The following is a 72,089-nucleotide window of genomic DNA, read 5'->3' as shown; positions in this document are numbered from 1 at the left end:
TGCTCCTTCCCTGCCATGTTCCTTCCTCCATACGTCCTCCTCAAAAATATATAGGCTCTTTTGGTCACTAGTTCTGGTGCATATCCTCAGCCAATGGACCCTCTGTAGATCACTGGTAGCACGGCCTGATCTGATTAACTACATGTGGTTCATCAAATCAGTACTCTGTCAGCAACTGCATGTGGCTGGCAAGGGAAGCCAAACTAGTTGCTGCCCTCCTGATAGCCCTGCAGCAACCTGCTCTCCCATCCTTTCAGATAGGGACAGCATTTAAGCCCTGAACCATCAAAACACTTACGCGTGTGCTTAATTCTGACCCTACTTAGCAAAGCACCTATATACATGCTTAAAGTTAAGCACATGTTTAAGTACTTTTCTGAATCATGAATAATACCGTGTTCAGTTTTTCTTTTTTTCCTCTTTTGTTTTTTTCTTTAAGAAATTCACTGAAATTATATGATAAAACACTGCTACTTTTACTGTAAAAGCTGAGACATCTAGCACTCCAAAATCAGGTACTTCCAATAATGAGCTGTAGCTCACGAAAGCTTATGCTCAAATAAATTTGCTAGTCTCTAAGGTGCCACAAGTACTCCTTTTCTTTTTGCCAATAATGAGGGTTTCTCCTGTAATGTGAATTTATGCAATTACTTGATCTGTGAGTGTTCAATATTTGAATTGCCTAATGATCTTTGTTGTTGTTTTTTGCATTCACTATACTATCTGTGGTAATATGGATCCTGTTACTGTAGGATATGAGTGCCGCATAATATTTAATGTACTGTTATCACTATTTTCCACATAGGGAACAAAGGCACAGAAAGAATAAGTGATTTGTCCAAGGTCACATAGGAAATCTGTAGCAGAGAAGGAAATTGAACCTAGACTTGCTAATCCTAGGCTAATGGCTTAACCACTGAACCATCCTTCCTCCCTGGAAACTACATTACAGTACCATGTACTGCCAAGTAAATCCTATGGCATTATGAAACTAACATGGCTACTCTAAACCTTTATAAGATGTGTTCTCTTTGAAAGAAAACATCAATAGCTTTCATGGTTAAAATTAAAATATCATTACTGCTTAAAATTCCTGACCAAGTCACTCTGTTGTTTAACATATTACTGTATTTCATGGCATGGGTCAGCATGACTCAGACTTTTAAGGGGAAAATTCTTGAGGCTAGTGGCTGAACTTCTGGCCTTTTTCTAGCTGACACTGAGGTCTTAACTGCTATTTAAATGTTAGTATCAGAACAACTATCCAAAAAAAAAAAAAAAAAAAGTGCTCAAGACAAAAGTGGGGAAAAAATAAAAGAAAACTGACTCACTTCTATAATCCCATATGGCCAATTGCTGTAACATTTTATTTTGGCTGTGTGTGTGTGTGTGTGTGTGTGTGTGTGTGTGTGTGTGTGTGTGTGTGTGTGTGTGTGTGTGAGAAAGTGTAATAAGCCTGCACTGATCTATGGACTTTATTCTTTGGGGAAATATGAGTCACAGATGCATACTTTAGAGACACTCTTAAAAATATTATCTCTCAAGTGTTGTGTGAAGCTTTACAGCCTTCTTCCTGAAAATCGTCCATGTTACTGTTAGAACCAACTTCAAAATATTTATATCTAAACAACTTCTGGCATCTGTCAATAAAAATTCAATCTGCTTCTAAACATTTCTAAGTGCAACATTTAAAACGGCATAAACAGGAGTGAACTAGTAGCAGTCTAAAGTTGTCATCATTGACAGTTATGATTTATCTTAACTCTCCCTAGCCATTTGGCTAAAGTTTTAAGTAAACACTTTCAGTCTTCCTCATGTTCTCTTTGCTGCCACCTCCCACTAATAAGCGATGTTGCCAAGAAAAGCAGCCAGACAGTTCATTTACCTCCCAAACTTGCCTGAAAGTAGCTTGCCTGGTTTAGACAAGGGTTGAAACGACTACTGCACATTTTCAACAGATGGAACAATGCTTCACAAATTATTTACATTAAAGTTATTTGCTTTCAGGATGTGTGTTTAACGAATGGTTAGTTGAATGAAATATTATGGCTCAGGCAGAGAAGGCAAGCAATTCGAGCAAGCCATTTATGGTGATAGATGTAGCTGTGATCCTTAATTTTCTATAAAGCAAGGTAGCATTTTGTCCTCATTCTTCACTAGCTCATTGAATTTGACAAAGGTATAGCTTCTATTTTTTCCCCCCTGTGGCATGATTCCATTAATCACCTCTGTGGTAACAGTACCCTCCTCTGATAAGAGCTCCTCTCCTCTAGGGGTCTTAAAGTGCTCTACAAATGCTAAATAAACACGCCAGACCATGTGATGAAGTCAGATTATTCCTATGCTACAAACGAAGAAATCAAGGCACAGAGAGGTCAAGTGAATTGTCTAAAGCCAGTTAATCATAGAGCCAGGAATAAATGCAAGAACCCAACTTCTCCACTCATAGTTTATCTATTAGACTATACTGTTTATGTACTTTCCATGGTTAAAAAAGCATTTTAAGGTACTGTTACTGTTTACAGCTCTCATCACCAAAGAATAGTCATAAAAATTCAGAATCTTTAAACAAGAGAGTGAATTATGCTGGCATAGGAGCTGCCAGTTGTTGTTTTCCAATAGTCATGAAATCCACTGCAGAGCAAAATCCATATGGCTTTCTCTCTATTGTTAGCTTGGATTGGACAGTATATGATTGCTCCCTGACACCACATTCGTTAGAAACGCTTCTGAAAATAACTGAACTCGGCACTCAAAATACCCTTGGCTAAGTGCTAGGTAAAGTGACCTATCACCAGAAAACACACAGTAAATTCAATAAGAGAGATATGCATTTGAGGCTGTATTTTGAAATATTGTAACAAAGAAAAAAATAATCTGTCCCCAGCCCATTCATTTTGCCCACCAGAAAAAAACTATCCATAACTTTCTGCATGTTGGTAAAATGGTAAATATTGTCTAAAGCATGGAACAATGTGCAGAATTATACATGGCTTATTCCAAACTTCGTTAAAATCAATGGTGATTTTCCCACTGACTTCAGTGGACTTGGGATCAGGCTCACAGAGCAGAGCAAACTGGGGAAATCCTACTTTTGGATTTCAAAAATTAATATTTATTATTTTGTACAATACAAGTATCTATATAAGAAATCATTCAGAGCATTAATTTCATAGCCGGAATAAACAGATTGGAACAATCCTGATGCTTTGCTTTTGTATGTGCTTAGAAAATATTTGCTTCCAGTTTAGGAGCATTGAAGGAGATACCAGTTTAACTAATGTAATAGCCTTCTTATTTAAGATAAGGTTTTTAAATAACCATCCATTGTTTGTAATATTGGGCTTGATTCTGCAAATTCTCCATGTTGCAGAGTTCCCAATGGCAAAAGTCCTATTGGAGCAAGGGGAAGCCTATGTTTTGTACAATGTATATATAGTAATAAGGCCACATTCAACTCCCACACAGAAGTTGCTAGAAAGACATTGGTTAAGGCCCTTAAATTAGAGCAAATAAATTATCTAATATTTTTCTTTTTCTGTTTCTACTCACAGAATGGCCACAAGCAGATCATGACTCCCTCAAATTTACTATTTGATTGCATATATTCAGCCATTGCTGAGGGATTGGGTTTTTTTACTCAATGGATGGATTGCAAACAGCTTGTTGTGAGTATTTAAAGCTCAATATTCAAAATTCATGCTGTCTTGTTTAGTTCTGATTTGCCAATAAGTCAGATCATATTGTTTGTTTGCTCCCTAATGGGATGGAAGTACAACCGTTTCCAGCAAAGACAGTGGCATGAACTGTGAATGTTCTTGCATATAACTTTGCTTCCCAGGAGAACTCAAAATAAATGCCAAAGGTAGGTAAGAATGGCTGATGTCAGTGAACTAAAAAATGTGAGCAAATATTTGCACTCTTTGGGCCTGATTCTCTTCTCACTTACACCAGTGTAAATCAAGAGTGACTTCATGGATGTCAATGGAGATGCAGTGGGGTCTGTTGAGTTTAGGGTGACCAGATGTCCTGATTTTATAGGGACAGTCCTGATTTTGGGGTCTTTTTCTTATATAGGCTCCTATTACCCCTCACCCCCGTCCCAATTTTTCACACTTGCTGTCTGGCCACCCTAGTTGAGTTCTCTTGAGTCCAAGGGCTATTTCATTCCAAGGGCTAGTTCAGTCAACCTGCCTAGAGGATCCATTGAGGATGGAGCCATTTCCCCTGCTTGTTGGCCATAAAAGCTGACCCTTTAAATGGCTGCACTTCCCCCTCTGCTCCAGGAGACATTGAACCTGCCTGAAGCACAATTCTTCTTGGCGCTCTTGCTGGGGTAGTGTGTGTCTGTGCCACACCTTATTGTGTAATGCTGTGTTTTAGATCGCTACCATATCAAACATTCATCCAAAGATATATTTGTTATAGAACTCAGAGCATTGGGAGCAACTAAAATAATGGAAATAATGAAGTAAAAATAAACAAAAACAAATTTAAAAACATCATAATTTCAGCACATTAGGAACTGTGCCCAATAATGTTCTGAACGATAAGGTGTGAATGGGAGTGACAGAAACTCAAATATAAGGAATTTGTCGTTTGCATTTATCTAAGCCGGCTGCTGGTTCGAAGGGTCACATAATCCTGTGAGCTAAATTAGACACCTAAATGATGGCAACTAAATATGGAGAATATCTACAGAGAAATGGGTTTTGTTTTGTTGTTTTAAAAACATTATAAATATAGGACCAAATCCAAAGGTTCCCCAACTTGAGTGGGAATTTACCTGACCCAGGACTGATTGTGAATTGAGTAAGTGAGGTTGGCCCATAGAGGCTGGAATTTTTAACTTATAATGTCCCTTGTATTGCAAAACTTGCCACCAGTGTGAAGTATGGATTTTCTTTGGAATATTACATCCCTCCTTAAATCATTTTTCAAACCATTGGACAATGGTTTTGGGTTCCTGTATAAATCTCAATTGTGGTTAGTACACTACTGAGCGCTGAATGTAATATATTACATACATGGAAAACTAATATATCACAGTATATATGTTATGTACTGTAATATTATTATATATCGTATAGTATAAAATATGTAATAATAATTGCACCACTTACAGTATGTAATGTAATACATTACAACTACAGCAATATGATAGATGTTTATAGGTATAGCAAAACTCTCCATTGCTAGCTAGTGAAGAATCTCGAAAGCGAAACTGGGAAATCTGTAGGCTACATTCTGTGTTTTTGGTACCATGGCAAAGATTTTCAAAAATGAGTAATGATTTTGGATTACTTAATTTTTCAGAAAATGCTCCTTTGAACAACTGGCCCCTTTAAGGTGTCTAAAGTTGAACACCCCAAAATGGAGGCACACAAAATCACAAGTTACTTTCAGAAGAAACTAGGTCCATAACTATAAATACAATTTTTTTCTTTTTTTAAATTTTTAGAGTATTTAATGTTTGACAGCATTAGTGTATTAGCAGCATCAGAAACTAGAAGTCTTTACTGGCAGAAAAGGTAGAGGATAGGGTGATGGACAGCGGCAGAGGTAGTGCAAAACTTCTTTGTATTGCCTTGTTGATATGCTCAAACCTTGAGATGGGAGGCACCACTTTTAGGAGCCAGAGAGGAGTTCATTCTCAATTAGAGCTGCGTGAATAACTGATTTTTTTGTTTGCTGACTGTTACAAAAAACTGGGGGGAAATATTGTTTCACATTGACCCAAAATAACATTTTTTCAATTTTTTTGGTGAACCAAAAGGTAAAAAAGGAATTCACTTCAGATTGAACTAAATGCTACATATGGTTTGGGGGCTTTTTTTCAGAAATAATTAATTAAATGAAACTGAAGTATATTTTTAAATGAAAAGTCAACTTCAAGAACGAGGAGTAATGGTCTCAAGTTGCAGTGGGGGAGGTTTAGGTTGGATATTAGGAAAACCTTTTTCACTAGGAGGGTGGTGAAGCAGTGGAATGGGTTACCTAGGGAGGTGGTGGAATCTCCTTCCTTTGAAGTTTTTAAGGTCAGGCTTGACAAAGCCCTGGCTGGGATGATTTAGTTGGGGATTGGTCCTGCTTTGAGCAGGGGGTTGGACTAGATGACCTCCTGAGCTCCCTTCCAACCCTGGTATTCTATGAATCAAAATATCAAAACATTTCATTTCAAATTCATTTAATTTCAAAACAAAAGATTTTGATTTTTTTGGATTTTTTTTTTATTTTGACCACAACGATTTGGTGAAATCAACATTTATTAATGAAATGCTTCCATTGGCCCAAATCTGTATTTTTGGAGTGAAAAATATTTCACTTAACAAACTTCACCCAATTCTAGTCTCAATGTTATTCAATCCTTGACCTCCCTAAGGAGATTGACAATTATTTAGTTGTTTTTATCATGGGAACTGTGACAGGGTGTACCAGGGCCTTTGAGGCCTCCTGCTGGAAGTATCATGGATCTACCACACCGCACTCCAGAAAAGGAGCAGTGAAGTCGGGTTCTCCAGGCCTGCCTAGAAAGGCTGCAGGGAAGCAGCCAATCAGTGCACAGCAGGTTCAGATAAAATGTGCTACAGGGGCTGAGCAGCTGAGTTGCTGGCTGGGACTAGAAGGGTCAGGAAGGACTGGCAGACTGTGAAGCTCTCCAGGTGAGAGGGAAACACCCTGCTCAAGCAGGGAATAGAGAACCCTACCTAGGACTGTGGTCCTAAGGTAACTGGTGAAGGTGATGGGACAGAGTGGGAAGAAGCCCAGAGGATGCAACAGCAGCAACTATTAAAGGAAGCAGGACATGGCTGCAATTTGTAGGGTCCGTACATTGGGACCTGGAGTAGTGGGTGGGCCCAGGAATCCCCACTGGCCACTGGCAAAGTGGCCAAAGCCCAAAGAAGGGGGCAAGTTTCATTTTGGAACCCAAGCAAACTGCTGAAATTTAAACAGGTCCAGGGATGGGGCTGAAGCTCTCCAGAGAGGGCCAACCATTTGTTGAACTTAGTTACACTCTTCTCCCTCCCACTTCCCGGAAGGGAACAGAACCTGAAGGAGTGACCTGGCTGCAGAGCTGGGGCAATAAGAACTGAGAAAGGCAAGGAGTATCCAGGGAGAAAGACCTGGAGACACTGCTCTATACCAGGGCAGGCAGGGACTTAAAGCTAGCCCAGAAGGGGCTGAGGGCTGAGCTCAGAGACAGGGCTAAAGGCTTTAACAAGGGCACAGGGACAGGCCCTGTTGGACTTTTTACCCTGGAAGCTGTTCATCCATTTTAGACTGTGTGACTTAGCCACAGGGCTGAGCCACTGACAACCCACCTGATGGGGTCAACTGCTGACAGGGGCACCACAAGCCGAGAGAGAGAGAGAGAGCAGGCTCACACGCAGCCAACAGGAGGCACTTATGAGAGGTCAGAGCACCCCATCACAGGAACCCTTGCCCAGAGGAAAGCATAACACTAAGATCTGATCCTCAGTTCAGCTATGCTGACACCAGCAGAGCATCTGACACTTGAAGTGTTGGGAAAATGCCCACGCAACTTTGGCAGCATTTTAGCCAAAGTAGTAGAACAATGCAAAGGAATTAAAGTATCCTGTATGCTGATTGGCTGAGCAGCAACCAACTACCCAAACAATGACCTGTTTTGTAAACAAATTCAATGGGTGCCTTGCAAGGGTAAGGCAAGCCAACTTTGGGTGCTATCTGAATGACCATGTGGAATCACGAATTTAAAGTATTTATTAATAAGAAGAAAATTTTGTCTCACATATTTTTAGTAAAAGTCATGAACAGGTCATGGGCTTCCATGAATTTTTATTTATTGCCCATGACCTATCTGTGACTTTTACTTAAAATATGCATGACAAAATGGGGAGCTGTGTGGCCCCCCCAGCTTTCGTGGCTGACAGCTGCAGGGCCCCCCACTGCCCGCTGCTTGGAGCTCCTTGGGGCCTCACCATCCATGGCCTCCGGGAGCTCCCGGGCAACCTTCTGCCTGTGGGGATAGGGATCTCTGGGGCATCTCCACTGCCTGAGGCAGCTTGGAGCTCTGGGGTACCCTGCTGCCTGCAGGGGCCAGGAGCACTGGGGCAATACTGCCACCTGTGAGGGCCAAGAGTTCTGGGCTACCCCCGCTGCCTGCAGCAGCTCTGAGCTCAGGGGCACTCCTGCCATCTGCGGGGGCTGGGAACCGTGCGGCACCCCTACCGCCTGTGGCGGCCAGGAGCTGCCAGTGGCCCCACTGCCTGCAGCGACCAGGCGCTATGGGGTCCCAGGCTCAAGTCCTGGAGGTTTTTGGAAGTTGCAGATTCCGTGACTTCCGCAACCTCCAGGACAAATTCGTAGCCTTATTCATCAACAATGTACACCCAATCCACACATTTTCCTCCAGCAATACTACATCTAAATAGTTTCTCCCTTCCCTGGATGTTTAGTAAATGTTACATGTTCATAAAAACAAACTGGAAGCAGATCTGGCACTTTTATCAGTGGAGAGAATGTCTGTATAGGAGAGACTGCTGTTGAAGTGTTTGGCCACAGGTCACCTCTTCAAGTACGGAGAACTGACATGTGATTGCTCAGTTTTTTATGCAAATTTTATTGGCCCTCATCATATTGTTTCTTGCATTCTGCAAAATGAGACACATTCAGATGCAATAGCAGGATAATAATGAATTAATTCATTTCTTTTATGTCCATGGACTGAAAATCACTGAAACACAGACCGGTGACTCTGAAGCTGGATCTGAATACTGCAGCTTGAGGCCAGTTCTTGTGTTTTTATATTTGACTTGCTATAACATTATAAACTGCAAGCTTTTGCAGCTTAATATGTAATTGTTATTTATATAGTGCCATAAATGTGCACAGAGGTTTAAAAAATGACCCATAAACTGTAACTAAACAGACATGGGATGGAGATAAATTCTTAGAGTTGAGTTGCCTCAGCTTTGGGGAAGTTTGATTCAAAGTATGACGTTGGAACATAAGAGCCACCAGTGCCAGAGCCCGGGGGGAGGGCCATGCTCCCCTGCACTTTTTAACAAAAAGGAACATATGCGCTGTGGGAAAAACATGACCACACCATTTAAGGCCAAGATGCATTATGTACTTCTGGGGAAATTCTGTGCCCCTGTTTAAGTGCAGAATTCATGTCTCCTGCAGATTCCACCCCTCACCCCACAGTGGAATAATTGATTCTTCTGGGCAATTATACCGTTCTCCCACCAGGGGATGCTGTGATGCCAGAAGAGAGGGCAGTTGGATCACTGCTGGAGCAGCCACCTACGGAGCAGGAAGGGGCACTTTGGCATTGGCCCTCCCACTTCTACAAAGGTTCCATCACCCTTGATAAGTGCATATAAATGGCCAAAGTGTGTCAGATCAATGGTCTATCTACCCCACTATCCTGTCTTTCAACAGTGGCCTGTTGCAGATGCTTCAGAGCAAATGAACTGAACAAGGCAATTTCAAGTAATACATTCCCTGTCGCCCAGTTAGAGGCTTAGGGACACCCATAGCATGGGGTTGCATCCCTAAACATCTTGGCTAATAGCCACTGATGGACCTATCCATCATGAACTTGCCTAATTCTTTTTGTACCCAGTCCCTTTTAGCTTTCACAATATCCACTGGCAGTGAGTTCCACAAGCTGACTGCATTGTGTGTAGTAGAACTTCCTTATGTTTGTTTTAAACTCGCTGCCTATTAATTTCATCTGGTGACCCCGCTTCTTGTGTTCTGAGAAGGGGTAAATAACACCTCCCTGTTCACTTTCATCATACCAGTCACGATTTTATAGATCTCTATACTATCCCCCCTTAGTCGTCTCTTTACTAAGCTGAACTGTCCCAGTCCTTTTAATCTCTCCTCATACAGCAGCTGTTCCATACCCCAATCATTTTTGTTGCTCTTCTCTGTACCTTTTCCAATTCTAATATATATTTTTTCAGACAGGACAACCAGAACTTCACAAAATATTCAAGGTGTGGGCGTACCATACACTTATACAGTGGTATTATGATATTTTCTGTGTTATTATCTATCCCTTTCCTAATGGTTCCTAACATTCTGTTAGCTCTTTTCACTGTTGCAGCACATTGAGTGGATGTTTTCAGAGAACGATCCACAGTGACTCCAAGATCTCTTTCTTGAGTGGTAACAGTTAATTTAGACCCCATCATTACTGGAATATGTTTTCCCATGTTCATTACTTTGCATTTATCAACACTAAGTTTCATCTTCTATTTTGTTGGCCAGTCACCCAGGTTTGTGAGATCCCTTTGTATCTCTTTGCAATTAAGTCCAAAGCAGACTATCTTGAGTAATTTTGTATCATCCGCACACTTTGCCACCTCACTATTTACCCTTTTTTCCAGATCACTTAAGAGTGTGTTGAACAGCACTGGAGTGCCAGTACAGATCCTTGGGAGAGTCCGCTATTTATTTCTGTCCACTGTGAAAACTGATCATTTATTTCTGCCCTTTATTTCCTGTCTTTTTTTTAATCATGTACTGATCCATGAGATGACCTTCCCTCCTATCCCATGACTGCTTCCTTTGCTTAAGAGCCTTTGGTGAAGGACCTTGTCAAAGGCTTTCTGAAAGTCCAAGTACACTGTATCAACTGGATCACCCTTGTCCACATGTCTGCTGACACCCTCAGAGAATTCTAATAGCCTGAGACATGATTTCACTTTACAAAAGAAGTGTTGACTCTTCCAACATTTCATGTTCATCTATGTGTCTAATAATTCTGTTCTTTACTATAGTTTCAACCAATTTGCCTGGTACTGAAGTTAGGCTTACTGGCCTGTAATTGCCAGGATTGCCTCTGGAACACTGCCCCCCCTTTTTTTTAAAGGCATTACATTAGCTATCCTCCAGTCATCTGGTCCTGAGGCTGGTTTAAGTGAGGGGTTACATACCATAGTTAAAAGAAAAGGAGGACTTGTGGCACCTTAGAGACTAACCAATTTATTTGAGCATAAGCTTTCGTGAACTACAGCTCACTTCATCGGATGTTCCAATCTCCTTCCTCTCCTCCAAGTGCTTCAAAATGGATTCCTTGAGGACCTGATCCAAGATTTTTCCAGGTATTGAGGTGAGGTTGATCATTCTGTAGTTCCTCAGGTTCTCCTTCTTCCCTTTTTTAAAGATGGGCACTATATTTGCCTTTTACCTATCATTCCAGACCTCCCCTGATTGCCACAAATTTTCAAAGATAATGACCAATGGCTCTGCAGTCACATCAGCCAACTCCCTCAGCACTCTCAGATGCATTGGCTCTGGACCCATGGACTTGTGCATGTCCAGCTTTTCTAAATAGTCCTTAACTTGTTCTTTCACCACTGAGGGCTAACTCACCTCCTCTCCATTCCGTGCTGCCCAGTGCAGCAGTCTGGGATCTGACCTTGTCTGTGAAGACTAAGGCAAAAAAAAGAATTGAGTACTTCAGCTTTTTCCACATCATCTGTCAGTAGGTTGCCTGCCCAATTCAGTAAGTCTACACTGGACTTTTGTCGGTAAAACTTTTGTCGTTCAGGGATGTGAAACCACCCCCCCTCCAAACGACAAAAGTTTTATGGATGAAAAGCACTGGTGTGAACAGTGCTTTGTTGGTGGGAGCTTTTAGCGGCATGGCTGTAGCGACACAGCTGTGTCACTAAAAGGTGTTTAGTGTAGACATAGCCTAAGACTGTGGCCGTGATGAAGGACATACCTTAAGACTCTAGCCGTGATGTAGGCCGTTTGTGGACATTGAGTTTGCTGCTTTGCTACGTCACATCCCAACATGTTGGTTGAGTCTTTTCCCAGCTGTAAACAGGTTGGTTAACACTTGGCAAGCTGTCAAGAGCTACTTTGTTTCTCTGAGTAGTGATGAATGTCCACGGAGTTTGTGGCCTCCGTTTGCTGAGAGTGAGCATGGTGAAGGAGGCAGTGTTGAGGTTCACCTCTATTTTCTACAGAATGTATTTAAAGTGTTCAGCAATACTGTGCTCTGCCTGGAGAACACCAGTATGACTGCAGGTGAAGTGTAAGCCATAACCAAGCTACAGCAATGAAAACATGACCAATTCTTCAGTCCTAAAGTTGAGAATGCATTCATTGGAACTACTCCTTTGTCTTCAGAAGCCCTTGGCAAGGACTTTATCAAATTTTATGTTTCTGTCAAATATCTGGAGAAATGGTTTGACGTGTCCATTAGTGGCTACGTGTACAACATTCAGTGCTTTAATATCGGCAGAGAGAAGGAGCTGCAGTTCAGAGATCTGCCTGCAGCTATAACAACAAATCTCCAGAGTACTGGAGGAGCTCTACAATGAGCTTTATACTGTCTGAGAAATCATCAAGAACTTGGAGCCAGGAGGAACAAAATTATTGGGGGAACTCTGGGCTCAAGTGCTCAGCAGTAGGGGAGATGGTGCTAATCTTCCTAGCATGAAGAAGCTGGTTTCATTCATGCTCAGTATACCAGTCTGCAATGCTTATACAGAGCATGCATTTTCCGTCATGAAGGGTGTGTGGACTGGCGTGAGGCACTGAAGCAGGATTGAGCTGGTGTGGTCTGAAACGCAAGTAAAAATGAATTTCAACATGAGCTGCAAGGAGTTCTGCACTCGTTTAATTGGCGGAAAGGATGTTATGTGCGTGGCCAAGTCACCCAAGCAGTACGAGAGTGCTGATGCTGAAAATTGAGAGCTGTGCAATGTACAGTACAAAGTAGGCCTATGTGCACATTGTATTTTTATTTTTTAAACTTATATATGCAGCTTCCCTACCCCCCTTCTCCCACCCAGAAAAAAAACTATCCCAATTTTTCCCACTTGCTAACTGGTCACCCTATGTGGTTCACTCGGTCACCCAGTTATCTATGTTTCTAATCATTGAATCCCCCCATCACTATTATCTGTCTCTTCTTAATAACTGGGGTCCCCTCCTCCGGAGGCGTATCCTCGGAATCAGAGGATACCATGACATCATCTAGAAGGAGAGTCCCAACTATGGGGATCATTTCCCTCCAGTCCAGTTTGATAGTCTCAGGGAAGGAGAACTTCATCCCACACAACAGCACAGATGCTGTCAGACTGAGGGTGGGACCACTCTAGTGTGTCTGAGAAAGTCTCATTTATGTAGCTCTCTGTCTCCCTTAGCTCCCCAGTCCAGCCACTCAGGCCTCAAAAGGCCGTACTCAGTCTCTGAGCACCATGAGCTGCTTGCACCAAATGCACACATATGCCATCTACCCACAAGGAAGGTAATCATACATGCTGCATTCAGTGCAATAAACGGGAGAGCCTCCACTCTGCTGCTGGACTTCTGCCTGCATTATTTTCACTCTTGCAGCTTTTGGTTTGTTTGTTTGTTAGTTTTTTGGTGGGGATGGGAGTGTTTGTTGACCTAAGTTTAGACAATGTGAGGTATATCTGGCTTTCATGCTCTGTCTCTCAACTTCATCACAGAACTCCCTTGTTTGCTGCTCCTGTTCTCTAGCTGCTCTAGTTGCTTAGAAGCTGGCTTTTTAAACCCCTTTTCTCCCTAAGTAGCTCTACCCCTTTGTCTAAAGTATTTAGGAATCAATGGATAGCAGGCTACAGCCTCATTAAGAAGCTCTCAGCCTTGCCTAGCAGACAGGCTCAGGGCACAGCCTCCACAAACAGACCACATTATAAACTTCAATCAAGCAGGCACATGGTAAGCGGCAAGCACACGCTAAACAAACTAGCAGACAACAAATTCACACCAAGGGTCACATAGTCGCTCCTCCTTCACCAAGAGAACTCCCTCCCAAAATGTCCCTGTTCATAGGTGCCTCCTATCTCTGGTAGTGTGACCTTAAACCCACAGAGCTGAGCTTTGGGAAAGTTCAGATCCAGTTCCCAGCTTTTCAGCTCAGGTTTCTTTCTGTAGTGAATACAGGAGATGGCGTATAGAGACCAGACTACTTTCCAGCAGGTTTACATTCTGCACAGGTACATTAATTTTCGCTTGGCAAATTCCATTCTGTCAATCCTTTTAGTACCAAGTGCTGAAATAACTAGCTGACAGCACAAAGTGTTGAAATAAATAAGTATGAAATCATTAATAACCAAGCATAACAGTATAATCTTGGCTGCCTCCTGAGGTTGCAATGTGGTGTGGCACACAGGCAGCCTCCTTTGGTTTCTTCCTCTATTGACTCTTATTCTGGCCAACTCGAGGGCAAGGTTGGCAGTGGCAGGACCCACGTGCCAGCTCTGGAATTACATTTTCCAGCAGTTGGAAAATGAGTTAGCACAGTCTCTTGGCTGGCTCTTAGAGTGATATCTGGGCCAGGTCTAAAACAACCTGTGGGACTGTTTCATGGCCAGGCTGCTGGTGGGCTATTGTGTCCTATTTTATTTCAACCTACCCATTGTATTATGAAGGAATTTGCCTTTCTGTAATATACAGAAGGATAAAGCCCTGGGGAAAGACAAAATCTACAGAATCTTCAAACTCCTTTTTGGCTTTGAGAAAAAATAGACACAAATAGTTGCAACATAATACCCATTTCTGGTATTTATCATATCATAGACACGTTTTAAACGCTATAAAGTGAAGAGCTCCCTTATAGAATTTAATAGGACTGGAACAGAAAGGATTCTGCAGAAATATATTAATTTTCTATAGAAATTACTCTAAACCCTGTGGAATTTTATAGAGAATGAGATCCTTTCAATTGATGTTTTGAACCATCCCATAGAGTTCAGTAGCAGAGAGATATTTCTCTCTTTAGCTCGGTGGGATGCTTGTTTGCTTAACAATATTTGGACGTTTATTAAATGTTGTTAGAATTGAATAGAAAATGTGTTGACTTTTCTGCCAAAGCCCCGCAGGGAAGGCACTTTATTATTATTTTTCCATTTGCAGGACACCCAACACTTCCATACAGGCACAGGAACTCAGACTCAAGGAAACGACTCTGAGCATTTCAGATCAAACAGAGATTCATGAATCTGGGGAGTCACAAAAGAAAGGGGCCTGATCCTGAGTTAGAGTAAATCAGTGTAATTCCACTGAGGTCACTGGGTGAAATTCTGGCACCACTGAAGTTAATTGAGAAATTCCCATTTATTTCAGTGGGGCCAGGATTTCATCTGTTGAAGCTAATTTCCTCCTGCTGAGGCTCAGGCTCAAGATATTTTCTATATTATGAATCGAGTACCTGTACCACAGAGTCTTTCACTCTTGATGCTTAAAACATCTCCATATCTACCAGATACTTAACTGCACATAAACATTTTGAAAAATATTTATGAAGGAACAAATAAAACATAGAAAAAGTATTTGAAAAGACTACCAATTCTGCATTACCACTAGCATTTTCTCTTAGATTGAAGTGAGCTGTAGCTCATGAAAGCTTATGCTCAAATAAATTGGTTAGTCTCTAAGGTGCCACAAGTACTCCTTTTCTTTTTGCGAATACAGACTAACACGGCAGTTACTCTGAAATCTTAGATTGATGACGGGAAAATTAAGTGCTTAGCACTTTTCATTTTCAGAGGATTCTGAGCCATTAACACAGAGATCCTAAACTAGAGTAAAATCTGTGGTGATAAAAACTGCAGGATGGGAAGTGAAGGGCCAGGAGGTTTCCCTTGTGGATTCCCTCTTAGTGTTTCCCTTTGGAGCTTCAGGAAAAATAGGGAACCTAGCCTCCAAACCACACGCATATCCATGAGGAGAGAAACTCTGGCCCTGTGGAAAAATAACCCTGTCATGGTGCTGCCCAGGTTCCCTCTCCCATTCAGCTTCATTGCCTGAGTTAAATTTTAATTCTACATCTTTTTTATACATATATTGCCTAAATTCTCTCATTGGTAACTTTTTAAAAATGAAACCTTAGAGACAATTTTCATGGATGGCTGCTAGGAAAATGGCTGAATGTCATTCCCAAGTGACATGAAATCTTGGACGTTTATTGCCTGTGACTTCAGCTACTATTGTGTTACACTTTCAGAGTAGTTCTGAGACAGATAGGACTGAAAAATGGGGAAATACTCCTCTCTAACAATCCTTCTCTTTCTAGGATGGAGTCTCTAGGCCAGATACACAGCTAACTTAAATCAGCACAAATTCATAGAGGTTAAGTCCAGAAGGGACCATTAGATCATCCAGTCTGATCTCTTGTATATTGCAGGTCATTAAATGTCATCCAGTTACCCCTATGTTGAGTCCAATAACTTGTGTTTGACTAAAGCATATCTTCCAGAAATGCATCCAGTCTTGATATGAAGACATCAAGAGATGTAAAATCCAGCACTTCCCTGGTTAGTTTGTTTAGTGGAACTATGCTGCTTTACACCACGTAAGAATCCGGCCCAATGTCTTTCCACAAACAGTACAATTCCTTTTATTATCATCTCTTCGATCTTTCTGCCTCTATAAATATTGACTTCCCTGTTTATTTAAGGTGGGTTACTTAGATTCATCTGCAAGCAATTTAGAAACTCTGTAATGGATTTCTTGATGTTGGTAAGAACTGAGATTCAAGAACAATTGTCTTTGAAAAAGGAGAACTACATAACTGTAACCGGAAACTATCAGTGTGTTTTAGGATATAGTACAATGCCAATAATGGATAGTAATGAGCTTCAAGAGTTTTGTGAAACCTCAAAATTAAATTAAATGTCAGTATAATAATTGGCATGGAATAAAGTCTTCCTTTGTGCTATTTTTTCATGTCATTCTTCCATCTGATTGCTGTTCCTGATACTCTTCTCTTCTTCCCGGTTTCTCTGCCCCTTTTCCTTTGAATATAATCAGCTCTTCGGCAGAGTTTCCTCACATGGACTCAGTGATTCCTCTTTCTCTCCTCTGCCCCACAGTTCTTTTTCTTTCCTTCTACCTAAAGCTGAACAGCTCCATTGCTTCAAAAAAACAAAACAGAAGAGTACCTAGAACCCAAAGAAAGGCGAAGAGCAGAAAACTCTATGAAGTCTACTGTGAATCTCACTATAGAGATCTAGGGTAACAGCCATGTTAGTCTGTATTCGCAAAAAGAAAAGGAGTACTTGTGGCACCTTAGAGACTAACCAATTTATTTGAGCATAAGCTTTCGTGAGCTACAGCGCACTTCATCGGATGCATACTGTGGAAAGTGTAGAAGATCTTTTTATACACACAAAGCATGAAAAATACCTCCCCACACCCCACTCTCCTGCTGGTAATAACTTATCTAAAGTGATCACTCTCCTTACAATGTGTATGATAATCAAGGTGGGCCATTTCCAGCACAAATCCAGGGTTTAACAGGAACATCTGAGGGGGGGGGGGGGGTAGGAAAAAACAAGGGGAAATAGGTTACCTTGCATAATGACTTAGCCAATCCCAGTGGTGTAGAGAGCTTCTACATCCATAGCGGCCAGGATGGTGTTATAAACCTGGAAATCCTGGGCGCCCCATCATCTCAGGCATTGGCACCCTGACAACAGGTTTGTCTGGCTATGTAGACTCCCTCCTCAGGCCCTACGCTACCAGCACTCCCAGCTACCTTCAAGACACCACTGACTTCCTGAGGAAACTACAATCCATCGGTGATCTTCCTGATAACACCATCCTGGCCGCTATGGATATAGAAGCCCTCTACACCAACATTCCACACAAAGATGGACTACAAGCCATCAAGAACACTATCCCCAATAATGTCACGGCTAACGTGGTGACTGAACTTTGTGACTTTGTCCTTACCCATAACTATTTTACATTTGGGGACAATGTATACCTTCAAATCAGCGGCACTGCTATGGGTACCCGCATGGCCCCACAGTATCCCAACATTTTTATGGCTGACTTAGAACAACGCTTCCTCAGCTCTCGTCCCCTAACGCCCCTACTCTACTTGCGCTATATTGATGACATCTTCATCATCTGGACCCATGGAAAAGAAGCCCTTGAGGAATTCCACCATGATTTCAACAATTTCCATCCCGCCATCAACCTCAGCCTGGTCCAGTCCACACAAGAGATCCACTTCCTGGACACTACAGTGCTACTAAATGATGGTCACATAAACACCACCCTATACTGGAAACCTACTGACCGCTATTCCTACCTACATGCCTCCAGCTTTCACCCTGACCACACCACACGATCCATCGTCTACAGCCAAGCTCTGCGATACAACCGCATTTGCTCCAACCCCTCAGACAGAGACAAACACCTACAAGATCTCTATCAAGCATTCTTGCAACTACAATACCCACCTGCGGAAGTGAAGAAACAGATTGATAGAGCCAGAAGAGTTCCCAGAAGTCACCTACTACAGGACAGGCCTAACAAAGAAAATAACAGAATGCCACTAGCCGTCACCTTCAGCCCCCAACTAAAACCCCTCCAACGCATTATTAAGGATCTACAACCTATCCTGAAGGATGACCCAACACTCTCACAAATCTTGGGAGACAGGCCAGTCCTTGCCTACAGACAGCCCCCCAACCTGAAGCAAATACTCACCAGCAACCACTTACCACACAACAGAACCACTAACCCAGGAACCTATCCTTGCAACAAAGCCCGTTGCCAACTGTGCCCACATATCTATTCAGGGGACACCATCACAGGGCCTAATAACATCAGCCACACTATCAGAGGCTCGTTCACCTGCATATCCACCAATGTGATATATGCCATCATGTGCCAGCAATGCCCCTCTGCCATGTACATTGGTCAAACTGGACAGTCTTTACGTAAAAGAAGAAATGGACACAAATCAGATGTCAAGAATTATAACATTCATAAACCAGTCGGAGAACACTTCAATCTCTCTGGTCACACGATTACAGACATGAAAGTTGCGATATTACAACAAAAAAACTTCAAAACCAGACTCCAGCAAGAGACTGTTAAATTGGAATTCATTTGCAAATTGGATACAATTAACTTAGGCTTGAATAGAGACTGGGAGTGGCTAAGTCATTATGCAAGGTAGCCTGTTTCCCGTTGTTTTTTCCTACCCCCCCCCCCCCCCCCCCGACGTTCTTGTTAAACCCTGGATTTGTGCTGGAAATGGCCCACCTTGATTATCATACACATTGTAAGGAGAATGATCACTTTAGATAAGTTATTACCAGCAGGAGAGTGGGGTGTGGGGAGGTATTTTTTCATGCTTTGTGTGTATAAAAAGTTCTTCTACACTTTCCACAGAATGCATCCGATGAAGTGCGCTGTAGCTCACGAAAGCTTATGCTCAAATAAATTGGTTAGTCTCTAAGGTGCCACAAGTACTCCTTTTCTTTTTATAGAGATCTAGTTTACCTGTACATATCTTAAATACTACAGTTATAGGTGCTAAAGAAACCACTGGGATAAAGGACCTATCACATTTCTCCTTGAAAATTGTCCATCTATTTAGCTGCAGTGACAAAAAACTAGTTTTCATCTCTTACGTTAAATCTAGTAAGAATGCAGCAAAACCATTTGCTTATTAATAATGGAATGCAATCGAGATATAAAACAATAGGTGGCAATATGTCCTAGCAAGCTTCATGTGTAAAATCCAATGCCATTTGCAAACTGCCATTATCAATACTTCCCTGTGAGTCAGATGTAAAGCTTCAGAACACAGATTCTATATGTCCATGGAAGTCAATGTAATCCAACAAAACAGCATGTGTCCAGCCCCACAGATGAATGTACATCACAATGTTCTGTTGAAATCCATCGGTGTCTCATTCAAGCTGGGGCAGCCCCAAAGTTTGCAGAATGTGTGACACTCAAGAAATTGACATTCATTTATTTTAAATCAGTTTCCTTTTATGAATCACACCACTCAGCTGCAGAATCACAGCATGGTTCCTGATTTGTTTACTTAAGAGAAATGTTTCATGAAAGCATTTAAATAAAAAGCAAATATATCCCACAGCTGCTCCTATGCTACTTTCTAACTTGCTTCTTTCAGCTGTCTGACTCATGGGAATGGAGAGACCAGATCAGGGCACTTAATGCTAGCAACAGCAGCAAGCTATGTGCAAATGAGGAATAGCAGGGATCAACAGAACTGATTCTACTCACACAGTGAGAGAAGCTCTTCCACCAAAGTATGAAGAAATGGATCTTGCCCTGCAGAACATCAAAGCTGAGTATTGAAATGTGCCCCAGTGCACTCCAAAGGAATCTGATTGCACGAGCTAGGCAGGGTGAGACGCAGTCTGGGCCAATGGAGAGAGCACTGGACTGGGAGTCAGGAGACATAGACCCTTTTTCTGGCTGTATCATCAATCTGCTATATCACGGTGGGTAAGTTGCTTCACGTCTCTGTGCCTCAGCTGCCCTTCCTGTGCTTTGTCTGTTTGATCTATTTAGACTGTCAGCTCTTCAGGGCAGAGACTGTCTCTTGCTATGTGTTTGTACAGTGCCTCGTCACAATAGGGTTCTGATCTTGGTTGAGGCCTTTTTATGCAATTGAAATGCAAATTAATGACGATAATACTTCGTTTGCCAGAAGAGTCTCTGGGGAAATCTGTTAGCAGAGTACTGGAAGAATTAGAGCTGGTTGGGAATTTTCCATCGGAATGTGTTTCTGAGGCTCAAAAAGAGCAAATCAAATTTCCCACTGAGAGCAATCAAATTCACCGCTCTGCCATTCCCCACCTGGAAGGCTCTTTTCAAATTCATTTTCCTTTTGTGGGCAGAAAATGAAATTTACAAGAGCCTTCCAGGGTGCCAGAGGCTGAGCACCCCAGCTCTCTACCTCTCCATGGGCTGAAGGATTTTTGTCTCTTTCTCCTCTTCCTGTGAAAAATTTTGCATTTTTGAAACAAGATGGGGAACTGAAGCACAGAGAGACTAAGTCCATGTCTACACTAGCACTTTTGTTGGTATAACTTATGTTGTTCGGGGTGAAAAAAGCACCCCCCTGGGTGTTGTAAGTTACACCAACAGCAGTACGAGTGTGGTCAGCACTATGTCGGTAGGAAACGCTCTCCCACTGATATAACTACTGCCGCTTGGTGGTGGTGGTTTAATTATGTTGACAGGAGAGCTCTCTCCCATCGGCATAGAGCAGCTATAGGGGAGATCTTACAGTGGCACAGCTGCATTGGTACAGCTGTGCCGCTGTAAGGTCTCTAATGTTGACATGGCCTAAGTGACTTGTCCACGATCACCCAGGAAATCTGTGGTGAAGCAGGAAATTGATTCTAGGTCTGCGAAGTGCTAACCTACTGCCCTAATCATTGGAGAACACTTCCCCTCTATGGATGTGAGCTTTACCTCGTAAGAACATAGGAGCTCTCACACTGGGCCAGACCATGTTCCATCTTGCCCAGTATCCTGTCTTCTGACATTGGCTCATACCAGAGCTTCAGGGGGAGTGTACAGAACAGAGCAATTATGAAGTGATCCTCCATCTGTCCTCCACTCCCAGATTATCATGGTCAGAGGTTTAGGGTTGCCCCAAGCATGGAGATGCGTCCCTCACCATCTTGGCTAATAGCCACCAATGGACCTATCCTTCATGAACTTATCCAGCTCTTTTTTGAACCCATTTATACTTTTGGCCTTCTCAACATCCCATGGCAATGAGTTCCATAGGTTCTTTGTCCATTGTGTGAAGAAGTACTTCCTCTTTTTTGTATTAAGCCTGCTGTCTATTAATTTCATCAGGTGTCCCCTGTTTTTTGCATTGTGAAAAAGGGTAAATAACATTTCTATATTTACTTCTTTTCACACCATTCATGATTTTATAGACCTGTATCATATCCCCACTTAGTTATCTCTTTTCTAAGATGAACAGCCCTAAACTTTTTAGTTTTTCTTCATATGGAATCCGTTCCATACTCTTGATTGTCTTTGTTGCCCTTCTCTGAACCTTTTCCAATTCTACTATATCATTTTTGAGATGAGGTGACCAGAAGTGGACACAGTATTCAAGGTATGGGTACACCATGAATTTATATAGTGGCATAATGATATGTTCTGTTTTATTTTATTTCCCTTTTCTAATAGTTCCTAACATACTGGTAACCTTTTTGACCCCAGCTGGCACTGAGTGGATGTTTTAAGATAATTATCTATGATGTGTCCAAGAACTCTTTCTTGGGTGTAACAACTAATTTAGATTTCAGAGTAGCAGCCATATTAGTCTGTATCTGCAAAAAGAACAGGAGTACTTGTGGCACCTTAGAGACTAACAAATTTATTAGGGCATAAGCTTTCGTGGGCTACAGCCCACTTCATCGGATGCAACGAAAGCTTATTCTCTAATAAATTTGTTAGTCTCTAAGGTGCCACAAGTACTCCTGTTCTTTTAACTAATGTAGAACCCATTATTGTATATGTGTAGTTGGGATTATTTTTCCAGTGTGCTTTACTTTGAATTTATCATTGAATTTCACTGGCCATTACCCAGTTTTGTGAGATCCCTCTGTAACTCCTTGTACCGTTCTTTGGATTTAACTATCTTTAATAATTTTGTATAATCTGCAAACTTTGCCATTTCATTGTTCACCTACTTTTCCAGATCATTTATGAATGAATATGTTGAACAGCACAAGTCCCAGTATAGATCTTTGGAGGAACCCACTTAGACCTCCTCCCCTTATTTCAGTTTTCTCTCAGTTAAAATAATGATGGTGATTGAAAAGCAGGGTTTTCAGAAATGCTTAGCAAGCACTGGCCTAACTGCTTGTAGACTTTAACGGGAGCTGAATCAACACTGAGCGCTTTTGAAAATCTCACCTATGAAGCCAATTTGTTGTTTGTTTCAGCCATCACAGCCATGAAAATAACAAAAGATCCCCCTCAAATCCCTTTATTAAATTGTACCATTTTTACCATAATTCTACCTATCACAGTTGAGTCTCAACTATTGCACGTCATTTTTTATCTTAACGATGACACATCGTGGCTATAGTGAGATGTATGTGTTGCATCTACGTATATTCAAGGTTTCCCCCCCCCTTTTATCAATGTGAGAAGTTATTGAAAAAATATTTGCAAACTTAACACACATACTCTTAGGGTCCTGCATGAATGCTGCAGCTGGGAGCATGCTTCTCAGTGCAGGTAAATAGACACTAGCTAGCTGCACTTGAGCTAACATGCTAAAAGTAGCACTTTAGCCAAGGTAGCACAGACAGCAGTACAGGCTAGTACAAACTCGCTTGGACCCCCTGAGTACATACTCAGGTGGCTAGCCCAAGTTGCCATCTGTGCTACCCCAGCTACCCTACTGTAGTGCGCAAGTTTGAGCAAAGTTGGCACATCTGTTTACCTGCGCTGGGGAGCATGCTCCCAGCTGCCATGTAGACATACCCATAGAAACACTGGAGAACTATAAATAGGGTAATTTGGGAGAAAATATACATACACCTTTCACTTCCTTCGATGTCCCTCTGAGACATTTTTGGAAGGACTGAGCCTCTCAAATGTCCCTCTTCAATAGAGGCATGCATATACCTTTCTAAAAATATGCTCTAGTTCAAACACAAGTTGTCAGGCTAGATGCAGGAACCAAAGGGGGAAATCCCGTGGCCTGTGTTATGGAAGAGGCCAGACTAGATGATCTGGCCTTAAAATCGTGGAAAATCTTGCAATTGACACTATTTTTTACTCTAGTGTGGGAAACTGGAGTAATGAAGAGAACAGCAGAAGGGGTTCATTAGTGGAAATTGGTCTTGCTGGTGTCCTTCCCCTGTGATTACTGGATGAAACTAAAAGTGGGTTCACAGGTGAAAAGTCTTAGTGGAAATTCCACGAGAAAATTTTCCTCTGAGGTTCCATTTGGCAACTACAGTAGAACCTCAGAGTTACGAACACCTCAGGAACAGAGGTTGTTCGTAACTCTGAAACGTTTGTAATTCTGAAAAAAACATTACAGTTCTTTCAAAAGTTTACAACTCAATATTGACTTAATACAGCTTTGAAACTTTACTATTCAGAATAAAAATGCTGCTTTTAACCATCTTAATTTTAAATGAAATGAGCACAGAAACAGTTTCCTTACCTTGTCAATTTTTTTTAAACTCTCCCTTTATTTTTTAGTAGTTTACCTTTAACACAGAACTGTACTGTATTTACGTTATCTTCTCTCTCTTTTTTTTTGTCTCTACTGTGTCATGATTGCGTACTTCCAGTTCCAAAGGAGGTGTGTGGTTGACTGTCACTTCATATCTCTGGTGTTCATAACTGTGAGGTTCTGTTGTAGACTTTGATTGAGCTTGGGCAAAGAAATGCAACTAGTTCTGGGTGTTTGTGGATATGAGAAGGAAAAAAGAGTCTCTGAAGAAAACAGTATGAGGATAACTCAACCTTGCTTTTAACTATTGTAAAATACAGATCATCCTTAACAATGGGTAGTTTGAAATTTCAGCCATTAATCTATATAGGTTAGGAGTAATGTATTGCTCAAATCCCACTGAAACAAAATCAGTGTTGAGCACCTAACTCCCTTAGGGTCTTTTGAAAATCTCAGCCTTAATCTTTATTAAACATATTCATTTCTTGGAAAAGCTGCAGTTCAGTTTGAACAGGAAAAGGATGTTGGCCTGAGGGGATTCAAGTGGCGGGGGCAGAAGAAGGGAAATCGAAAACCAAATGCTTTTCTTTCTGGAGCCACACAAATGCTTGCTGGATATTTTAATGAACTTTATATTTGGTTTCACAGTCCAGACCCACATTAATAACTTCAGTTACTAAATATGTAACCACCTAAAAAAACCCTTTTTTAAAATCATCGTTGTTTGCTGTGTACTCCTGGTGTTTGTGGAGGCCCCATCACTGGCACATAAACAGCCCAACTTCTGCCAGTGTTGTTGCGTCCTGGCAGGTTGTCTTATTAATTCAGACACAGACTAAGGCCTAACTTCCTTGTTCTGGAGGAACAAGGAACTCAAACATTTTTGAATACTGAAACCGCCGTCATCAGTAGCTCTTCATGGAGTGATAGAGGCTGCAATATTTGTGTTACCATATTGTACAGAAGAATACTTCGTTTAAAAAAATAGTAATTTGCAATGGATTGTCTTTCAATTTTATAAAAGTATTTCTAATTTTACATCTGATATCTGTTTACTAAACCTACATTTTTAACCTAATCACTTGCCAGAGTTCGTTTCAGTACAGGTCCATATCCTGTTTTTCTTGTACACCTAAAACACTTTTGGAAGTTAGTGGGAGGGTTGGGACTATAGAAATGAAACCATGGGGGATTTTTGTAGTTACAAGTGGTATCTTAGCTGGCCACAAAGCACAGCTGTTACTGCCAAAAATCCAAGAGAGCTCATTAGGAAGTATATAATATTGCATCCGATGAAGTGAGCTGTAGCTCACGAAAGCTTATGCTCAAATAAATTGGTTAGTCTCTAAGGTGCCACAAGTACTCCTTTTCTTTTTGTGAATACAGACTAACACGGCTGTTACTCTGAAACCTTTCAAAATGTGGTATTAGAAGATAGGCTGGACTTCAAAAACCAAAAACGAGGAGGGTTAGTCTTGTGGTGAGGTCACAGGACTTTGAATCAAGAGATGGAAACTTTGTCAGAGACTTGTGTACTAATGGACGAGTCACATAATGTCTCTATGCTCAGTTTTCCTCTCTGTAACTTGAGAATAACACCTACCGCACAGGGCTAAATTAATTGATGGTTAAGTGCTGTGAGGTTCTGAGATGGAAGGTACTATACAAGTTCAAAATATTATCAGTCTCCAGAAGAAAGGATGGAATGTGGGTGAAGGGTGATAATTCCATACCTGACATGCTGGTGACTTGTGAAAATATTTGGCAGCAAGGTTTTACAGGAGACTTGAAATTTTTGTTTATTTTGTTGAACAGAATAAAAATTTTACAGCATTTTTCTGTCTTCAGAAACAACAGTCCATTCATATTTCCCAGGCTCCAGTATTGCCCATGATGTGACTTACCCGGTCGCCCCACATTTCACAACATGGACGGAGGAGCCCAGGAGATGTTAGTGCTTCAATAAAAAAAAAGTTGAAAGGTTCTTGAATGAAACCTGAACTTTGCCATTGTTCCACTTTCCAAGATTCAATATTAATGATTTATGGTGACCTATGACAACGTGAGTCATGGACATTTACGTGATTATATAATGCACCATAAATTACTTAGTATATAATATTAAATGCTGACATTTCTTCGTTATTTTTCTCTTTCATTAGTTCTTATTACAGTGTAAGAGCTCAGCCATGTAAATGTTGGGCTAAATCCAAATTCAAATTAAACCCAAATTCTTAAACACTTGGCACACACCCCTAATTAAAACCAGCAGTAATTCCTCTTGCTATAACATGCAACTTCTGATAATAAGTAAAAATGTCGCATTTCTAAACCTAGTCTTTTATATATATATGATTCTAGTGTGTTTTGCAAAATTTTGGTAGGGTCAGTCTCATTTATGAGCTTCTTTAACTGCATTTTCCTCATACCTTTTAAACTTCATGCTTTATGTTGTACATAGTAGGTCAGGTTCATGTAATCAACTAAAAAAATACTTGAACTGGGTCACAAGGGGTTCAGTCTAAATTGTTTAGCTTTTCCTTATCTTACGAGCCTGCCGTTCCTTCAGCTCTGAGTCCAGGTCTTTCCCTTATGGTGGCCACTTCATTACATTTCATGATATATGTTGTCCTCTCTGCCTATTTATACCTAAACCCCTTTGTTTTCAGTTTTTACTGATTTTTACTTTAAAATCCCCAGGTTTTACAAAAACTGTTATTCAGTTTGTACTGATTTTCACCTGAATTTTGGACCACTCAAGTACATGAAAACACTGATTATATATTATATATACTGATTATATTATATTATACTGCATCCGATGAAGTGAGCTGTAGCTCACGAAAGCTTATGCTCAAATAAATTTGTTAGTCTCTAAGGTGCCACAAGTACTCCTTTTCTTTTTGAGTATATTAAGAAAATCCAGTACATTACATTAGGTAGATGTGTTTATGTTAAAAATAAATTAGTGTAAGTGTAAATGCAGGGCTGTCTGTTAAAATAAGGCAATGCAGTAGAAGAGACACTGTGTATCATACAGATGTATGTGCGTGCAGTTATGTAAGCTAACGTACAGTTCATAAAATAAACTATAGCATTAAACTGCTTTTCCTTTCAATAGTCTTACTTTCTCTCTGTTGCTTTTTTCTATCCTCCCATCCCCAATATTAACCCTGATATTTATCCAGAAAACTGTGAAGTTAATGTTTCCACTGATTTTCACCTGCTTTTTTTTTAAAAAAAAATGTAATAAACTGATAAATTCCCAGGAAATTTTACACAAAATAAAAACAAAAAATGAAGGGCCTTGTTTCTACCATGCGATGTTCTCACTGATAGGACGACTAAGGCATTGAAGGGTTTGGCTTGGTTCAGATAATTACACTGGGCTTGGTCCAACTCCCATTGAAGTTGTGATGTGATAGGTAACTACACTGTTGTCACTTAGCAACCTTAACTGGTGCTGACATGAGGCTTTTAATTTTTGTTTATAATTGATATTCTTAATTTATTTGTTGTGTGACAATGTGCTGTTTCATAGTTTTAGAGGCAGTGTGTCCTGCAATAGAATATTGATAAAGCTTTGATATTTCACAAGCCAAACTAGAAGTGATCTTGGTCTTCTGCATCTTATTTCATCCAGACCCCTGAAATTCTGGAGTATGGAGGTGCTAATGAATGTTGCCAGCATGTTCCCTTGATTGTATTGGACTCATCGGGCCTGATCCACAGCCCATTGAGGGCAATGAGAATCTTTCCATGACTTCAGCGAGCTTTGAATCAAGCCCATAGTGCTGATACTACTGTTAAGTGACCTTGTAGTCTCCTTATTGATGGGTTAGCACAGGCAGGCGTAGTCCCTGGAATATGAGCTCAGCAAACAGCTGAACCACATCGATTTATTACTAGAAGAGGTGGCTCCCCTCCTGCTGCTGGTGTTGCTGGTAAACAGTTTGGCTGTCTACTTCAGCTGGGAAGCTCCCACTCCCACCTCTGAACTTCCTCTCAGTGTTACTTCCTGAAACGGGGGGTCTTCCTAGGAGCCACAGTCACTAGATGTGAGTGTGCCAAAAACACCCACACGACCACCCAGCACAGTAACTCTGTTACAATACAGTATTTCAAGCTCTTGAGATTTTATCACAAGTCTCACAGTATTAGTTGTTTTTCCTAAAGCCACAACTTCTGGAATCCTGTAATTAGGTGAGAATGTCAGCGCTCATTTTTTTTTTTTTTTTAAGTAAGTTTCTAGCCCTCATGGCTGCAGAGAAAAGCTTGAAAATGTGATCCAAGTGCTCCCTAAAGGCTCAAAAATCAAATAAAAATAATACAAACTTTATTATTTTAAAAAAAACTCCCACGGTTTTTAATCCAATCTCACGATTTTTGAACACTTGCAGTTAGCAATACTGTAATCATTAAGTCTTACTGTAGCTGGCTGGGGCATTGACCTGAGATATGGGTAACCCAGGTCCAGGTCCCTACTCTGCCCATTCAGGATATAGAGTGTGAGAGAGAGACTGACTCTATCTCACATATGTACATAAACCATCTTGAGACCCATATGTGTCCACAAAACATTTTCAGCTTTGAAAGCACAGCATATTTCAGCAAAATTGCATTTAATCAGAAATGGTCCAACCAGCTCTAGTCTTCAGCATCTGCTTTAGTTCTTTGTTGAACTGGGGCCCATTCAGCAAAGTACTCATGCACTTGTTGAAGTACCAGTGACCTACTTATGAGAGAACTTCACTATTGAAATGAATGTGAATTGGGTGCCATTTCTCTCCCTAATGGCTTGAACCTAAGCAAATGGTTAAGTACTTTGCTATATCAGGGCCTATGTCATTAAGGTTATTGAAATCAATGGGAGTTAGGCACCTAAATACTTTTAAAAATCGGGCCCTAAATGCCTGATTCAAACCTCTGAAGTCAATGGAAGTCTCTCCATGTGTGAGAGTGAGGGTGGGTAACTCAACTCCACATTAGCTTAACCAATCCATAGGCTCATCTAGTTGGATTCAGTTCTCGTCAGGATACAAGTAGAACTCTGTGGCCATGGAGACATGCTGCACTGAAAAGCTCCAGCTAGTGCTTGCCACAAAGCCAGCCAAGGCCAGGAGATGCCCTTAATAGAATGTTAGCTGTAATAGAAGCTAAAAGCTTTCTGCGGGCAGTCATTCAGTATTGCTGCATATTTATCTTGGTTTTGTTAATCCACTTTAGAGAGGGTTTTCTCCCCACTCCCTCCCAGAAGTGTAAAAGGAATATTTTATTTAGAATATTATGCAATGTGTAGTTATCTAATACCTTTTACCTTGGTAGACCACATAAATATTTTCAGTAATAAGTGGTAAATACAACAAGGACTTCTGAAATAGGAGATGGTTTCAGAGTGCTAGTGACTGCAAGGAGCAGTGGAAAATCTGTGCAAACTCTTTCCAGCATAATGTTCCTAATAGACAAAGCTGCATAACTACTTAAATGCTGGTGCAGAAAATTGCATCTGCATACATCATTTTAAATGTACTATTATTAGTGCATTGTTATTGCACAATTTGTGTCACTCAGTGGGGTTAATAGAGAATAGATTTAATTCAGTACTACTACGTTTTCAGTCATTGTTCAGTTACAGATCGTAGAAGTAAAAACTTAACAACCTCCCCCTCTCCCTTTCCCACACACAGAGACACAATGGAAGAATAATCATTTTCTTTCCATTAAATATTGTTGGCAAAAGTGAAGATTTTAATTGTGTGAGAACTTCAGTACTACAGTTTGAAAGCAGATGCTCTGACATTTTAGCTAAAACTTACAGAATTAATAAACTGATATTTTAACAACTTAAATAGAAACAGTTTGTTTTCTAGTGGTAGAATATAGAGGAGGTAGCAGGTGGAGGGGGGGAATATAGTAGTGTAATAGCTGAACTAGAGATTAAAAAAGTAGGAGCATTTATGGCATCGAAAACAAGGACATCTTTTAAGGGCCCCCCAAAGCCAAGGAGGTTACTAACTAATGACTCTTATTATACTGCATGATTTAAGTTGATCTTAGTACATAAGGTGAGTGTGTGCAATGTGAGTGCAGAACTGGTCATGGCAAAACTGCCCAAGTCACAGGGTGAAATCCTGCCTGTCTGAAGTCAATGGGAGTTTTGCCATTCACTTTGATGGGACCAGAATTTCACCCATAGATTTTTGGACAGTATTTATCATGGACAAGTCAGTTGCAAAGTCAGTTAGTTTAAAGAGGTTTCAATGAGTATTTCACACAGCTTTTTGTCCTACTTCTTATGTTCCGCAACTGTTTATCTTGAGTTTGAACTCCTTCCCAACTCACCCCACTAAAGGCTGATGCAATGCCCCCTGAAGCCAATGGAAAGCTCCCTCTGATGTCACTAGGCATTGGATAAAACTGTAGGGACATTTAGCACACTGGATTGCCTATAGGTTCAAAGCAACAGTAATGTGTATCAGTTGTTTCCACAAATAACTGGAAATAGTATTAACTTCATTCTGTGAAAATCAGCCTATGAATGATTGTTCTAATTCATGTAACATGATTGAGCATCCGTTTCATAATTTGGATGCTGGAGTGTCTGCAGAACCAAACAGCACTGAATTCTCTCTCTCACTATCCAGATTGCTTGTGCTCTATCATTTTCAATTAATGGCAGCTTCATTATCTTTTAGTCTTAATAAAAGCAGCTGTTGTCTTTTTCTGATTCACCTCCAGACTCAAATGCTGTGGAGATCACTTTTGGCTTTTATAGTGAGAGTCCATATATGGGGAAGAACTAACCTCCTCAGAACAGACTCATGTGCGTCCCTAAAAGATATTTCCTGGAGCCAGATTGCCATAGATGTAAACCTATAAGGATTAGATTTTTATCTGTAAATGTGGGTAAACATTGATTTTACTATACACACACAAACTGATGAAAAATATGTTCATCAATAATAATTGAATTGTACAGATAGGCAAAGTAAGAAAATGCTGCTTGAGAACTTATTGAAGTTTGATTTAAGAATATTTATTTTGCTTATTTTGACATGTGACGTTGACAATTTGTATTTTAATGGATATAACGCTTTAATTTTCAAATCCAATGATCATTTGCACCCATAGTGTCTGACACACCCCCATAATTTCCCACAACTGTGAACATTTAAATAGATAACAATAAAAAAGGGCTTATAGACCATAACTTTGCACAACTGTGCAAATTAAAGTAAATAAAAATACAAAAAAATTCTTTAAAATAAACATCAATATTATCCATTGAAATTATTTTAAAAATATGAATTTAATTCTGCCGAGCCTACATATGAGATCAGGGACTCTCTCTCTCTCAGTGCACGTGTGTGTATGTAAAACACTAGAAATACCCTTTTTCATGCCAATAGAAAGATGAGAATTTTCCACCTTCCTGCTTAATTGGCAATATAATAGTTTGGACTGTACTTTTAAGAGGTTTGGACATGCTAACTAGTATTATCCTGTCCAAATGGCATTAGCGCTTTAACACTCACTTATGGGGCACTCTGCGTGCAAGAAGACTTCTTGAAGTTACAGTATAACCTTAATTTCTAAACTCTTTCCAGACCGTCAATCTGTCATTTTGATGAAGGCATAAATGGAGTATTCAAAGCAACTGAAAGTGTCTAAAATAAAATAAAATGGCAATTTGATAAAATATTACACCATATTTTCTCTAGAAGAGACTGCCTGCCTTTTTTGTTTGCTTGATTGGAATCACCAAGGTATATCTGAGTTTATTTGGAGAAAAAAAATATGTTCTCAAGTTTTGCACTTGATGTATTTGCAAGCTACAAACATGCAGGCGTGAAATCTGGCACCTTCAGAGTTACACATTTGTACTTGCAAATTCGCTTAAGATTTATAGCCATTCGTGGCAGATGATGTCATCAGCCAGTGCACATATTCCCTACCTCATTTTCCCAAGTTTGGATTTACATTCTTTATGGAACGTTGAGCTGGCAACGAGTGTTGATAATGAGTAACAAATAGCAGGGACAGTGTCAAATTATTTTTAATAGCAGAACATTATTCCTGTGTGGTTAATATGCTGTGAAATGTTAATGCATCAGCAACTTTTTTACTGTGTAGATGTATTTCCCACAATATTAGCAAGGTTTCTGCCTTACCTGTAATTTGAAAATTGCTAATGCAGAGAGAAAATGACTAACGTAGAGGTGTTACCCTCTAGGGAACTGGGTCAAATTCTGCTTGCCTTATTCATGCAAAAGTCCCATTAAAATCAATAGAAATGTTTATATGCCTAAGTCAAGTATGTCTTGGCCAATATTCATTGTAAATAAGTTACATTTGAGAAATGTATTTCAATTAATGGACTAAATTCTTCTCTGTTCCACTGGTGTAAATGCAGAGTAACTCCACAAAAGTCAAAGGACTTTCTTTGGACTGACACCAGTGCAAATAAGAGTCGAAGAGTCTGACTCTGTGCATGAAGTTGCTGTTTAGCCAAAATATGCTCATACAAGCTATTCACATTTTTTCTTCAGATGTTTTAGTTGTGACTCAGAGTTGTAGACTCAGTGTGAAATGAATCACAAAAATCTCAGATTTGTAGTAAACGACAATTACAAGGAAAGAGACAAAGCTCATTTTGTATAGTGATTTGAACAGGGGCAGAGAAATTCTTTGTTGACCATATGAGGCAGTGATGAATCACTGAATGGAACATGTACTACCTTGTCCATGAATTATGGGCATTATATTTCCTGCAGGGAGCTGAAGAAACATTTCACGGAAGAATTAATGACATGTGCCAACATCTTTAGGGAAAGATGTTGATGCCCAAGAGTAAAATGGATCTAGATGTGCCAAGTACTATATAAAGTATGTCTGTCATGGAACACTAACTATTTCATGAGAAACTATCATGTTATGCCTAGTAATGGGGTAGAGGTAATGGTGGGGGAAACCCAAAATGTACTATTCTGGTGGTGATCAGTTTGCTTCTTTTCTTCATAGAGAACAAGCTATTTTTTCTTGAAAGAAGTTAACCTAGCTTAAGCAAGGGAAAGTGTGAGCTTCTCACAGTGAAAGCAGATGACCAGTGTGGGTTATTTTAAGATCCTGATTCCATTGCAGCCTCAACCCTGTATTTATAATATATAATGTTCGAACATGGTTGCTCCCATTCTGGCTTTGGGATGTGTTCAGATACATTTTTCCAAACTTCAAGTAGTCTTGAGTCATGCTTGGCAAACTCTTTGTCGTAATAATTTATTTAACATATTTATCCTTTTTTCTCTTTATAAATTATCCACCAACTGAATTAATATCTTTTTAAAAAATTGAATTAATTTAAAATGTAAAATAACCATCAGCCTCACTTTTATCCTTAAATAATTTTTCACATTTATGAGCTGCTAAAAAAAAATGGAGTTGATGGACAGGCTCTCTTTAGGAAAATACTGTATTTGCACCTATACACAAAAAGTGACTCAAGCCGGGATTCACTGGGGGGAAGTGAATGTACCTAATTTAAGCATATTGTTTATAGTGGTTGGATGTGTATAGTTATGTAGCAGAGAATAATTGCTTACATTTCATGCCCCACCATGCACTATGTCCATGGACTGCCATCATGCACCATAGCAATTCACCGAAGGGGACCTGTTATGATAATTGGGCCTATAGATTTAATTCTGAACTCAGCTGTAAAAAGTCTGTGAAAGTCCATAAGATGTCACAGTAACCTATAATAACAAATGTTGATGGGAAAAGATACAAAAAGGAGATAGACTGAATTAGTTTAAACAAAAAGGCCTCCTGTTATGGTTCAATGAGTATGTTAAAATCCTGCTTGGTAAAAACAGAAAATGTGGAGCCAGAAATTGGTGTGTTGGATATGAGGCCTAATTGGTGGACAAAACAATGAGGGGATGAGCTATTCCACCCATCACTCCCTTTGTGAATCCGTAAAGAAAGAGACCTTGGGGGGGGAGAATACCGAAGAACAGATGGAGCAAATTTCACCATCATGGCTGCGGCTCCTACCATCTCCTGCAACCCTAGGTCAGTGTCATCCTAATCCTGAGAGATATCCTAACCAAACTGGGCCAGAGAGATGGATCCAGTTGACCACCCCTACCAGCTCCATCTGAATCCCAGACATCACCTGGGATGAAATGGGATCACACTTTAACAAAAGAAGCAACAACAACAGCTCCAGCTTCTCTCAACTAATTTCTTCTCTTTAACCCAAAAGAACAGCTATTACCATCTTTGATATCATCTGTCAGACAAAGGGGTTTTTCCTTCTTAAACTCTCCCCAGTTAAAGGGAAAGGGAACAAGAATTGTTGTGAAGATGAAAGCCTGACTTAATTCTTTACAATTCAAACGCTGTAGTTTTTTTCCCTTCTTTTGTGTATCTTTAATAAAGTGTTAAAAGGATGTTTAATGGTGTATTTGCCATGATACTAAGCAGGCTGAGGTCTCTGTATACTAAACCCCAAACCTTGTTTACACTGTTTTAATATTGGACAGTGACTGGATTACGTGAACACCTTTGGCCCATTTACTCCATCTAAATTAGTACAATAGACCCTTTGGTGCATCGTAGGAGGTGTTGTCTGATCAGGGAGCCCTACTGAATGGGAGGTGAATGGGAGCATGATGCTCCAAATTAAAACTCTTGTGAGGTACAGTGATGACATTTCTGAACTAATATTTTCAGTGCTGAGCCAAAAGTTTTCAGCTAAAATGTCTTCGTTTTCAGTGTTTCACTGAAAACTTGAAATTTTTCACAGAAAATTTCTCTGAGAAAATAGGCTCTTTCACCTATGCAGCCCATGCTAATTTAACTCTTGCATATAAAAAAGATGACATTACTAACTCCAGATATGGACTGTAAACTCTTTGAGGCAGGGATTATCTTTTCATTATAAACGTGCACAGGGGCTAGCAGAGCGAGGCCTTGATCCTGGTTAGCTCCTCTCAGTGTTATGACAGTTCAATAATAATGATAATAAACACTATGGCCCAAATATTCAATTGGTGTAAATCAGCGTAGCTTGCTTGGGATTAAGAATTTGGCCCCATGAATCTGTTCACCATGGAAAGAGAGCTTCAGGATCTAGGACTTAATCCAAATCCCACTGAAGTCAATCGAAAAACTCCTACTGATTTTCATAGGTGTTTGATCAGGCCTTTAGAGAAGTATGGGACTGGTTTACTTTGCTTTTAAGGAGACCTTGTTCAAAAAATCTATATCCATTTAGCTCTTCACAAATAAAATAATTTATTTAACATATTTATTCTTTTTTCTCTTTATAAATTATCTACCAGCTAACTTGATATCTTAATCTGAAATTTTTAAAGAAAGTAAAATAATCATCAACCTCACACTTTTATCCTTAAATGAGTTGTCACTATCCTGTATACTGTGATTACGCAGAACGTTGCAGTGTTTTCTCTTATGAAACCACAGCTTCCTGCCACTTAAACTCTGTTACATGTGGACAGTATAGGATCTTAGAACTGCTCAACTGTGTGTCAATTTCTCTTCAGTAGAGAGCAGTAGAACACATCCGTTCATTTACCATGCTCCGCTCTCTATCTAATTCTAGGATTTTTTTTTTTTTTTTGTAAAGTACATCTGGTAAGGTTTGCTTTTTAAATCTGTCATTATTAGAACAATGCAAAATATTCACTATAAAACCCTGAAACCACATGAAACTCATCTGCTTTCATGTTCCATTGCAGATTTGAAATTCAGCCCAGCTTCTTTAAACATTCTGCAAAGTTCAAAAACTTTCAGACGCACCTGGCTGACATATAGTTTTGCGTCCAAACTATCCAGAACTCAGTTTACATATGAAATCAGGTGAAACGCCTTGGTTTGGACTCAATTTCAGCGTGTGTGTTTTGGTTTATTCAAACCCCAAACTCAAAGTAAATCACAAGGTGAGCCAATCCCCTTCACTACCCAAACATTCACCCTGCTCTGCTATGTATGCAAGAAACATGATAAACAGGTCTATCTCTGAAGTCCTAACTCAGGCAAAACTCCCACTGAACTGAGGCCAAATTCCCATTTAAAGGGAATGTAGAACTGGCAGGGAATGTTGATAATGAGCAACAAATAGCAGAGAGAGCGTCAAACTATTTTTAACACCAGAACATCATTCCTGTGCAGTTAATAAGATGCTGCAAAATGTTGATGCATCAGCAACCTTGGAACTGTGTAAATGTGCTTGCCATGATATCAGCACGTGAATGGGAGTTAGCCTGAGATAGGACTTATTTGTTTAATATAGCATGCTCTGTGCTGTACAAAACAGACAAAGAAGACCCCCCAAGGGTCCGAGGATCACAGGTTAAAAACCACTGTTGTATACAATCAGCTGGTTCAGTTGCTTACCACTTGACGTTCAATCCCCCTGTCTTTATAGCGCAGTAAATCTTTGAAGTGGCTTCTTCAGAAAAGCAAAACCTAGACCGAACTTTTCTCTCCTGCTGGGTGTAGACATCATGCTGTCTTCTCCCCCACTTGTTAGTGTGAGGCTTATTTACTGCTTCTATGTTAATTGAGGTAAACACTCATTCCTTTGTTTAGACTAGACCCGTTTAACAAATCCCCCTGATATACCTGGTTCACACACACAGTTATAATTCATAACTCTTAATACCCATCATGTACATACCTCACGCAAGAGTGTTAATGATCAGTGAGTTATTAGTTTTCAAATGATACCTCACAAGGCATATTTTTTACAAAGATCATGGCAATATTTTGCAGGGTGTGAATACAGGGGTGCTTAGTGTCACAGTTGGTTCTTCGTTTCTGTGGGAATTTGTTCCACAGTCTTGGACCAGTCCCTGGGAAAGCTCGATCTCCTGCATAGACAAGCGTTATCCATGTGATAGAAAGTTCCGTTGTGCCTGAGGAGCAGAGTTGTCAGCCATGATCCTCATCCCAGATCTTTAGGTGATCTTTTAGATATCCTGGGTTTAGGCCATTGAGTCCCTTGAAGATAAGGACCAAGCATTCAGTTTGACTTGTTATTCTGTAGGAAGCCAATGTAGACAGCCAAGAATTGGTCTGATGTGGTTTTGTTGCTGAGATATGTTCTGCACTCTGATTTAGTTAGAGTTTGCGAAGGGCTGATGGCTTCATGCCCAAGTACGTTGCATTACAGTGCAGATGGGAGGTGACAAAGGTGTGTATTATAATAACGATAATAATTAATAATAAATAATATAAAGGCATGGCTCAGTCTATTTTATCCACTGATGTCCATGGGAGTTTAGGGCCCGCAGGGCCTCTGATGACTGAGATCATAAGAACTAAAATTTGTTAATGTTCCATTCCTTCAGTCAAATTAGAGTTACAGGCCTTCAGAAGGGAAATTAATAACCTTAAAAGGAGGAGTCTTGGGACCAATTGTTGCAATTCACCATAAATTAAATAAAGGAACAAAGGTTACAGTAGGAAATAACCTTTTAAAATTAGGTGTTGCTTTAATGGCTAACTGACACTAGTTAGTTGTGGTGATATTAACTGTCCACAACAAATTTAAAACTGATAAAAGGGAACTTGTTAAAAGACACACTACAAATAGCCTATGGAACTCACTGCTACAATATATTACTCAGGGACTTGTCTACATTGGGATACTCAGGAAAATTCAAGTAAATTAGTTAAACTGCATTAAATCCCTGTGTGGATACTCTCATTCAGAATTAAGGTGGCCTTAATCCAGTTTGATGAATGAAACTAAATTAAATTAAGGCCACTTTCATTCTAAATGAGAAAGTCCACGCAGGGGTTTGATACAATTTAACTAATCCACTTTACATTCATACCTTTAGTTAATTTCAGATTAATTTTCCTCAGTGTCCCCATGTAGACAAGGTTAACAGGATTCAAAAATGATTGTGCATTTATATGGAAAATGAGATAATCCATAGTTACTTTATAACGGGATTTTTTTTAAGATTGGAAGTGTTATAAACCCTCATCCTTTAGTCCAACCTCTAAATAATGGGGGTTTGAAAAAAAATTTCCTATCGGCAGGCTGTTCCATAATTGCCCACTTCAGGGTTTTTTCACCTTTCTCTGAACCACCTGGTCCAGGTCATTGTCAGCAACAAGATAGGTGCTTAATCTGGCATGGCTGTGTCCCCATATAACAATCACATACTTTTGTTTTTCATTTTTGTTAGTTCAATTTGGTTTTGTTTTTCTCAAAGAAAAAGAAACTAGAAAAGGGCACAAGCTGATTTGTTTTCCTTTGCCAGAGGATTTTTTAAAAAAAGAATAAAATATTCAGCTATGCCACTCAAACAAGATTGCAATACCACTAGAAAAGTTCTGTTGTATCCTGAGTGTAACCCAGAGTATAGCATTAAAATATGCATTGGGTCTAAACATTCCAGATGGGATTTTTGTGTTGGTTTTTTGGTTTAGCCCAGCCTTCATTTTGAATCAATTTTGGATTCCTTGCAGTGGCTCAATCATTATTATGCCACAAATAACTGAACTCCAGTCACATCCAGGGACAGCCTGAAAGAAGGGTGTTTCAGTTCTTGGCATAAGAATTCTTTATTCAAACAGGCATGGGATTATTTTTGCTTACCACATGCCTTGCATTTACAGGAAAGTAGCTGTGATTCATTCACAAACAGCAATATTAATTTAAAGACTGGAATTGAACATGTGTTAGCAAATAAAATGTAATATTTTATTATCACTTATGGCAAGGATTTGTCATCATTCATGAGTGAATTGTTGGTCTAAATGTATTTTATTTTTTGTGAAAAAACTTTGCAGAATTTTTTTTTTTTCGTTTATGTTGAAATTCTTCATTTAGCATTTCAGGTTCTCACTGAAAAGCTGAAAACCCAAAAATCCAAAACTGAAAAGAAAAGAAAAGAAAAGAAAAGAAAACCCTGACAATAAATCTTGCAGTTTTTGACTACTGAAAACAGATTGGGCGGGGGGAGGGGGGGGAGAATTGTTTTTTCTGATTTAAAAAACGCCATTTTTCCTCAAAAATATGTTTTGATAAAAATTTTCCAACCAGTCCCTGTGAGAAGCAATATTATTAATTTGCTTTCAGATAAATATTGTGCAGAGCCAGATCCTTTATTAGTGTAAATCAGCATATTCTACTGATGTCAATGGAACTATGCAGATTTACACCAGCTGAAAATCTGGATGTATTATCAGTTGAGTCACCATGTAATCCATATTTTCCAAATCCCATTTAAGCATATAGAGCAGTAGTAGATGAATCTCACATGGTCTGGAGTTATGATTTAAATCAAAACCTCTAAATCTGAGGGGTTTTATTTTATTCAATTATTCAGTGCTACACAGATACTATTATTCTGCTACGCACAACACACACACACAAAGATTAAAGGCCATTCAGAGTTTATAATATAAGTAGACTGGTCAAGTTCAATAAAATACCTGAAATTTCACATTTTTTGCTCAACTGAAAATGAAATTGTGAGCCTATTTGCACTCAAAAACTGAACTCTTTTTGAAGAAAAATGTTATTTTTCTAAATTTTGATTTTCAAAACCACTTCAGTCAAGTTACCTTTTCTAGGTGAAACACAAAATTTCAAGTTGCCCGTGGTTTAAAGGTGGACCTAACTGCCTTTCCAGGCACTCATTAAATCCTGTTTTGCACTCTGGCTCCTGACAGCCCTACTCTTAAACCATCAGATTATGCTATTTCTTGTTTTTAAAAGGAACAGAACTTTTTGTCATATTAATTTGTCTTTCAATATTTCAAGGTCTGAAAAAAAGACAGAAGTGAAAGAAGCGAAGAAAAAAGAAGCATCTCCTACCAGAAGCCCAGGAGAACTGATCAAAGAGCCAAATAAAAAAAATATTTAAATTATAGTAGGTCAAAAAAATTCAAAATTTGCAATTTCAAGTTTTGTCAAAATGTCAAATTTCAATGAAAAACTGGGCTGAATTTTGTTATGAAAATTGTAACAAAAATGTCTGTCTTTCTAGAGGACTGATTGAAAAATGTCAAAAATTGTTTAAAATGTCAAAAAATTCAATAAATATTTCATTACAATTTTTCAAATTTTTTCAATTTTTCAATTTTTTCTAAAAAATATTTTTGTGAAAATTACATCCTTTCTTCAACCAGCTGTATCTAATAAATCATATTTCACTGGTCTTCACTGAATAAGGCAAATGCACTCACTGAATACCCTTTAAGAAGCTTCAATGATCGTACAGTGTTCAATATCCCTGCTGTGGCTGCCAACAGAGGTAACAACTGTGGTGGTTCTTTTGGGGATGCGGTCATCATAGAAGCATAGAATAATAGAGTTGGAAAGGACCTCTGGAGGCCATCTAGTCCAACCCCCTGCCCAGTGCAGGAGCAATCCCAACTAAATCATCCCAGCCAGGGCTTTGTAAAGCCTGACCTTAAAAACTTCTATGGAAGGGGATTCACGCATTCCAGTGTTTCACCACCCTCCTAGTGAAAAAGTTTTTCCTAATATCCAACCTAAATCTCCCCCACTGCAACTTGAGACCATTACTCCTTGTCCCGTCATCTGCTATCACTGCTATCATCTGTCCATGAGGAATAAAACTGAGATTGTCAGTTCATTTCAAATAATCCTTTGAAAAGCATCAGGTAGTAACAACTTTCAGCCATTGGGCGAGACTTCAACTGGTGGTTAGACATGTAATTTGATGGTACACAGTCACGGCTGCATTTGTTAGACAATGTGGAACAGGGGTGTAGGATATTGAAGAGGACTAGAGAATTAATCATAATACTTCCTGCCTTTCAGATTTGTAAGTACAATCCTTTACAACATTATATTTCTGGATTTTGAAACATCAGGGCAATGACAGAGAAGTAATAAAAATGTAACTGTTTGAATAAATTGACCATGCCACTGGTTAATTTCCAGCATTGGCAAGGCTTTGCTATAATGAGAATTTCAGAGAGGTCCTATTCAAGTTGCTGCTAACAAGTGCCAGGAGCACCAGCCAGCATAAAGTAGCCGAAATAAGGAACGGATTCGGAACGGAGGCCAAACGTAGGGTCAGGAATTGAAAAATAGGGAAAAAGAGATAGGCCAAAAAAGTAAAGCAAGCAGGTTATGTTCTGAAAATTAACTAATCATGCCATTTCCAATGTGCTCTTTTTTCCACAAGATGTTAGTTGCACGTATACGCTGGATGCACATAATCTTCTGCCCTGGCATACTACAAAGAGGTCTATGTACCATATAGAAAGAGCTTTGGCTATAAATGCCAGTAGCTGTGTATTTTTTTTAAATACTGACCTTATAATAAAGCAGGACTGCCCTTCCAGCCCCAAAGATCAAAGTGGCTTGGACAAGAGGGTGTTTGGCAGCTCATAACAGATTAAGACTCGAGAGTGCCTTTCATTCACCTGATCCTTCCTGCTGACAGTTGGCAGGAAAGCCCTGCCTTTCAGCAGACAAACTCACTTATTGGACTCTAAGTAACAGTACGTGAACATGGTGAAGTGGTAAGGCAAGGCTCCCATAAAACAGATTGCCAAGACTGGAATTATATAGCTTGCGTGGAAAAAGAGTTACAAAGGATTTAACTAAGGTGTTTGATAGGGTGAAGGGCATAGTGAGAATGAATCAGCCCTTCCCTTTTTGCCAATCACATATACATGAACAATGAGACAAATGGGCAATGGATTTAGAACAAAAGGATTTGTTGTTTTCATGTAACATATAGTTGACTTTTGGAATTTACTGACACAGGAGGTCACAGAGACAAATATCATGTCTGGATTTAAGAAAAGGACGGGGATAATTTTTTGATAATTAACGTTTGTAGCTATGCCATATAGGTAATCTTATAGCCTGAAATGTGTGCCTCCAGACTTAATCCCTCCAGATGTTGGGAAGCACTTTTTTAGATTAAGAAAGTTGTATGTAAGGGGCCAGATCCTCTGCTGGCATAAATCAGCATAGTTCCAGTGAAGTAAATGGTGCTGTCACTTTACCGCAGCTAAGGCTTTGGCCCAAGATTTGTATATTTGTTTATTATTTTCTTTTTTTAAATGACAAACATGTACTTAATTTATATAAAGCAAAGACAACATAAATATTGAATCAGATTCTCACTTTTGTAACTCCACTCACTTCAATACTGCGATACCAATTTACACTAGCTCAGAGGTTCTCCAACTATGGGTCGGGAGCCTAAAGTGGGTTTTGACCCCATTTTAATGGGATAACCAAGGCTGGTGTTCGACTTGCTGGGGCCGAGGCTGAAGCCAAAGCCCGAGCCCCACGACCAAAGCTGAAAGGGGGCTAAGGTTACATGCCTCCTGCCCAGGGCAGAAGTCCTTGGGCTTCAGCTATTACCCCCCTGCCCCAGCCCAGGGCAGCAGGGCTGGGGTGAGCTCAAGCTTCAGTCCCCCCTCCTGGGGTCATGTAGTAATTTTTGTGGTCAGGAGGGGGTTATGGTGCAATGAAGTTTGAGAACCACTACACTACCTGAAAAATTGGCCAACCAGTCTTAATGTGCATTTAAACATCAACCAAAAGTAAAGGTAAGTTTACTAGTACCTGAAAATGATGTTGTTTCTTCCAGTGTGTCTGTCCTTTTTGTCAGAACAATAGTTACAATCACTTCCTTGAAGAATTCACTGGACATGAGTATCAGTATGGCCTATTTGTGAAATGAATAATCAAATGAAGGATAACAGTAGAGGGTCAGATCCTTGGATCTGCTTCAGTCCCTGTGCACTGCTGCACTGGTCCAAAGAGACTTGAACAGCCAATTGAGGATTCACCTGGCATTGGGGAATCCCCAACTGGTGTAAAGTCAGCAGAGGCTGGGGAGAGGGTGTGGCCAAATCACGGCTCCTGTGATTCCCAGATGTCACTACGACGCCTTGGGGCCCATTGCTGTTGCCCATAAATTACAGCATTCCTTAGGCTGTTGTAAATAGTGCTCCCAAATTGGAAGCCCAAAAGCCCAAAGGTGGTACAAAACAATCTCTTGATGCTCCTCTATCGCAGTTCTCTGCATGGGTTTCAGGTGTTAAGATCTGGGGGTTTGGTTTGGCCCATTGTAAGGAATAGAGGGATCAACCACCACTGGCTTGATTTTGTTCCCTTTGGAGCCAGTTGGAAAACTTTCATTGATTTGAGTGGAGCTGGGTCCAGATCCCAAGTCAGGTCCAGATGGACCCTGCCCTCCCCCGCCCCCTATTTTGGCAGTGTTCATGCAGGAATTTGGTTTGGTCCCATCTCTATCAAAATGAAAATATTCAGACGTTCTGACAAACTCTTGAAGAATATATACTTCCATATCACCAGTTATGAGAACAGACTCCTTCTTAACCAAGAGTGAGCCAACGCAGTCTTTGGCCAAAGGGTTTGCATTCATTCAAACCTGCAGCAACCAGCAGATAAACCCTGCTGTCTGTTTTGGCGTTCTCACTGTCATGTTTCTGAACAGGAATGTTCTGGTGGCAGTAAAGTTATAAGTCATTCAGTGATGTGTTAATCCACTGATTGTTGATTGGAGTGAATTTGACTGACCTCTTTGGGTAGGAAACTGTCCTTTTACTTTATAACATTAGCAAACTATAAATCTTTCAAGATTGGATAAGGCTGAAGATTAAGGGACAAAAGGCTATATCATGTAATATGAATACTAAGTTGTTGGCCTTTTTCCCTCCTCTAATAACCAAATTTAAGGTTATTTATTAAAGTGTCTTATTCAGGATTCTGCCATCTATAGTGGGGCCATCAGTTCTGCTGCAAAAAAAACAATTTCCAGCAATATTATGTAGACTAAAACTCATTTCTGTGAGGTCCTTCTGTGAAAAGAGTATTTTTTAAATAAAGCTCAGATTCATTTGAGTTCTGAATTTTATTTTACACTAAGCATTGTATTTATTTCTCCAGCTTTGCCATATCAATTTATTTTTTAAAAAATCAAAGAAAATCCCACAATCAATCTTATATTAAAATGAATAATAAGCCTAAACCCAAACCCCAGAACAAAATATCCCTCACATTTGGGAGGCTGAAAAGCAACCTATCAATATGCATCTGAATTTTGCAAATGCATGTGAATTTCTTACGGGCTTAAAGAGGCTTAAACTAAATGTATAATCCAAACAAAGAACAATAGTAAGAGGACCAAAAAATGCCACCATGTCACAGTTGCCAACTTTAACGCGGTAAATAAGCACCCCAACTTTCACAATAAGCCAAAAATCAAGCTAATCCTATTTCAAAACAAGGCCCAAACAAGCCAAACCCTAAGAACCCCAATACTCTGAATGATTAGATTCCCCCAGCATGCAGTCTGGGACTGTGGTGGGCCCTCTGTGCACCCCTGACTCTCTCCCCCCCTTGCCCCTGCTTGCCAGGAGCTGATTAAAAAAAACAAGCAACAAGCTAAAACAGGGATCGGCAACCTTTGGCTCACGGCCCACCAGGGTAAGCCCCCTGGCAGGCTGGGCCAGTTTGTTTAACTGCCGTGTCTGCAGGTTCGGCCGATCGCAGCTCCCACTGGCCACGGTTCGGCACTTCAGGCCATTGGGGGCTATAGGAAGCAGCATGGGCCGAGGGATGTGCTGGCTGCCACTTCCCGCAGCCCCCATTGGCCTGGGAGGGTGAACCGCAGCCAGCGGGAGCTGCAATTGGCCGAACCTGCGGACCCGGCAGGTAAACAAACCGGCCCGGCTTGCCTGGGGACTTATCCTGGCGGGCCACAGGCCAAAGGTTGCTGATCCCTGAGCTACAATAAGTAACAAACTACAAGCCAAACTAAGTTACAAGCCAAAAACTAGCCAACAAGCAACTCACAAGCCAATTAAGCCCAAAACAAGCTCAATTTCTGCATTTTCTCCGCGGGTTTGGCATGTCTGCACCATGGCTAAACAGCAGAGTAAAACAGGCACTTAGAAGCAAAAAGGCATGCTTTAAAAATTGGAAGTCAAATCCTAGTGAGGAAAAGAGAAAGGAGCAAGTCAGTATAAAAGTATAATTAGTCAGGCCAAAAAACGATTTGAAGAGCAAGTAGCAAAAGACAGAAACTAGGAGCAAAAAAAATGTTTAAGTACATCAGAAGAAGGAAGTCTGCCAACCAGTCAGTGGGGCCAACAGACAATCAAGGTGCTAACAGAGCACTCGCTGAAGACAAGGAAGTTCAGAGAAGCTATGTGAATTCTTTACATTGCTCTTCGCTGTAGAGCATATGAGAAACATCCTTATACCCAAGCCATTCTTTTTTAGGTGACAAATCTGAGGAACTGTCCCAGACGGAGGTGTCACTAGTGGAGGTTTAGAACAAATTGATAAATTAAACAGTAATAAGTCGCCAGGGTATTCACCCGAGATGGTATTCACCCAGGAGTTCTGAAGTAACTGAAATAGGAAACTGCAGAACTACTAACTGTCATATGTAACCTATTGCTTCAATCAGCCTCTGCACCAGATAACTGGAGGGTAGCTAATGAGACACTGATATTTTAAAAAAGCTCCAGAGGTGACTCTGATGATTATAGTCTGGTAAGATTAAATTCAGTACCAGACAAGCTAGTTAAAAGTGTAGTAAAGAAATGAATTATCAGACACATAGATAATTGGTTGGGGAAGAATCGACATGGATCTTGTAAAGAGAAATCATACGTCACTGATCTATTAAAATATTTTGAGGGGGTCAACAAACATGGACAAGTGGATAAAGAGTTTTTGGGCTCACGGAAAAGCTTTTCACAAGGGCCCACACCAAAGGCTGTTAAACAAAGTAAGCAGTCATGGATTAAAAGGGAAAATCCTCTCATGGATTAGTAACTGGTTAAAAGATAGGAAACAAAGAGTAGGAATAAATGGTCAGTTTTCATAGTGGAGAGAGGTAAATAGCAGTGTCTCCCAGGGATCAGTACTGGGGCCAGTGCTGTTCAACATCTTTATAAATGATCTGGAAAAGGGGTAAACAGTGAGGTGGCAAAATTTGCAGATGATACAAAATTACTTAAAATAGTTAAGTCCAAAGCAGACTACAAAAATTTACAAAGCATTCTCACAAACACTGGTGACTGGGCACCAAAATGGCAGATGAAATTCAATGTTGATAAAGGCAAAGTAATGCACATTGGAAAACATAAACCGAACTATATATAGAAACAATGGGGTCTAAATCAGCTGTTACCACTCAATAAAGAGATCTTGGAGTCATTGTAGATAGTTCTCTGAAAACAGCCACTCAATGTGCAGTGGCACCTAACACAAGAACCGGCGGGGGAGGGGTTCCCCAATTAAATTAATAGGCAGGTTTAAAATAAACAAAAGGAAGTACTATTTCACACAATGCACAGTCACCATGTGGAATTCATTGCCAGGGGATGTTGTGAAGGTCAAAACTACAACTGGATTAAAAAAGAATTAGATAAATTCATGGAGGATAGGTCAAGGAGGATAGGCTATTAGCTAAAATGATCAAGGATGCAACCCCCATGCTCTGGTGTCTTAAGTTTCTGACTGCCAGAAGCTGGGAGTGAACAACAGGGGCTGTTGGGAAGTATGAAGAATGCTAAGAGCTAAGATTGAAGGTGGCTCTGGGGCCACTACTGCACCCCAGCCAGCCAGTGCCACCACCATGAGGAACTATGTTCAATGTCCAGCCTCTTCTCATGTCTTACCCCCAATCCTCACCATATGGTCCCCACAGGTAGCAGCCCCCCCCAAAAAAGCTTGTTCCCAAACTGCTCATTGGTGCAGCATTGTGTTACAGTGCTGGCTGAGTTCCTCCTCATGGCCCATCATCAGACTGCTGTATGGGACTCAACCTTTGGATTCTGCAGGCTTCAAAGCACACTGGGTCTAACCAGCGTCAAGATGGTCTCTCCCTCACTTATCAAGCATGTCTCTTTTAAGATCAGTCTGCGACACCTTTTTAAATTTCTGTCATTATTTTTTCTTTCTGTCCTTTCACTGGAGTCTTTTCATTCTGCAATGTCATGGGAGCTCCATTGGTCAGAGAATCATTAAAAGGTTCCCCCATTGTTCCGTCAGAGTGAAGCTATTCAGCTGGTGATGGCCCTTTCTTTCAAGATCAGACACCAAAGCATCAGAGATGACGCAATCTAACATGACAGGGACAGTGTACAGTAAAGCAAGTAATCAAAGTGACACTCAAAATGGAGGCTGAAATACAATGTTATTTTCACAAAATCAGACTGAGAACACAAACATCCCCTCTCCCCAAAAAACCCATCACATACTGATTCCATTGTTTTCCATGACCACAGCAGGTGGGTGTGTGCCATATGGGGAGAGGATGGTACCTAGGGTTGGCCACATTTTATGTGTGAAGGCAGAAAATCTCTTCTCAGAGTTTAGGGTGTTGCTAGAGTACAGTAAGAAGTGCATTAATATTGCAAAAGGTAAATAAGCGTAACAAGAATGTACTAACGGGTTTAGCTTTTCCAAGCTCTTAGTGCAAGCTTGTTTTACATTGGAATGTTACCCTTTATTTGGCTAAGACACCATCCTCTGAAAGTTGGCCCACGATGCCCTTTTCTAACCACTGGCATTACTCCCTTTTGAATTTAGCAATGTTACATAGTATTCTTCTGGGGCCATGCAGTCCAAAAATATCTCCCTATTTCCTGCTTTTCATTACCCCCCTTGAGAGCAGAATTACTGGCCTTGGCTTACAATGATTTGCAGGGGCAGTCAGTGCTAAAACCAAGAGGTGGGAAGACACCAATAATACTTTTGCTTTTCTCATATAATGTGAGAGTGTGCACACACACAAAAAGGCTGTCCTATAAGCATATCCTTCCCTACTACATTGTCAGAGCCAGTTCTGCTCCTATTTCTACTCCATGCAACCCTATGAAAAACCAGTGGAATTGTGCTGAGTACAAGCCAATGTAGAACTTAGCCACACACTTTTGTTTTTATTGCCTGAGGGTACAACAGTAACCTGCCAAGTTATATTAACTTGCAAATAATGTTAAAACTAAAGATTAATCCACATCCTCCTCCTCTGTCTCCACTCTGCATTATGGGAAATCTGCATCTGATTTTGAACTACTCATCTTCATTGGGATGATAGGAATCTCTTTAGACTAGAAGATTTTTGAGGCAGGACCTAGTTTTATTTCTTTGTATTGTTCAGCGCCAAGCACATTTTGGTTGCTAAACAAATAATAAACAGAGCTAATAAACTCCCTACAGTATTTCAGTGAACTATGCTTAGGCTCTGTACTCAATGAGACACATTTTGCCCCAGACTGGCCTTTGATGTCAAGTACTAAACAGGTTGCACCAGCCTACAGATGCCACATCCTCCTGGCTCAGCTCCCCTGCTTAAAAGCTGCTACACAGGTGGGGATGGAGCCATGGTTTCACCTCCTCCACTTGGGGGCAACGTGCTCCAAGGGAGAAGTCATTATGCTTTGTTAATTGGAGGGACTACAATTGTGAGAGGCTCTTGCATGGTCCATACTAGGGGGAACAGATCATAGAATCATAGAATATCAGGGTTGGAAGGGACCTCAGGAGGTCATCTAGTCCAACCCCCTGCTCAAAGCAGGACCAATCCCCAACTAAATCATCACAGCCAGGGCTTTGTCAAGCCTGACCTTAAAAACTTCTAAGGAAGGAGATTCCACCACCTCCCTAGGTAACGCATTCCAGTGTTTCACCACCTTCCTAGTGAAAAAGTTTTTCCTAATATCCAACCTAAACCTCCCCCACTGCAACTTGAGACCATTACTCCTTGTTCTGTTATCAGCTACCACTGAGAACAGTCTAGATCCATCCTCTTTGGAACCCCCTTTCAGGTAGTTGAAAGCAGCTATGAAATCCCCCCTCATTCTTCTCTTCCGCAGACTAAACGATCCCAGTTCCCTCAGCCTCTCCTCATAAGTCATGTGTTCCAGTCCCCTATCATTTTTGTTGCCCTCCGCTGGACTCTTTCCAATTTTTCCACATCATTCTTGTAGTGTGGGGCCCAAAACTGGACACAGTACTCCAGATGAGGCCTCACCAATGTCTAATAGAGGGGAATGATCACGTCCCTCGATCTGCTGGCAATGCCCCTACTTATACATCCCAAAATGCCATTGGCCTTCTTGGCAACAAGGGCACACTGTTGACTCATATCGAGCTTCTCGTCCACTGTAACCCCTAGGTCCTTTTCTGCAGAACTGCTGCTGAGCCGTTCGGTCCCTAGTCTGTAGCAGTGCATGGGATTCTTCCATCCTAAGTGCAGGACTCTGCACTTGTCTTCATTGAACCTCATCAGATTTCTTTTGGCCCAATCCTCTAATTTGTCTAGGGCCCTCTGTATCCTATCCCTACCCTCCAGCGTATCTACCTCTCCTCCCAGTTTAGTGTCATCTGCAAACTTGCTGAGGGTGCAATCCACACCATCCTCCAGATCATTAATGAAGATATTGAACAAAACCGGCCCGAGGACCGACCCTTGGGGCACTCCACTTGATACCAGCTGCCAACTAGACATGGAGCCATTGATCACTACCCGTTGAGCCCGACAATCTAGCCAACTTTCTATCCACCTTATAGTCCATTCATCCAGCCCATACTTCTTTAACTTGCTGGCAATAATACTGTGGGAGACCATGTCAAAAGCTTTTCTAAAGTCAAGGAACAACATGTCCACTGCTTTCCCCTCAACCACAGAGCCAGTTATCTCGTCATAGAAGGCAATTAGATTAGTCAGGCATGACTTGCCCTTGGTGAATCCATGCTGACTGTTCCTGATCACTTTTCTCTCCTCTAAGTGCTTCAGAACTGATTCCTTGAGGACCTGCTCCATGATTTTTCCAGGGACTGAGGTAAGGCTGACTGGCCTGTAGTTCCCAGGATCCTCCTTCTTCCCTTTTTTAAAGATGGGCACTACATTAGCCTTTTTCCAGTCATCCGGGAGTTCCCCGGATCACCATGAGTTTTCAAAGATAATGGCCAATGGCTCTGCAATCACATCCGCCAACTCCTTTAGCACTCTCGGATGCAGCATATCCGGCCCCATGGACTTGTGCTCGTCCGGCTTTTCTAAATAGTCCCGAACCACTTCTTTCTCCACAGAGGGCTGGTCACCTCCTCCCCATGCTGTGCTGCCCAGTGCAGTAGTCTGGGAGCTGACCTTGTTCGTGAAGACAGAGGCAAAAAAAGCATTGAGTACATTAAGTTTTTCCACATTCTCTGTCACTAGGTTGCCTCCCTCATTCAGGAAGGTGCCCACACTTTCCTTGACTTTCTTCTTGTTGCTAACATACCTGAAGAAACCCTTCTTATTACTCTTAACATCTCTTGCTAGCTGCCACTCCGGGTGTGATTTGGCCTTCCTGATTACAGATTGCAGATACATGCCCCCACACACCCTTCACAAGGCCTTGTCACCATGTGACCCTAACTAATTAATAAGAGCAAGTCAGAAAATTCAAGAACAATTCCGTGGAAATGTTCAAAATTCTTTTTGTTCCAAAAGACAAAGAAGTGTTGAAATTGCAAGTGTCTTGCCAAATGAAAAATTCTAACGGTTAGGAATGAAAAAAAATGGTGAAAAGAAAAAAAATTCCAAGTGAACAGTGTGTCAAAGTTTCAAAACTAGCCAGTTGAAAATGCTGATCCAGTGTCAGGAGCAGGGACCTGCTGCTACCCTGCCTACTTGCTAGCTTAACCCTAGGCAATCTAAGTCCCTAGGGAAGCTGGGCCCCAATTGAGCCATCTGATTGGCCAAATTGCCTGATTGGCTGAGGGGATCAGCAGACGGGCTCTTAAGCTCAACAGTAGCTGTAGGCTGCTGGCTGCATAAAGCATTTGCCCAAGGCTGTGAGAGAGCCTGCACTTGTTTGTTCCCAGCTCAGTTCCTGCCTTGACTAACTTCAGGTAACCCATGTCTGACTCTTGGCTCAGATTCCTGACTTCAAATCTGACTCTTTGCTCTGGCATCTGACCTCACTCCAATTCTGACTTGGGGGTTCCTAGTACTGGCTATTCACTCTGCTCTGACCACTAAACACAACTGCCACACCCTAGTCTCTAACACTCAGTGGAGGAAATGTCAGGAGACCATTTTGAGGGAGTTATTTTAGTGAGTCTTAGGCAGGGTGAATTGTTCCTCACATCCAGTGCATCTGCCCACAACAAATAAGAAAAAAAAACAACCCAAGCTTAAACAGATTTGGGGTTTAGAGGGATGTAGCCCGGCAGCTCTACAAGGAACCCAACTAGCTGATGGACAGACCCACAAAATATAAGATCAGCCCAGAATTCCCCTGTAATGAAGAGCTCATCCAAGGAGTTTCAAATGGTTTCACTGACCATTGCAAACATCAGCTCAAAATCCACTTCCTCCTCTCAAACATTGGGAAGAAGAAGGTGCAGCTCAGCAGACCTACTGGGAACCCCACAAGCATATGGTCAGTCATACATTGTGTCTTGGTCCACACCCTGTGCCAAACAGAGCAGTAGCTCATCTTCTGTGACATGCAAGTCACCCAAGCTGACTGCATGCTGTCCAAGAATGTATGGATTTATCCAATCAGGTAACATCACAGTATCAACATGTGACAAAATTCACTCACTACTCACAGGCTACAGGCCAATCACTAGTTACTGAATTGCATCAATCACAAATAACTAAAAGTATTGGGGTAAAAGTACCAACATTTTGTATTACCCCCCCTGAAGTTACACCATTTTTTTTTCTATTTGAATTGTCACTGAAATCAGGAAATGCTGGAGAAATCTAAAGGGCTTTTCAATAACTTTTGCTTTATGCAAAACAGGATTTTCCACAAAAGTTATGTTTGAAAAATATATACCAGCTCTATAATTAATCCTCAACATTCTATGACCTGTTAGCCAGGAAGATCTAATAGGTTCCCTCGGGCCTAAAGTCTATGAAAACAACCCCTCTGTGGTGGGAAAGTGTTATCCCTATTTTGCAGATGGGAAACATTCTCTATCCAGGCCACAGAGAAAGTCACCATCCGGTCTGGGTTCATGGCTCTCAGCCTCATGCTCAGGCCACTAGACCACATCTGTCACTCTAAAATGATTTAAATCATTTGTACATTTTTTCAGTTGCATGGTATCCCAGTCCTTTGTCAGTGCTTCTGTGGGATTTGAGCCAATTCAACTCTTTCATCATCAAAAATGTTTATTACTCATTGGATTGAACCACAATGCAACTACTATGGCAAGACTTTTCTTCACAGAAACAATGAAGTTTTGTGCTGAGTATCTTTGGGAGGTATTTATTACTTGAGGCCATTCACTCTTCTACAGGCTAGCATACGCTCTCATTGTTTTATGTGAGAAATTATGCAATGCTGAGTTATTGTAACATTGCTGGAAGCAACATAGAGAGCTATTGTGTAATAGCAGATGTTATTGTATAGCATTTTTTAACATTTACTCCAGGCCAGCAAACAAGGACACACTTTGAATGAAGAGCACTGCATCGACATGCCTATAAATCAAGACTGTGCTGTCTTCCAATGCTTCTTAATGAGAAAGGATATTGGATTTCCAATATGGACAATTCTGATAAAGCAGCTAAATGTTAAAAATAAAATATCACCGGAACGCTGAGTGACATCAATAGGGGTGATGGGTAACTGCTGCTAATTTCTCAAAGCTTCATATGAAATGAAAATAGTTTTCATTCCTTTGGCTGACCAAGGCACTGGAATGTGGTACAGTTGCCTCAGGGATAACTGTGAAGAAAAACATTTCCAGTATAGGGAAACATTGTAATTCATGGAGTTACAGGGCATGTACTTTGATAGCAGCTACAGGAGGATGTTTGCAGAAGGCATCAGTAAATTCTTAAAACAATAAACACTGGATATTTTTCTCCACTTACCAAATATTGGGTTCAAATGTATACTTGACTGAACAGGTTTCTCAATATGGTACAAAGACAATCAGGAAAGCAACTCCTCAACTGCATTCAGACTTGGAGCAAACAATGTGTTTTCTGAAGGTCATATCATGTCCTTCAGCTATGCACAGCTCAGACTGGGAGTTGTTTGCGTGACTTGAGGGTGCAGTATCTCATTCATAAACATAATTTCAATCATCATCTTTGTGCTAATGGTTCATTTATCTGCTTCTTCGCCCCAGAACTGTTTTCTACTGTCCAAACAAAATTTCTGCCCGTGTTTCTGTCATCTGCGCATGAGTGTTCAGTGTCAGCATAAGCTCGACGTGTCCAGAACAGAACTCTTAGTCTTTCCTCACAAGCCTCTATGCCACAGTTAAACAGCCTAAGTCAGATGACATGGGCTGGCCTCCCTTGTACCTTTTCCCCATCAACATTTGTTGTAATAGCAAAAAGAAAAGGAGGACTTGTGGCACCTTAGAGACTAACCAATTTATTTGCGCTACCTCACCAAAGCTTATGCTCAAATAAATTGGTTAGTCTCTAAGGTGCCACAAGTCCTCCTTTTCTTTTTGCGAATACAGACTAACACGGCTGTTACTCTGAAACTTGTTGTAATAGGTTATTGTGAAACTTTATGAACTTTCACTCACTTTTCACAGGTGAGCTCACAATCAGGGTTGATTTGTAGGTCCAATTATCGTAAAACTACTTAAGCTGGAAATCACACATTTCATTTCCAGCACAGACATACCCTTAGGTCCATTAAAAACACTTGCAAAGGGCATTTTCCTGGCCTCCCACTTCAGCCATGGCACTCCCTTCTTTCCATTCTTCCATGGGCTCCCCTTTCTCTGTTACAACAAACCCATATTGTCTTGACATTTAAAACCCTTCATGGGTTATTCTCTCTATAATTATCTCTTTATGGTAATAAGATGTCCATTCCCACCTCTGCTCGGCTAATGATGCCTGTCTTGACTGTCCATCTATCAAATTTTCCAAAAAGCAGATTTGGACTGCCCTAGGGGAAAAAACAAGACATTGCTCATAGTCTGCATACCCACCAGGGGCCAGATTCTCATCTCCACTACAGTGTGGTATATCTGGAATAATTCCGCTGAATCATTGGATGTGTGCAGAATTTGGTGTATTATATATACTCTTATGCACAGCTATTTAGACAGGAACATGTTACTTCACTTCTTTCACTGCCAACTTTATTTCATACTTTGCATTCTGGGCCAGCTGTGATTCAATGTGATCTCATAGTTACTACTACTTCTTGCTTTCCTGTCCACCTTCTTCTGGGTGAAGGAAAAGCAGAAGTGATATGCTAATTACATGCTTTCTGCATTTTAAAAAGACAGACTCAACCTTCCATAATAAACTCCATTATATTATATGCAACTGTCTAGGTGCAAGAAGGAAATATTCATTAATATAAGCATTGTATCTAAAGACATGGGTATTCATTAGGAGGTATCCTAGGAAAAAGAGGGAGTAGCATTGCTTGGGAAGATGTAGCTCTTAGAACATGAAGACACTACTATCTTGATATTTAGAGGGTTTCATATAAAGTGTGTGTTGAATCCCACTCTAGTGATTAATCTACAGGGAGAATAACTGCTTATTACTATTGGCAGCTAAAATAGTTCTTCCCTTGGCTCAACTACTCATGGGGGTCTGTGCTTTGGTCCTGAAAGGCCTGAGTTCAAACCCCGATTACATCCTGTGGTGGTGGATCATTACACTTAGCACCCTCAAGTCCTGTCAAAGTCAATGAACTTCAGAGCAGCTGAAAATGAGGCCAAGAACCCTTGATCATCTGCAGCTTTGTTGTCTTTAACTGACAGGTTGTCACTCAAATTTCCCGCTACTGTTAGCCAGACAATATGATATCTCTGCTGCTATTTACTCATCTGTAAATTGAGTACAATAATACTTATTTACCCCAGAAGGGTCTTGTCAGGCTTGAAGTTTGTGAAGAACTTTGAGATCCTCAGATGCCAGGTGCTTTAAGTGCAAAGAATTATTATTATTGTTGTTGTTGTTTGTTATTTTATTCATTATTATAAACAATGACAAACAAAAATCCCCACCAATATTTTCTCGTTTTCTCCCACCAGGCTCAATCTGTGTCAGCATAAAGTTGGCCATTATAAGTAAATGAACAATAACGTGCCAGGAATTGTGCTGCTGGTTTTGAGCTGCATTTTTGGAAGCCCAGACAGTTGTGGCTCTTAAAAACTTGCCACTTACCGTAGATAACTAACTCAGTACTTCAGATAATGTAAGATTTTGCAGAATTCTAAATATTTCCTATAGTATAGGTATGGGGAAGTGGTATAGGGAATGCTGCAGCCACTTTGGTAATCTTATTTAATTATGTTGGGTAATGTAAACTTGACGAAGCAGTAAAACTCTGCTCTAAACAGAAGAGTAAATGAATCTGGGTGGGGGGATGATGTCTAGAAAGAAATGCTGGCTGTTTTGATCATATTCTGTATGGGGAAGATTTTTAAAAAAGGAATTGGGCTCCCAAGAGAGCACTAGAAGAAGGGTTCTTAAAGTATCAAGGACACATTTCTGAATGTGTCTTGAATTTCCTGGTGCCAGTTATCTCCTGTGATCTGTGCAACTTCTAGCCAGCGTATAAATCATGATATAGCATATAAACCCAGTTTTCTGTTGGTACCACGACTATAAAAGTTAAAGTTTAAACGAAGTCCTCTCCAAAAAGCATGTGGAAATCCACACCATCTTCCAATATATTGGCTATGTCTAAAAGTTAGAAAGAATCTTCTATAGTCTATAAATAAGCAAAAACTGACAGATTATCTGAAAAGGGCAAGCGCAAGTCTTTGCTGACTCAAATATTCACTCTTGCTGCTAAATAGTGCTTTATAAAGAAGCAATAAACTATATCCACTGATTGTCAGTGTCTCTGCTCTCGGCTTCATGTTATGAAGATCACTATCTAGGAATAAACTTCCCCCAAGATAAAACAACAAGACTGTGAGCTTTGGAGACAATAGTAAGATTGTCCCACTAGCTGAAGACACTAATCCTCAAGCATTTTAAAGAATATATTGTATTCTTTAAATTGTACCTAGCACAATTACACATTGTTAGGAAGTTGGCTCAGAGAATAATATGGGGAGTGGGAGGCAAGGGGGGAGAGAAGGAGAGAGAGAAAAAAGTAGAGCAGTAACATACTTTTCAAAAACAGACCATGAGCCAAATTCTGCCCTCAGTTATCCCTGACTGTCTTCAGTGAGGTTGCATGTGTGTAAGTTAGGGCAGGATTTGCTCATATGACTTTAGACCTCAGGAAAAGTTTGCTGTTTGAATATCCTTTCATGAAATAAGTGAATCTGCTGGGTAGGACTGACATTATACTCTCGTAGCTTACACAAACCAACGAGCACAGTACAATCCTCATCTATAAATCATAGACAAAAAGAAAAGGAAAAAATTGTCACATGGGAATGTCTTCTTTTGTCAGCAATGCAGCTGGCAATACAGCTGTGACATTGCAGAAAACATCTCCAGTCTTCTCACCGAGAGCAATAATTAAACAAAATAGAACCATATGGTGTTGCTGATGTGAAAGGGTTCTTTGAAAATATATTTTTTTAAAGTCTGAAATTATGTCTTTATATATAACAGTTCCATGAGTTTAATGTTCAAAAATGGATAAGATACAGTGGCAAGAGATTGATCAAACATAACTAGCTCTGCTGTGCCAATAGCAGAGCTTATGCTATTGCTCTTAGAGCTATTTATATAACGGGATATGCCTAACTGCTTCCAACCTTGTGTCCTTCCACCTCCACTGATGATTCCTGTTAATGAGATGTACTGGGGAGTAGCTCATAATTTAAGGAAGATGGCATCAAGGCTGTATGACAACATGAATGGACATATGCCATTAGTGTTAAAAGGGGGTAACCTGCATGTGTTGAAGAGAAGTGGGCCAAATTCAGTGGTGATCCAAAAGATGATGTAAGTTACATATTGGTAAGTGTGCGTAAGGGAGTCTGATCCTTTGCTGAACATGCATGTTGATGATAACGAACATAAGGATTCAAATGTGTTTCACACGGATCTTCTGGTCACATTTCAGACATTAGAATTCAAAAAGGGGAATTAATTGGACACAAAGGGAATCTATATGGGCACAATGCACCACGCATCAGTTTCTAACCTCTGACAAAAGTTTATCTAATATCACTTTCAGGAGCACAAATTATTTGTGACCTTAGAGGTATAACTTATCCCACACAGCCTTCTGTGTTGTGGAGCTGTCTGGCAATGGTCGATGACCTTCAGGAATACAATGGGGATCTGAGACAATCATTGAAGGATTGTCCACTTATGACTTACACAACCCTGATCCTATATATTTCATGTTATTTCAAAGAAAGCTGGATCCATTTTCCTCAGTTTAACAAGGAGGAAGATAAAGTCTCCTGGATAAGCAAAATAAGGCATCTCTTTTAAGCAGAAGCATAACTGGCATGGGGGAAGGCTGTTCTGTACCCACATGAACAGAGATAGGTGGAGGTAAAGTTGTGACAATGCAGATTTACCATATGAAGCCAAACTTAGAAAACAGCGATTCACTTTCTTCTCACTTTCAAGGATGACTAAAATTCTGGATTAGTTCTTATTTTCTCCAAACTGTATTTGCAAGCGCAAGTTGAGATCCACATAAGTTCTCAGTACATGGAAGGATTCCCTCTATCATCCTGACTGGTGCTTCATGACAAATGACAAGAACATTTAGCCAGGTTTCAGAGTAACAGCCGTGTTAGTCTGTATTCGTAAAAAGAAAAGGAGTACTTGTGGCACCTTAGAGACTAACCAGTTTATTTGAGCACGAGCTTTCGTGAGCTACAGCTCACTTCATCGGATGCATAGCATATCGTGGAAACTGCAGAAGACATTATATACACACAGAGACCATGAAACAAAACTTCCTCCCACCCCACTCTCCTGCTGGTAACAGCTTATCTAAAGTGATCATCAAGTAGAGCCATTTCCAGCACAAATCCAGAAAACCTGGATTTGTGCTGGAAATGGCTCTACTTGATGATCACTTTAGATAAGCTGTTACCAGCAGGAGAGTGGGGTGGGAGGAAGTTTTGTTTCATGGTCTCTGTGTGTATATAATGTCTTCTGCAGTTTCCACGATATGCTATGCATCCGATGAAGTGAGCTGTAGCTCACGAAAGCTCGTGCTCAAATAAACTGGTTAGTCTCTAAGGTGCCACAAGTACTCCTTTTCTTTTTAAGAACATTTAGGCCATTTCACGGAACAGAAATGTAGATTTTTGGAAGCAAATAGTTTAACATTTAAACAAGAGAAAAAATGTTCACAACTTTCTAAGTGAAAATGTTTTCCAAAAAATATTGGAATTTAAAAACTGTTGATTTTTTGTTGTTGTTCAGAAATGCTCCTATGGTGGAGAAAATAATCATGATATTATTAGACAAATTCAGACTGAAATTTGGAAAAGTTCAGGATTTGATTTTTTTTTAATTTGTTGTTGTGAATATTTTGCACATCCCTGTTTCTGATGATGATTTTAGAGTAAACCAGAGCAGAAGTCACTCCCTTAACATCCTTCTTGGGTTAAAGATAAAAACCCAGATAGGCGTTGGGATAGGTGTTTCAGGCCTGGTCTACACTAGAGGCAGGGATCAATCTGAGTTACGCAACTTCAGCTACGTGAATAACGTAGCTGAAGTCGACGTACTTAGATCTACTTACCGCGGTGTCTTCACTGCAGTAGGGTGACTGCTGATGCTCCCCCATCAACTCCGCCTGCGCTTCTCGCTCTGGTGGAGTACCGGAGTCAATGGGAGAGTGCTCGGGGGTCGATTTATCACATCTTCGACCCCCGCTGGATCAATCACTACGGATGTAAGTGTAGACATGCCCTTAGTTAGTTCTTTGTAGATGTCCAACCAAAGAAGACACGTGCAGTTAATTTGAATTCTGAATCTTGGGCATGTCTACACTGCCCCACAGTTTGGACTTAGGGGGAGTAAATAGCAGTGCACACCAAAGTGGATGCTGAAGGCACAAATAAAAGCTTGCTAGTTTACATTAATATAATCCCTGATTAGAAGAATTAGGTAGCACTTTGAGCACTGATATTCACACCAACCCAGAGACTGAATTGTGGGGCAATGTAGACAAGCCCTTAGTGTATCAGGTCCAGGTTCCTCTTGATCTGGGACAACCTGTTCCTAAGTAACTGCTTCTGGCAAGGATATTGGGGACTACTTTTAATTTGCTAGTCGACAACAAACGGTATGGTAGCAATGATGTGCAGCTACAGCACAAGAATGTGAATAAGAAACAGATTTGGGGAGTAGAAGTCGATACTGTTAGACTATTGAGCAAATGTTTGAAAGAGGACATTTAACAGGCCTCTTTTTAAAAAATGCACAGTTTCCGCATAGTCTGCTCTAGAGATAGGTCTAAATAAAACAATGCATCTGATCCTCCCCAAAACTGGGGAGAATTGCAATTCCAGTTCTGAAAATTTGGCCTTATTTCTAGTGGGCCAAATGAAAACTAACTCTGAGCATAAATAGGAACATTCATACCACAGGAAGTTTTGAGTTTTTCTTTTTATCCCAAATCAGGATGAAAAGTTGAAATAGTGAAATTTTTCACAGTCTGAAAAGATCCCAAAAAGTTCAATTTGGAAATGGTGTAAAAGTTGTATTTTGTCAGTTTCGTTGTTTTGACATTCCTGAATCTAAACGGTTTGGTTTCATTTGTGTTACTGACATTAAATGTTCTCTTTCACATCAGTTCAACATTAAAGTGCTTCTCCCTATGGTCGCACACTGTCTCATGGGAGTTGTAGTTCGGGTAGCTGACTCTCCCATTCTCCCCTCAGGGCTGGACTCTCTAGTCAGACTGCATATCATGTGATGCATCAGCCAGCTGAATCAGAAGGTAAGCCTCTAAACTGACTTGAAATGAAATGTATTGCATCAGTTCAACAAACCGAAATATTTCAATACAGGTTGAACTGACGCAAAACAAAGTATTTCATTTCAATTTTCCCAGTGGAAAAATGAAAAATAAAAAAAATCAGCAAAATTGACATTTTCCTGCAGCAAAATGTCTACTTTGCAGAAACTGCCATTTCCATAGAAAAAGCATTGTGAGAGAAAATTGCTAACCAGCTTGAATCCAAAACCGATATACAAATGCTCAGGCACCAGATCCAGATTTTGAGGGTCAGGCCCATCGTTATTCTATTCTGGATAGTAGCAAACTTTAAAAATCCCACCAGAACAGTTCATTTGACAGCCTTTCTAGCTATTAAAGTTTCATTCACTCACATGAGGATATTAAAAGGGGCCTGTGCCTCCTTGTAGGTAGGTGGGTAAATGGCACTAAGGCTTCTCATTACTCGGAGATGAGGAAGTGCAGCAAAGTTCCATCGGATGATTTATGGTGCTGACTTGAACATTTTTAAATGTTACGGGTTTTTTTTAAAGAAAGATTATTTTTTTACCAGTTTTTATCTCCCTTTTGGTAGCAAAAGAGACCCTGAATCCAATGAATATATGTTAGAAAATGTTTACTTGAACTTTCTAAAACAAACTGTCCATCTTGGGTGTAACAGAAATGCTCTCTTTTTATATTACTGTTCCCATGTCACTCTCTAGCAACTGGCCAACAAAAACACCTACTTACAAAGATGAACTATACCATTGCTAGCTCCTTGGCTACTCTACCATTGTATTTCAGTCGATAAATTTGCATTTAGCGCTTAATTTGTTCAGTATGCCTTACTAATTTGGCAATATTTATTTTGGCATAGAAAGTAGGAGGCAGCTGCTTTAAATGTCCTGCTAAGTTCTTTGTGTTGTTTTTTAGGGGGAGGTGTCTTTTTTCTTTCTTTCTTTCTTTTTTTTTTCATAAAAGGATCTAAGATATGAAAAAGCTACAGTGTCGCGGACAGGGCTGAGTTTCCTGTTTATGAGTCACCATAAATATGAAAGGTGCTGGATGACATTTCTCAGCTGAGGGATTCAACACAACTCTGTGTTGAGAGCAAATCCCCAAGCAGGGTGGTCTTGCGTTGACTTGCTGACCTTGTGCAATGTTGAGTGGAATTGCTTTAAAAGAACAGTAGTTAGAAGGAAAAGTCAGCCACTCAAGCAACTTTTCTTACTCTTATTCTTTTAAGGAAAATAGAATTATTATATCACTGCTGCCTACAATGAATCATTTAAACTTGGTTTTCAAAGAGAGCAATTAGCAGCATGCACATGGATTTATTTATGATTCATTTAGCCCTTAATTTCCCTCTTTCCCTGGTGCTTTCTTGTTCCTTCTCAAAGCTAATGGGACTGAAATGTTAGGTAGATGTAGCTATGGTAAGCAGAAGCACACACCATAAGAGCCAGATTTCAGGTCTTCTGAGTGCACATCTGATTATTTAATACATCATTTACATCAGTGTTTGGATACTGAGCCATCTAAGCTGTTAATCTGTGCCCACAATTAATTGCAGGTGCAAAATTAATAACTGAAAAATGTGGGTAGTTTGTGCTTGCCAAAAAAGGAGGCCAGGGAGTGGTACCTTTAGCAATCTGTACCTAAGTGTAGATTTGTGGTCAGATGTGTTTCAAGGGAAGTCATAAGTGAATGTGAAGGAATGTAGATGAGGTGTATATGTAACCCATTGGTGAGTGTGTGTTGCAGGTTTCCTTCTGTGCCCAATCTGTAGCAGAAATAAGTCTTACTGCCCCAGATAGAGAGTACTGGTTGGCTCTTTAGCTCAAGCAGGAATTATCTGGGGGCAGTTCTATGTCCTGTGTTATACAGGAGGTCAGACTGGATGATCACAATGATTCCTTCTCGCCTTAGAGTCTATTAAAGTTGTAGCAGCTTGTGGTTTTAGCTCCGGAGGTTCTTGGGTCAATACCCAATGCATTGACCAAGATGACAGCCATCACATATTGAGTTTGTATAAGCAAAAATACAGATGAAGGATAACTTCTGGCAAACTCTGTAATCTGCAGTGCAAATGAGATCTACATATTTTACCAAATTTTTAATATGTAATAAAATACAGATTGCATATATGAATTTGGTATACATATGTGTGTCTATAGACACACACACAGAGACACTATCTTTTACTGTATCATCCAACCTATCAGGCAGGAAAGAATAGCTGAAGCTGCTAAAAGCTACAGATTTACTTCAGGTCGCGTCTGATCCGAAGCCCATTGAATTCTATGGGAGTTTATTAACCTTAGCTACATCTCAGAGTTTGCTTGAAGTTATCCCTCAGTTTGTATTCGTGTGTGTGTGTGTGTGTGCGTTTGTAGACTCCCATAGATTTCAATGGGCTTTGGATCAGACCCTGGCTGAAGTAAATTTGTAACATTTTTGCAGGTTCAACTGTCTTTCTTGTCTGATAGCTTGAGTGGTACAGTAAAAGATAATATCACACTGATTGTACCCTGGAATGGTTGACTTCCATCCACCAGATGGAATGAATTGTTCCTATTTAGGTATTTTATTTATTTCAAAAATTATTTGGCGAGGGAAGCGTTCATGTACAATACAAAAAACAACAATAACAAATGGACATTTTCAAGACCTGACAATTGCTTTTTGTCATTAATTAGTCAGCAAAGAAATGACTGGTCCAAAATAGCCTGAAGTTGTGTCACTGGATCCAGGAAGGAGGAGGAGGAGGTGAATGTGGGATATGGACTGGAGAGATCGGAAAAATGAGAAAGTAGAGCTGGTGGGAATAGAAGAGGCAGGAGGTAAAAGAAAATTGAAGGTGGCAGGTAGGATGTGTTTGCAGGAGAAGGAGGGAGTAGACATTGAAGGACAGGAGTATGGTTAAAGCCACAGACAAGCAATGACTGGTCATAATTAGCAGCAGTCAATCAGTGGGAACATATTTACCTTTCTCTTTTTTTTTTTGCGTATTTAATTACTGGCAGTTGTAGATTTTTTGCTTGTTTGTTTTTTTCAAGTATATCTAATCCTTGGAGGCAACATTCCAAAGTGCCAAGGCGTCTACCTTACACTGTGCCAATGTTTGACTGAATGTCTCAAGCGTCAGAGTTGTTTTGGTTTTTATCAAACATTGTATCTTAATAACTTTCTTACATGCAATTACATCCTTTAATCAGGTTTCAGAGTAACAGCCGTGTTAGTCTGTATTCGCAAAAAGAAAAGGAGGACTTGTGGCACCTTAGAGACTAACCAATTTATTTGAGCATAAGCTTTCGTGAGCTACAGCTCACTTCATCAGATGCATAAATATGTATGATAATCAAGGTGGGCCATTTCCAGCACAAATCCAGGGTTTAACAAGAAAGTCTTCAGTCCTTTTGGTACGATGTCCATCTGTTTGCATTTGGAAAGGAAGATGATGTCTGTCTGTATCAGTACAAGTTTTTTCATGCAGTTGATAGATTTCCACTCCATACAGCTAAATGCAGTGCCTTGCATAATGACAGGTTTCAGAGTAACAGCCATGTTAGTCTGTATTCGCAAAAAGAAAAGGAGTACTTGTGGCACCTTAGAGACTAACCAATTTATTTGAGCATAAGCTTTCGTGAGCTACAGCTCACTTCATAGGATGCATAAAATCTTGTTAAACCCTGGATTTGTGCTGGAAATGGCCCACCTTGATTATCATACACATTTATGCATCCGATGAAGTGAACTGTAGCTCACGAAAGCTTATGCTCAAATAAATTGGTTAGTCTCTAAGGTGCCACAAGTACTCCTGTCCTTTAATCAGTGTTATCAATGTGCACTGCCACAAGGCCAAGGAACAAAAATTCTTAATCAACCTAAAATGATGGCTAGATATTCATAATTTTGGATACAGAGGTGTTAAGAACCTGGTAATATTATGTTACCAATCACAGCTCCTGATCGATATTGTAGCCCCATTGTGTTAGGTGCTGTACAAACACAGAAGCAGAGAAGTTTCCTGACCCAAAGAGATTATAATCTCAGGCTCTGGTCCTGCACACACTTATGCATGTGAATACCTTTATTTATGTGAGGAAAGTTAGCTATTTTCAGAATCAGGGCCCAAGAATCTAATGGTAATTGGAAATCTGAATAGAGGGGAGGAAGCACATTATTTCATTCTCTTGATTTGTATATTTCCTCTGTCTTCCTCTTGGCCAATTCTCCTATTCACCTTTTCTTCACAAGTTTGTTTATACTTCCCTAAATTAGATGTTCTTAAAGATTCTTTATCAAGAACACATTGACCTCAAGGGTCTGTTCCCCCTCCCATGTGATTGAAAATAAATATGTGGTGAAATGGTGCCAGTGTCAAACAATTTGACTGCCAACATCTGCTCAAGTCAAGCCAAAACAACGCAGGATCATTTCATGTTTTGAAACAGGTACTCTGGTTCTATTTCTGGCCTATGGCCCAAACCCTTGGTTCACGTACAAAGCCTGAATGAACTGATTTTGTGTCACATTCTTCAGTAGGGCTTTGGGTGATGGAATTTACACAGCCCAAACCTTGGACGACAATAACCTTTAGTCACTGCACTCCACCCCACTCTGCTAGTTGGATTTGACTAATGGATCCATATGTTCACTGGCAGCATATTTTTCTGCCACTAGTTTTGTGAGGAGGAGTCCCAGGTAAACAAGGGAGATGAAGCTGGAACTCAAGCTGCGTGGAAGCCCATTTGTGTAGTTAGTCATAGCTGTTTTCTGTAATAAACATCACCAGTTTAAGGACTGTGACTCCATACATCATGATACTGTGCAGTTGTGTATCCACTAGCCATAGTACTATGCCTCACTCAGCCTTCTTAGCCTCTGAGCGGCCCACAGAGCTTAGCTGTGTGCATATCTTCCCCCCATGTGGGCATTTTCTGGTGTTGCTCCCCGTGCATTGGAGCAGCACTGCTTCTTCTGCCTTTGGGTTGGATCAAGTCTGGTTTAGGCATGAGGGTGAGCCCCGCAAACTACTTCTCTACACTTTTAGCCCTTTCATGTCCTACCCCACGGAACCTTTTATCTCTTGTGCACTATTAAGATACAGATTCCAACCTCTGCTCTGCCAAAGATACTTGTCCTGATTTCCCATTTGTCAAATTTTCCATCAACTCCTTTTGCTCTTTCTCCAATTCCACCCCACATGCACAGGAATAGTTGCCTTTAAAAATCTGCAAAATCACCACCTCGGCTTCCTTTGAATCCCTCCTTAAAACTCACTTCTGCTACAATGCCTATAAAAACAGCACTTAGACAGCTGGAGTGCTTTGACCCTAATCATCTCATTGTTATCTTGTGCTCCCTCCATCTATTTTTTGTTTCCAGGTGTTTTCTCTTCTCTTACACTTACATTGTAAGGTCTTTGGGGCAGAGACCATCTTTCTCATATGAGTTTGTACAGGACCTACCAGAGAGGGGCCCTGATTCCTGGCGGGTCTCGAGGTACTACTGCATTCCAAATTATAAAGAGCAATAACAATACATTATTCATTTTCACCTGTTCTAGTGAAATTGAATTTCAGTTCCAATTAGCCATTAATAGTTTTCACAAAACTAACTTCCTCCATCTGTGTGAAAGGTAATTGCACACGTTACAAGAGTGGAGCACAGCAGTGAGTTCAGGCAAGTGTCATCACAGTAGGTAATGCTCATTTTCGATTACTTTAGAAGAAAGGTTTACCCCTGTGCTGGATGATTTATTTGAATGGACCTACCATATGATCTATAACTGATTTGTTAGATAATGAATAATGAAACAATTGGTTTTATTGCTGGAGTTGGCTCTGAGCAGCTACATTTGGCTGAAACAGATTTAAAGTAAGACATCAGTTGTTTGGGTCATTGGTCTGGAGTGTCAGCCTCTTAATGTAACATAAGAGTGTTTCTGTATGACAAGAAAATTATCAGAATGATTCCCTGCCTGCTGGTATATGGTGTGTATGTATATTGTATTAAAATATGTCAGTTACTATGGTTTTATTCTTCTCTTCATACATTTGGGGTCTACGCGTGTCACTCCCAGTAGCATTTCAGGGAGAATAGGTCCATACTAATTATATTTTAAAATATAATATTTTGTTAATGTGAATCCACACACAGTACTTTATTTTTTTATCAAAGTACTGCTCCTTCAATTCTACATTATCTAAAGAAAAAATATTTTATTTACCATTCATCTGAATCCCCATAATTAAAAAGTAGCATTACAAACCATTTTGAAATATCATTTGAATAAAATAGTGTATAAGTTGTTTTGGGCTCTGTATTCTCTGGATTAAATCCTGTCCCCATTGAAATCAAAGGCAATATGATATGACATGGATATTGCAAATACTTCAGTAGAATTATTCACACAGTGAACTCTGTTTGGCGGTTAGTATTTACGGAGCTGGTGAAAAAAGATGGAAGCGTTTTCAACTGGAAAATGGAATTTTGTTGAAATTGAAAAGTTTTGTGGTAATATGTCAATTTCAATTAAATTTTTGACAGAAGAAAGTCAAAATGATTCATTTTGATTCTCATTTTATTTCAATAATGTCAAAATGATTTGTTTTATAACGTACAAATATTTTGTTTCTACTTTATCATTTTTTTGTTTTGACATTTATATTATATTACAGTATTAATTTCAATATTATATTTATTCTATATTAAGTAGGGCTGTTGATTAATCACAGTTAACTCACATGATTAACTAAAAAAAAGAATCTCAATTAAAAAATTAATCGTAATTCATCGCAATTTTAATCGCTCTGTTAAACAATAGAATACTACTTGACATTTATTAAATATTTTGGATGTTTATCTACATTTTCATATATATTGTATTCTGTGTTGTAATTGAAATCAAAGTGTATATTATTTTTAATACAAATATTTGCACTGTAAGAATGATAAACAACAGAAATAGTATTTTTCAATTCACCTCATACAAGTACCATAGTGCAATCTCTTTGTCATGAAAGTGCAACTTACAGATGTAGACTTTTTTTTGTTACATAGCTGCACTCAAAAACAAAACAATGTAAAACACCAGAGCCTCCAAGTCCACTCTGTCCTACTTCTTTTTCAGCCAATCGTTAAGACAAACAAGTTTGTTTACATTTACAGGAGATAATGTTGCCCTCTTCTTATTTACAATGTCACCAGAAAGTGAGAACAGGCATTTGCATGGCACTGTTGTAGCCAGCATGGCAAGATATTTATGTGCCAGATATGCTAAACATTCGTATGTCCCTTCAGCTTTGGACACCATTTCAGAGGACATGCTTCCATGCTGATGACACTCGTTAAAAAAAAAAACCAATGCGTTAATTAAACTTGTGACTGAACTCCTTGGGGGAGAATTTATGTCTCCTGCTGTGTCTTTTACCTGCATTCTGCCATGTATTTCATATAACAGCAGTCTCAGATGATGACCCATCACATGTTCGTTTTAAGAACACTTTCACTGCAGATTTGACAACGTGCAAAGAAGGTACCAATGTGAGATTTCTAAAGATAGCTACACCACTTGAACCAAGGTTTAGAAATCAGAAGTGCCTTCCAAAATCTGAGAGGGACGAGGTGTTGAGCATGTTTTCAGATGTCTTAAAAGAGCAACAGTATGATGCAGAAACTACAGAACCCAAATCACCAAAAAAGAAAATCAGCCTTCTGCTGGTGGCATCTGTCCCTGATAATGAAAATGAACATGTGTCAATCTGCACTGCTTTGGATTGTTATTGAGCAGAACCCGTCATCAGCATGGACACATGTCCCCTGGAATGGTGGTTGAAGCATGAAAGGGCGTATGAATCTTTAGTGCATCTGGCACGTAAATATCTTGTGACGCCAGCTACAACAGTGCCATGAGAACACCTGTTCTCACTTTCAGGTGACATTGTAAACAAGAAGCGGACTGCATTACCTCCTGCAAATGGAAACAAACTTGTTTGTCTGAGCAATTGGCTGAACAAGAAGTAGGACCGAGTGGACTTGTGGGCTCTAAAATTTTACATTATTTTATTTTTCAATGCAGTTTTTTTGTACATAATTCTACATTTGTAAGTTCAACTTTCATGATAAAGTGATTGTACTACAGTACTAGTATTAGGTGAACTGAAAAATACTATTTCTTTTGTTTTTTACAGTGCAAATACTTATTATCAAAAATAAATATAAAGTGAGCACTGTACACTTTGTATTGTTTTAATTAAAATCAATATATTTGCAAATTTAGAAAACATCCAAAAATATTTAAATATATCATCTTCTATTAGTGCGTGATTAATCGCGATTACTTTTTTTAATCGCTTGACAGCCCTAATATTAAGCCATTCTCAGAGCAAAATTATTAGATATCAGCATGAAATAATTTAATGGTTCCAAGCGGAACTTTGATTTTGGGGGCAAATTTTGAATTTTTGTCTTTTCATTACACATAGGAACAAAAACCTGTTTTGAAATGTTGGAATCTCCCATGGAATGGAAATTAGATTTTCCAGCCAGCTCTAGTATTTATAGGATTTAGCCATAAAAATATAACTCTCAATTAAGGCTTGATCTAAAGCCATTTAAGTCAACGAAATCAATGAGAACTCTTACATAGTAAGGAATTTACTCAATGTAAATAGAGGTGGTAGAACTAGATCCTTACAGATCAGATGGCAGATTGACAAAGCCCTGGCTGGGGTGATTTAATTGGGGATCGGCCCTGCTTTGAGCAGGGGGTTGGACTAGATGACCTCCTAAGGTCCCTTCCAACCCTGATATTCTATGATTCTATGATTCTATGGCTAACAAGTCTTTAAAACCCCACCATACTTAGCTAATCTAGGATCTGTGTATCAGTAAGTGATAGAAGTAGTCTGTTGTTCTTAGCACACAGTAGGTTTCATTTTTTAACATTGTTTCCCCTTTACATTTTCTTTTTTTATTAGACTCTTAACCCAGCTAGTACGGAAAGCAGGCTCACATCAAGTCACAATGTGTTGTGTAGCCAGAATATTCTAATAGAAGTCTTAAACAGGATTGCTGATTTACACATTTCTGGAGTAGTATGAAAATATTTACTGGGCAGTTTAAATTGAATTAAAGGAACCAGATGAAGAAGAATCTGGAAGCTAACCAGTTTCCCTGTTCAATTGGCAGCCCCCAGGAGCTGATGCCTTTTATTATGTCTGATAATTCACTAAAAAGCAATGTGAGGGGCTCAAAAACAATCACACAACATGGTAAATTTAACAATAACTGCAGCAAGCAAAGCAAATTTTCCCCCTTAGTATGAGCTCAAGATTATATACGTATCTAAATCCAGAACAAAGGGAATAATGCTGGCACACAACTTTCCATCCTTGCTATTCTGGCAGTTACTATGTATCCTGGCTATATAAGGTGGCCTGACAAATATTATATGTAACACGGAATCCCAGCATGCTCTATTGATCTGACCTGTAAAAGGCCCATAGTTCCATCCCTTGTTTGTATTCTTCATTTTATTATCATTCTCTTTCTAAGGTCAGCTGTACGGGTCTCAGAGAGACCATTAGCATGCTTTTGCTTATTTAATTCACTAACTGCTGAAGTGCATGCTGCTTTTAGTGGCACTCATACAGCTTCAAGCAATGAAAGGTTTAGTTTCATGTACTTGAACTCAAGTGACACAAATATTTCAGTGGTGAATCAATACTGGAAAAGGATGGTTCGTAAGGTAGGGAGTGTTTATAGAAGAGGTTTCATCACTACTAGTAAAACATGTCTTATTGTTAGTTCAGGAGGCGCTGGTATTTAGCTCTTTGAAGGAGATTTTCAACAAGCCAACAACTTTAAGCTTATTGGGTTTTTTTTTAAAAAAAAAAAGCACAAGCTTAAGATGATGGTCTTTTGCAAAATGCCAATGGGCTCTTAGGAATGCTAATGACCTTATAAAGATATTTTTTGATTCCTCCTTGAAGGAGACACCTGCTGTACAGAAAGAATTTCCATGATGTAAGTTGCTCAGCTGAGTACTGTATTTGAATTTTTAAATACCTTAATTATAAAGTCTTGTTTGTCCTATTACTCTCTAGGATCACATAATATTGTCACAATTTTGACACCACTCGCGATATACATAGTTGTCACTGTATTTCACACCATGACCTATTGGAAGTACACAGGGAAAGCAGAAATAGTGCTTGGATTCTCCTGCTTCAAACCCTCTAATACTTAGGGCTGGTGTACACCACCGCTTAAGTCGATGTAATTTATGCTGCTCACAGGTGTGAAAAAGACACCTCCCTAGGTGCCGCAAGTTACAATGACTTAAGTGCTGTCCACACTGGCGCTATGTTGGCAGGAGGCACTCTCCTGCCGAGACAGCATTCTCCTCTCATGGAGGTGGAATAATTATGCTGACAGGAGAGCCCTCTCCTGTTGGCATAGCGTGTCTTCACCAGACACACTACAGTGGCGCAGCTGCATTGGTGCTGTATCCATTAGCTGTTAGCAGCATCGGGAACTATGACTATGTACTATGACTGTGTACACACCACCCAGCAAATTGCAGTATAAAAGAAATAGTGTAATTCATTGCAATACAAAAACTATCAGTTTCTGCAATGCAGATACCAGTATAAAGCTATCCTCTGAGTTACACAGATAGCTAGAAGGGAAGAAAACAGTGTTATAAAATGGTTCTCTTCTTCAGGAATACACCCAGGATGAAGTGCTTAGATTCGGAGGCAAAAAAAAAAGTTATTTTTGGTTCCTAAGTAACACCCCAGAGCTTTAGAGAATAGGAAGCCCTCAGAACTCACTTGTGGTTAATCTAGTGCAATATAGCTGGCAGAGGGACCAAAAGAAGATTACATTTAGAAAAACATGAAGAGGCCTCTGCCAAGAAATGCAAACAAAAGGGAAATATTTTAAGAAAATAAACAAAGCTACCGAGTAAAACATACACAAGAAGGAAAGGGGAACAAAAGAACATTTGAGGCTTGATGTTTTAATGTTTTGTGGCAGCACATGTGATAGTCCAGACTGAGTGTAAAAGAACATTACAGCTGTGTAAGCTATGAGATAGCCACACTCGTCTCGAGATCAGCAAGCCATCAGGGAAGCCCACCTAGTTTGCCAGCTTCACAGGTCTTTGACTTTGCTAAAAAAAATAAGTAGTTCCATCCATGGGAAGGTCCACATGATTGCACAAATTACCCAGAAAGTCAATGTACTGTGTGCAAAAGCTGCTTAAATAGAAAGAATCATTCCTTTCCTGATACGTAATATCTTATAGCACACAGGCTGTAACACATCTATTTTAGGAGAAGACAATCTTCTGTTCCACCTAGTAATCCACAGACTCCCTCTCTCTTTGTGATTATTTGCCAGTGACCAGTGAGAACATGGGAGAAACCAGAAAAGTATGCGGTCAATTCTATATGTCCTGGCAGGAGTTAGAAAGTATTAAGGAACTGGGTAATTTTAAAATAGCTTCATGGCCACAAAACGAATTAGGGAGAGTAAATATATTCACCGGACCAAATTCTCCTTTCAGTCACTTGGATGCAAGTCCCCTTTGGACCCAGCAGGAGTTGCACACATGTAACTAAGAGTGATTTGGCTCACTGGTTGTCCTGCTTACCCAAGGAATTAGGTAGAGAAAGCATATAGTTCAGAGCAGCTGAGCTAAGTCTCGGCGTTTTCTCTCTACTTCTATCCAGTTTAGGTGTATGGGTATATCCAAAACAAACCAAAATATTAAAGAAAAGCTCTGACAGCTTTCTATGATGGTTCAAATACCCTATAGCAAGGATCTCATTCACTTAAAAAAGTCTAATCTGCAGATTTTTACAATAATTTATGTAGACCCCCCTGTTAAATTTGTATATAACCCGACTAATTGGATAACATCGTCTAAAGAATCTTTCAGTGGGACTTAGAAGCCTCACTTATGCATGTTAGAAAATTTTATCCACCATCGCTATTAAATGATATAGAACATTTTCTAGATCTTATGTAGCAATGCTCATCCATAGTTTTCAAAGCACTTTACAAAGGAAAGTAAATATTATTTATCCCCATTTTACAGAGACTAGCACACAGAGAGGTGAAATGACTTTCCCTATGTTGACAAACTCCACTCTCTTTAAGGTTTGTCTTGCTCCCTTTGCTG

The 72,089-nt window shown here is 40.0% G+C and overlaps 1 long non-coding RNA gene across 1 annotated transcript; it reads left to right on the top strand.

Moving 5' to 3' along the window:
• Positions 1-20,141: 20,141 nt before the first annotated feature.
• On the top strand, positions 20,142-39,916 carry LOC122465291. Its single transcript, XR_006290024.1, has 2 exons — positions 20,142-20,258; positions 39,792-39,916. It is a non-coding gene; the product is annotated as an uncharacterized LOC122465291 (long non-coding RNA).
• The last annotated feature ends 32,173 nt before the right edge of the window (positions 39,917-72,089 follow it).

This window comes from Chelonia mydas, chromosome 3 (genome assembly GCF_015237465.2).
Source record: "Chelonia mydas isolate rCheMyd1 chromosome 3, rCheMyd1.pri.v2, whole genome shotgun sequence".
NCBI classification, from domain to species: Eukaryota; Metazoa; Chordata; order Testudines; family Cheloniidae; genus Chelonia; species Chelonia mydas.
The sequence above is the reverse complement of the archived record's forward strand: the minus strand, read 5'-3'. Positions and strand labels throughout refer to the sequence as shown.